Source organism: Oncorhynchus masou, chromosome 6 (genome assembly GCF_036934945.1).
Source record: "Oncorhynchus masou masou isolate Uvic2021 chromosome 6, UVic_Omas_1.1, whole genome shotgun sequence".
Classification (NCBI taxonomy): domain Eukaryota; kingdom Metazoa; phylum Chordata; class Actinopteri; order Salmoniformes; family Salmonidae; genus Oncorhynchus; species Oncorhynchus masou.
In genome coordinates, this window is record NC_088217.1 from 75,141,512 (window position 1) to 75,202,459 (window position 60,948).

The 60,948-nt window shown below is 43.0% G+C and overlaps 3 protein-coding genes, 1 long non-coding RNA gene and 1 pseudogene across 5 annotated transcripts; all 5 read left to right on the plus strand.

Moving 5' to 3' along the window:
• The first annotated feature begins 5,109 nt into the window (after positions 1-5,109).
• On the plus strand, positions 5,110-31,627 carry LOC135542616 (collagen alpha-1(XXVIII) chain-like). 2 transcript variants are annotated; one of them, XM_064969720.1, is made up of 36 exons: positions 5,110-5,425; positions 5,574-5,729; positions 6,702-7,276; positions 10,050-10,070; positions 10,201-10,260; positions 11,018-11,071; positions 11,160-11,204; positions 11,359-11,385; positions 11,476-11,520; positions 12,028-12,072; positions 12,276-12,329; positions 20,229-20,297; positions 20,401-20,469; positions 20,628-20,696; positions 22,838-22,906; positions 25,077-25,145; positions 25,254-25,322; positions 25,437-25,505; positions 25,617-25,688; positions 25,803-25,871; positions 26,005-26,076; positions 26,170-26,238; positions 26,350-26,418; positions 26,567-26,635; positions 26,720-26,788; positions 26,917-26,985; positions 27,745-27,813; positions 27,921-27,989; positions 28,078-28,158; positions 28,289-28,324; positions 28,416-28,452; positions 28,590-29,147; positions 29,706-29,953; positions 30,321-30,555; positions 30,853-31,044; positions 31,144-31,627. In XM_064969720.1, the coding sequence occupies exons 2-36, from the start codon at positions 5,588-5,590 to the stop codon at positions 31,146-31,148; spliced, it is 3,639 nt and encodes a 1,212-aa protein (XP_064825792.1). In that variant the 5' UTR covers positions 5,110-5,425; positions 5,574-5,587; the 3' UTR covers positions 31,149-31,627. The 2 variants fall into 2 exon arrangements, with proteins under 2 accessions (XP_064825792.1, XP_064825794.1); XM_064969722.1 differs by having other exon boundaries at positions 5,582-5,729.
• A 2,392-nt stretch (positions 31,628-34,019) lies between these two features.
• LOC135542617 (kelch-like protein 41b) lies at positions 34,020-38,139 on the plus strand. The gene is made up of 6 exons (XM_064969723.1): positions 34,020-35,313; positions 35,547-35,704; positions 35,831-35,938; positions 36,834-37,019; positions 37,202-37,348; positions 37,739-38,139. The coding sequence occupies exons 1-6, from the start codon at positions 34,204-34,206 to the stop codon at positions 37,848-37,850; spliced, it is 1,821 nt and encodes a 606-aa protein (XP_064825795.1). The 5' UTR covers positions 34,020-34,203; the 3' UTR covers positions 37,851-38,139.
• Positions 38,140-45,250: 7,111 nt separating this feature from the next.
• LOC135541687 (2-oxoglutarate receptor 1-like) lies at positions 45,251-49,359 on the plus strand (annotated as a pseudogene).
• Positions 49,360-49,861: 502 nt separating this feature from the next.
• LOC135542625 (uncharacterized) lies at positions 49,862-53,674 on the plus strand. Its single transcript, XR_010456114.1, has 4 exons — positions 49,862-50,090; positions 52,482-52,602; positions 52,785-52,896; positions 53,284-53,674. It is a non-coding gene; the product is annotated as an uncharacterized LOC135542625 (long non-coding RNA).
• A 2,061-nt stretch (positions 53,675-55,735) lies between these two features.
• On the plus strand, positions 55,736-59,326 carry LOC135542620 (2-oxoglutarate receptor 1-like). The gene is made up of 2 exons (XM_064969726.1): positions 55,736-55,801; positions 57,950-59,326. Exon 2 carries the CDS (start codon positions 57,977-57,979, stop codon positions 59,015-59,017), a length of 1,041 nt encoding a protein of 346 aa, XP_064825798.1. The 5' UTR covers positions 55,736-55,801; positions 57,950-57,976; the 3' UTR covers positions 59,018-59,326.
• Positions 59,327-60,948: the final 1,622 nt, after the last annotated feature.

The window sequence follows — 60,948 nt, forward strand, 5'->3', positions numbered from 1 at the left end:
AAGGTCTGGGGAGTTTCCTGGCCATGGACCCAAAATGTCGATGTTTTGTTCCCCGAGCAACTTAGTTATCACTTTTGCCTTATGGCAAGGAGCGCCATCATGCTGGAAAAGGCATTGTTCGTCACCAAACTGCTCCTGGATGGTTGGGAGAAGTTGCTCTCGGAGGATGTGTTGGTACCATTCTTTATTCATGGCTGTGTTCTTAGGCAAAATTGTGAGTGAGCCCACTCTCTTGGCTGAGAAGCAACCCCACACATGAATGGTCTCAGGATGCTTTACTGTTGGCATGACACAGGACTGATGGTAGCGCTCACCTTGTCTTCTCCAGACAAGCTTTTTTCGGATGCCTCAAACAATCGGAAAGGGGATTCGTCAGAGAAAATGACTTTACCCCAGTCCTCAGCAGTCCAGTCCCTGTACCTTTTGCAGAATATCAGTCTGTCCCTGATGTTTTTTCCTGGAGAGAAGTGGCTTCTTTGCTGCACTTCTTGACACCAGGCCATCCTCCAAAAGTCTTCGTTTCACTGTGCGTGCAGATGCACTCACACCTGCGTGCTGCCATTTCTGAGAAAGCTCTGTACTGGTGTTGCCCCGATCCCGCAGCCAAATCAACTTTAGGAGATTGTCCTGGTGCTTGCTGAACTTTCTTGGGCGCCCTGAAGCCTTCTTCACAACAACTGAACCACTCTCCTTGAAGTTCTTGATGATCTGCTAAATGGTTTATTTCAGTGCAATCTTTCTGGCAGCAATATCCTTGCCTGTGAAGCTCTTTTTGTGCAAAGCAATGATGACGCACTTAACCACGGGTGACAGAGGAAGAAAAATGATTCCAAGCACCAGCCACCTTTTGAAGCTTCCAGTCTGTTATTTGAACTCATTCAGCATGACCGAGTGATCTCCAGCCTTGTCCTCGTCAACACTCACACCTGTGTTAACGAAAGAATCACTGACATGATGTCAGCTGGTCCTATTGTGGCAGGGCTGAAATGCAGTGGAAATGTTTTTGGGGGGGATTCAGTTCATTTGCATGGCAAAGAGGGACTTTGCAATTAATTGCAATTCATCTGATCACTCTTCATAACATGCTGGAGTATATGCAAATTGCCATCATACAAACTGATGCAGCAGACTTTGTGAAAATTAATATTTGTGTCATTCTGAAAACGTTTGGCCACGACTGTACATGTCCAAATTATTATATTGTGTTACCTTTTATTATTTTTTATTTTAGTTTATTTGGTAAATATTTTCTTAGCTCTTTCTTGAACTGCACTGTTGGTTAAGGGCTTGTAAGTAAGCATTTCAAGGTAATACATGTTGTATTCGGGCGCATTTGACAAATAAAGTTTGATTTGAGTCTGCATAATGCAGCAAGTGAATATTCATTTTCCCAAAACACAGCAACACACACATACACAGCTCCACACCCCCGACTGTGTTTAGAACAGTATGTACACTGTGCACAAGCTCAATTTCAGCACGTACACTGTCTTTCCACTAGAGTGTGGGGCTGCACTAGAAATGTTGGTCCTTCCTCTCCATCCTCATCCTTGGCAGGTAGCCTAGTGGTTAGAGCTTTGGGCCAGTAACCGAAAGGTTGCTGGATTGAATCCCTGAGCTGACAAGGTAGGAATCTGTCGTTTTGCTCCTGAACAAGGTAATTAACCCACTGTTCTCCGGTAGGCCATCATTGTAAATAAGAATTTGTTCTTAGCTGACTTGCCTAGTTAAATTAAGGTGCTGACCTGTTGCACCCTCTACAACCACTGTGATTATTATTACTTTAGGCTATCTATGAACGTTTGAACATCTTGGCCATGTACTGTTATAATCGCCACCTGGTACAACCAGAAAAGTACTGGCCACCCCTCAGAGCCTGGTTCCTCTCTAGGTTTCTTCCTAGGTTCCTTCCATTCTAGGGAGTTTTTCCTAGCCACCGTGCTTCTACATTTGCATTGCTTGCTGTTTGAGGTTTTAGGCTGGGTTTCTGTATAGCACTTTGTGACATCGGCTGAGGTAAAAAGGGCTTTATAAATACATTTGATTGATTGAATGACATTTGAAAAATAATTTCAAATCCTCTCTTTATTGTTGCAACGTGGAATTAAGTGTGATCGTGAATGCTACCACTCAGTGTTAGAATTCCAGTATGGAATAGCTGGAAAATCCTCTGTTATGGAAAGTGAATAAGGCTACATGCCAAATGTGAAGGAGAGCCTTCACTATGGACTACAGTACTATTTTTTAATATATAGATTTAAATTGTTTATTGACATTTTTAAAATGTAATTTCTTGTGATGCAATGTTATTTATTTTCTGTATCGATTAATAGTTTATTTAATCCATAACCTGCACTTTCTATCATCTCCAAACATTTCCTGTTAAATTGCATTGCTCATTGTATTGCCTAAATTGTGGGAGTGGCTAATCGGCACAGGAGCCTACAATGTTTAATTGGGTCTGTTTTCTTGAAAAGGTGTTTCCTGACTGTGTGGAAGCGCCATTGGTTTTAGACACCAGCCATGTGCGTTTACTTTGTAAGTCTGCATTTTTAAAATTAGTACTTTTATTACAATTTATTTTTCAGTTCCTCTTTTAAGCCTTTTATATGACAAGGTTGTCACACCAACTTCCAAAATAAACATTCTTCTGTCTTTAAATACGAAAATGGATGAACGTTACTGAAGTACTGTAGTAATGATTTCTATGCCCCTGTCTCCTCAGGCTTTGTCTACACAGATGAGTCAGGGCTTTTCAACATTACATTTACATTACATTTAAGTCATTTAGCAGATGCTCTTATCCAGAGCGACTTACAAATTGGTGAATTCACCTTCTGACAACATTCTTAAGATGGTTTTGTCTGGTTAAGAAAGACATACACACTCTATATCTCAATTTGTCAGGGCATGGGGGACTCTACAAGAAGTCTAAAGTTTTCTTGATATAGACAGGAAACTGTTGAGCGTGAAAAACCCAGCAGAGTTGTAGTTCTTGACACAAACCTCTGCGCCTGTTACCTGCTACCATACCTCGTTCAAAGGCACTTCAATCTTTTGTCTTGCCCTTTCACCCTCTGAGTGGCATACATACACAATCCATGTCTCAACTATCACAAGGCTTAACTTGTACATCTACACGGATTGAAGTGGATTTAACAGGTGACATCAATAAGGGATCATAACTTTCATCTGGATTCACCAGTCTATGTCATTGAATGAGCAGGTGTTCATAATGTTTTGTACACTCAGTGTAAATGATTTTCAGTGGCCTTGTGTCTTTTCTATGGGTCTATCTATCTTGTATTTGGTATATCTGGTATCTATAAACTGATAATTAACCATTTGTAACCCTTTATAAATCAATTTCATTATACCTGAAAGTGTTACTGAAATAAACACCGACACTTAGTTTCATAAGTACATATAGGATCAGAAGACAGACATTGGACTAGATTGGATGCTACAACATTCAACCTTCCCTGTCAACTACAATTTATGCTTTCACATGTTGGCCACACCTCTCTGGAAATCCTTCACTGGCTGTTTCATGCTCTTCTTCACATCAATGTTCGTGGCGGTTTCAGCCGACACCTCGGCCATTCATCATAATGAAAGCAGCTTGTACTGCGATTCATGACAGTCCGTGACATGACCACTTTGATGGAAGACGGTCTACAAGAGACCTTTGACCTTTCACAGACACGTTCTGGATTGGTTAGTGCTATCCGGGATCCTTGGGACATCCCGACACTAAGTTCTAACCTGCTAGGAAATCAAAGAGAACGCCAACTCTGTACAGATTGCAAGCACATTGTGAATTGCATTAAGTGTGTGTTGAGAATGTACAAAGATGCTTCAGATTAACCACCTGGCTGCTCGACTTAATGTCAAAATCATGTCATCAGTTATCAGGAAAAGGTGAATTGATGTCCTTGCCAAACCCCTTTTCAATTTACTGTACAGGTGTACATGCACCACACAATATGTATATCCCACTGGGAAAAGACGTCAGATCACCACCTTGTCATCAAGCATGAATTCAACTTGAAATGAACCAAACCGTGAAACATTATAATTGCTTGATGGTTGAATTGAACTGAGCAGAGATCATTTTGGGCTGATCAGCACCATATAATAAGTGTCAGCGAGATCCTCACCATGTTTTATTTCTCTCACCATGAAAGGGGGAGGTATCTGAACCAGATTTGAGCAGGCCTATTTCTCACAATGGCATTTTTGAGTGACAGCTCACCTCTGATTGCTTTCTGCCTCCAGGTTTGGAATACTGTGGGCTATAAAAAAAACACGCTGTCACCATCAAGTGCACAGCTGGAGCAGAGCTGCATGATTCTCTTTCTGGCGGCCAGAAGTCTGGCGGACAGGGAAATGGGTTTGGATTTTCACTACCTTTGCATGAGCTCTATATTCCAGATTTGGTTTCACACAGTGGAGTGAATCAAAAGTAAAAAAATCTTCCTATTTAAAAATGCCAAACCATAATGACAAGGTGAACGGGGAATTGTGAACTGAAACTGATTGTTGGAGTGCTAAATTCTCTGGAGGAGAAGCTACAGCTATTCTTTTAAAAATGTTATAGTCTTGCCTCACCCCCTGCAGCTGCAGCCAAAGACTAGTGCCTTCACATTAATGTGAATCATGGAAAACTGTGCTAGCAAGGTGTGCTGCCTCGAGCCCTAGAAGTAAATCTATACCAGTCTCCTTCCAAAAAGCTCTGCTTTGTTGCTTTCCGGAAGCCATTATTCCCAGAATGAGACATCAGGTGAATATGGGTCAGAAACGGGAATTTACCCTGGTTTACCAGTGGATAATAGTAAAAGTTACAAGGCAACAAACAAGAATGGACAAAGGCCCATATTATATAAAAATATACATATGATTTTTGTTATTACAGCCCAGATGTGCCATCCCATCCCCTATTTATAAAAACGAAAACTATTATAAAAAATAACATTTCACCCCCACTCTCTCCCACAGCCTAGCCCTGCCCCTCGAGAGCTCCCTGCCCCACCCCTCTCCAAACATGGAGTGGTTGTGAGTGAAAAGGGGCTGGTTCTGCCTCTACTGTTATTCACTGTGTCTGTGTGAGGATGGCTGCAACTAAAGAGACCTCAGGGAACCCAGTGTGAGCCAGAGCGCAGCCCTCCACAGACCCTCCCCTCACTGCTGCCGTACTGCAGACATCCTACCTGGCCTGACCAGCTCCCATCCTGCAGACTGGACACCATCACCACCACAGGAGCAGAACAATATCCGGAGTCTAAGTGGAACTTAACCTGAACAACACCTGAAACAGTCTTCATTTTCCCCTATGATTCTCTCTTTCGCTCACGTTCACCTTACCCTGTCCTGAACACTGTACTGAGCTGAGTATATTGGAGACCTGAGCCTGCAGCACTGTATCGTGAGTATGTGCAGGATCAAGTTAAAATGATACAGGTTATGGGTTTCAGTCAATGGTGGACTTTTGCACCTCTGTGTTGGTGTGCAGATGTTCATGTGATTTTCTACCTTAACACAATATGAATCTCTCTCTCTCTCTCTCTCTGGAGGAGAACAGGTGGTGATGTCCCCCTCTCTGTACTGGTTTTTGCTGCTCTGTAGACTCCACAGTCTCTGGGCTCAGGATGACTATGATGAGAGAACTGTGGACAGGAGAGGCAAGAACAAACTACTGACAACCAACGTCATACCCAAGAATGGCCAATGTAAGGGTCAAAAAAATGTTTATTGTTTATTAGTTTGAAAGGAGAGACAAAGAAAAGCTTTTCTGAGACATATTGTTGGCTAGAAATGGTAGGATACCTTCACTTCAGAAAATACATAGGTTAAGCTTCCATCACTGAAAGAATGTGTGGCTACAAGAAAAACTTGCAATCATCTCATTTTAAAGAGTCTTTGGCAGAAGATGGGACCCACTTAAAAAATGATTATATCTCACAGCCAGTTTTAGAAACCCATTCATCTCAGTGGCAACTGTTCTGTTCCTTGAACAGAACAAGAGCTATGTATCCCCGGGCACATTCTCTCGGACATGTTTCTTTGAACATAAATGTGATTTATTCCCGGTTTATATTGGATCTGTGCCCTAGCTCCTTTAAAACTATTGTAGGTTAGGATGTCTCGTGTGAGTCGTGTCTCCTAGAGCCTTTTAGATATCAGACAGGAATCAGGGACATCAGTTCACAGTTCAAGTCATGGCGCCCCTCCAAGCTTCACTTCCACCTTGATCAATAAATCATATCAGACCTTTTCTGGGTTCAATCTTCTCTCTGTCATTAAGGTTCAGTATCTCAGAACTTAACCTTCTGACTTGTGATCAGTTGCTGGCCAATGTTGGTCTTGAGCTGGATGTGAGAAAGTACCTAGTTTGATCCAGGTCTGATCTCCTGCTTTGAAATGGTAGTGACCTCATATCTGTGAACCATGTAATGTAGCTAGCTAATGTTGTACCAGGTACGTACATGATGATTGAACGGATGAATGAACCTTCTTTGGTGTTAGCGGTTAACATAAGAAAGTACCCAGTTTTACCCATATCGGATCTCCTGCTTTGAAATGGGATTGACCCCAGCTCTGCCCTCTGCCAACCAAAGACTGACAAATTAGCAGTACCTCTTGTGTAATGTGCACGGTACATGATAAATTACAATTGGTTAATCCTTTTTTCATGTTCTCAGCACTTTTGAACGAGGGCTGTGCCCTGGAGCTGGGCTTCCTGGTGGACAGCTCGGAGAGCGCCAAGGACAACCACGCCCAGGAGAAGATGTTTGCCACAGATGTGGTTGAACGCCTGGAGGTGGTCAAGCTCCAGACGGGCCGGGCTCTCAGCTCGCGAGCCGCCCTCCTGCAGTTCAGCAGCCATGTGATCATTGAGCAGACCTTCAAGCAGTGGAGGGGGGTGGCTAACTTCAAGACTCGCATCGCGCCCATCAGATACATCGGCCACGGCACCTACACCACCTATGCCATCACCAACCTGACCAAGATCTACATGGAGGAGTCAGAGCCAGGGAGCATCAGGGTGGCCATACTGCTGACGGACGGCATCCCCCACCCCAGGAACCCAGACATCTTCTCCGCCGTGGCAGACGCCAAAAACCAGGGCGTGAAGTTCTTCATGGTGGGCATCACGCCCGCGGCCAATGACGCCTCCAACGTGGCACAGCTTCGCCAGCTGGCCAGCTCCCCAGCCAATCGCTACCTACATAACCTTCAGGACAGGGGCATCGTGGACAAGGTCATCAAAGAGATTGTAAGTGCAACGTCATCACGTTTCATCATCTGGTTCAGGTTGTGGTTTGTTGAGATGTAAATTCAGTCCACATTTTTAGGTGTTTAAAGAAGAAGTCTCTCTGTAGTTTGCTGCATGTGTCTCATGGCTGTATAACTGCTGAAGGTAGAGCATTTTAAATCTGTGTGGACTCCTCCCTCTTGGGAATTAGCATCCACCATCAGAAGGACAAATCAGGCTTTGTCAAAACCGGGCCATAGTTTGCTCATCGCTTTTTGGATATTACCATGTTTTCAACAAGCTGGGCCTTGGCAATGTGTTGAGAAGAAATGGATGCAAATATATTTGGATTACACAATATTATGTAGGCTTACTCATGTCAAGACTCGCATGCTTTTTCTTTGCCGGTTGGAAAGGACTCATGTATATTTAGTGTTTAAGCATTCAGTTTAGGAATGAGAATAATTTATATACTTTTTGGGGGCATCCTGTGTGGTTTCAACTCACTGCACCTGCTAAGTTGTTGTCATAGTACCTGGTGATTTGGCCCCCTCTGTCAACACAGACACAGTACCTTTATGATCATACTGTTATCACTCTAGCACGTTGTTTAGTCTAAACTTGACATGGGGAAATGCAGACGTCACTATTTTTGACTGTGGCCTCTGGCTGGTGTTCCTGAGGCATTTTGTTGGAAACTATTCTGGTGTTTCAAACTATTTTAACCACATTAACTTAAACCTCAGGTGTAAGTATTAAGGAAGTATTAAGGGAAATTAACCCATTGATGTCTCTCCAAGAAGACTAATTTGGGCATGAAACAGTACAGTGCGTCTAGAGACACAATGAGTTCAGGACCTGTTTAACTATAGAATCTGTTCTACGTTAAAACTCTTTGTGGAAAACTGCTGTGTGCAGTAGGAAGGAAGCTCAGCAAGATCATGCATGGCTAAGTAGCTCTATGAGTCTCACACACAACACTCGACTTCTAAACCAACTGTCGACACAGGCTTTAGACATAACATGATCAAGAAAATCTGGTCATCAAATCCACATTAACCAGCAGCACTTGCATTAGTTAAGCGCTCTACTGCTAGATCCTTATGGACTGGTTTGAGTTTCAGTTGGGTACCCAATAGCACCCAGTCCACACAGAGGCTTTCATCCTGTTTCAGGCAGCATCTGTATGTCATAAGACTGTCTGTCCCATTAGCTTGTCTTTTATCTCTTGTATGCTTCTGTCTCCGGCTGGTTCAGCTCCAACCCGCTCACAGTAAGAATAAGCAGACCTTCTGTGGTGGCTTCAGGTGCTTCTCTGCAAGCAGAAATATACTTTGGCTGCGCCGAGACGTTATATTGACCATTGCATGTGGTTTGTGTTTGTTTCTGTGGAATTTCAACCATTCTCCCACCATAAAGAATGTGGCTGGCTTTCATGTCCAGACAGAAAAGCAATAACAAGTTTTGGGCAACAGAAGAATTTTTGTACCAGTTTTTTTAGGATTAGGTCTCCAGCTGACAGGATCAGGGGCTGGAGGTTGTAGTAGATTTGTACGGTGAGATGGAGGCAGAGGTTGAGATGGACTAAGAACGAGTCACACAACTGAGTTTAGAGAACCCTGGGAAAACTTACCACTCCAGCCTAAACTTTCCTGAAATTAGCAACTGTAAACAGGTTACATGAACCAACCCCATATCACTTGGATAATCCAAAATGCACCTAAACAGGTATTTCAGCAATCAACGTTAAAATTACCAGTCTACACACAATCCACATCGGTGTAGCCTACACGTCGGTGATACAATGTAACTTTCAATTCTAATAAACATTGTTAAACGTTAAAGCTAGGCTACTTGTGTTTAATCTTCTGTATAACAATATAAGATGTCTAGCAGTAGGAATTTGATTGAAATCGCAAGCAACATGAATAAACATTAGCCAACATTAAGCAGTCTGTTTGTGGCCTAAACTAGGGAAAGGAACTACTGGGCAAAAACTGGTTGAATCAAATTTGTTTCCACATCATTTTAACAATACATTTCAACATGACATTGAATTAGCATGGAAAACTGATTGAATGTTTTTTTAAAGTCATGTATTTTTTTAATACCCAGTGACATTTCTTTGTTGGTTTAACATTGAGGTATGTTAAATGGGGACAAAGCCCAAAACAAACACGTATATAAAATACAGGGATGTAACCCAAACAGAAGAGTGAGGTTACACCATAGGATGAGACCGTAATAACAAGTGCACAATATACGCAGTCCGAAAGTAGTAGTAGTAGTAGCAGTAGCAGCAGCTTGCTTGCTTGCTTGCACTACTACTACTACTACTACTACTACTACTACTACTACTACTACTACTACTACTACTACTACTACTACTACTACTACTACTACTACTACTACTACTACTACTACTACTACTACTACTACTACTACTACTACTACTACTACTACTACTACTACTACTACTACTACTACTGTGAATAGAGGGCACATATATACAATTACTAATCAGGGGGGAATTGGAATCAGGTGTGCGTAATGAGACAGTTCAGTGACGCCTAGAGGCCGGTGACGTAGACCTGCACAGAATGAGCAGCAGTACCGGGGGAATCCTTGACAATCTCAACCAAACTTAAATCAAAACAAGACTTATGTCTGCGCCAAGTGGGGAGAGGAATGTCCTGACTTTGTTCAACAATCACTTTCTCGCCATGAGATATGTGTAGAATAAATATGAAGTGGACTACATTTTGACCAATTATTTGTTTTTCTCATTTCACAGACGGAGTTGGCTGATGAGGGGGTAAGTCCCAGTTATCTAGACCTACTAATCTTGATATACTGCATCCTTTTCACACATTAGTCAATGAACTCTCCTCTTTAGGAGTCTGAACTCCTGTCTGACCCCCTATGCTTTGTCCCTGTGGTTTAAGTGTCCTCTGGCCCTGAAGTGTGCGTGTGACAAGGGAGAGAGGGGACCCATTGGCCTACAGGTAAGTGTCTGAACATGACCAGCATCACCCTCAAGCTCCCCTCGACATCAATACATTGAGATCACAGACCCCTTTCGAATTGAACATCCTGTAGTGGACGATTACTTCCAATTTGATGGACCGTACAGTACCAACACACGAAGCCTGCCTTGATGCTTACACGTGAGATAATTGAGGGGCTTTGGAAGGATTTATTGATTTGCGTGGTTAGAGGAAATTCATGTCTGCTTCCCTGAAGCAGTGGTAGTGTAGCAAATGCTTAACATTCCTACTTCACTTTATGATCAGCAAACTGGTACAGATATTGGCTTGGGAAAATCTGCAGAATTCTGCTGTTGTAGGTTAAACAAAAATTTATGTTTCCAGGATATCTAATAAGGATGCATTCGTTTTTTTGAAGACAAAGGCAGTCACGATATCCTCACCAGTAAATAGGTCATTGTAGTCATTTTACCTGATAACTGATAATCACTACTGTAGACTGTTCCCTTGGTGACCAGACATTGTAGACCATCATAATCTAGAGGGTCAAAACTAGGAAGCCCCACTGGATGTACTTTGATGTACTTTAGTATTAGGGCCTGTACACAGTAATCACCGGCATTATCCTTCAACAGCCCAAAAGAGCAGTTTCCCAAACCAGAAGCAGCTGCCACACACTGATCAGATGCTGTTGAGGAGTACACACACACACACACACCACAAATGAGATGTTTCTCTCCATACCATGCTGATGTGATTTCCCTTCCCTCCACAGGGCAAGAAGGGGAATTCTGGGGATGATGGGAACCCAGGTGTTAAAGGATCGAAGGTACTGGTGATTTGCTTTGCCTGTGTGTGTCTTCTTCCAATTAGTCTGTCATTCTGTTTTCAAAACCTTAATTCTCTCTTTCTTACAGGGTGAGGGCGGGCACAGTGGACTTCCTGGTCGAGATGGGGAAGAGGTCAGTACAGAGGGCATAACCAAAACACCTGCTGTTATATTATTAGATGAATGTACACAGCTATTGACAGACTTCAACAACTCAGCATTGCTAACTATAAAGACAAGGATTCTGTTCTGAGGTCTCCTCGCTAATCAAGATTGTTTCTACTCAGGGCAAGCCGGGCTACAAAGGAGAGCAGGTAGAGTATGAATCTCCAGATCAATATCCCTCTGGGTGTCCCCGTATTTCGTAAATGTGACACAATGTACCTACCTCATTTTCCTTGTAGGGGGAGAGAGGAGAATGTGGCACGCCTGGAATCAAAGGAGACAGGGTACAGTGTCTTTTTCTTTTGTTTTTGTCATCAAATGTTTTTTTATTTAGTCAAATAAAGTTACAACTCCCCTGCCCCCGTCCCAATCGCATCCCTACCAAGGACCTAAGGCAGGGGTGTCAAACATATGGCATGCGGGCTGGATCCGGCCCGCGACGGGGTCCAATCCCGCCCTTGGGAGGTTTGAGTAATTAAAAAAACATATTTAAACAATGAACTAAATGAATTTTACACCCCTGACCTAAGGGACCATTGGGTCAAAGTGTCTTCTTTAGCTCCATGAATGCGAGCTGCAGTGCATTTTTGTTTAATGATATTTTATGTGTTTAGCTTTAGTGTCAGTACATACCAGTCTGTTTATACTTTAGCCAACCTTTTGTGTTGCTGGCTAGTTTTTGTTTGTCTGGGCTATGATGTAGCACTGATGAATGCAGACAGTGTGTTGACTGTGCCTCCTGTTTGTTTGTCATGTTTTGACATGAACTGACTGACCCCCTCCTTCTCCAGGGGCCTGAGGGGCCCGTTGGCACCAGGGGAAACAGAGGGCTGCAGGTAAGCCTCTGTTCTAGAATCCTTTGTATCGGCCATCTTTGTTAAGAATGTCACAAGCAAGGTAGTTTCAATGGTTAGTCACTGACAGACCCCAGTTTACTATCTAAGTAAAACATGTCCTTCAAGCTGTCCTCTAAGTTTAAAACTCAATTGTGTTTGTATACTTGTCCATTTGTAGACTACTTTATTCTGTCTTCTCATAGGGGTTACCTGGTCCAAATGGCGATGTCGGGCCTGAGGGTATCATGGGGAAGAAAGTGAGTTTTACTTAATTAAACCCAATACCTTTCATTAACAGTATCATTCACAGAAAGCCATTAGTTAGATGAACCACATCTGCCCATAGGATGGAAGAGAAAGCAACTACTTTGTGACTGACTGACTGACTGACTGAATGACTGGTCTGTCTTACGTGCCAGAATATCCCCCACTCCTTAGCTCACATTTGATCAATGGGTTGAAACTCTCTCAAATCCATACGAATAACTAATAAACTACATCATAGTTTATTGGCAGGACTACATCAGTTCTGTCTGGGTTTATGGAATCTGGTTTGGATCAGATCTGACACCAAGTCCAGACCGAGACCAGAAGATAGTCATTTTGTCAAATCACCACCATAATAAGAGTGTTTCTGTGTTCATATTTTAGAACAATATATGGATTCTTTAGACATTCAGAATAGTGGAAAAATGCATGCTGAGAGAAAATAGAGCCACTCTACAAATTATTACAGTTAGCTAACTAAGTCAGCCATTGGCTAGGCCATCAGAAGCGCGATAGAAGACATCTGCCATAAAACTGTATTTTTGCAACATTTTGGAATGACAGTGGAATCAACCAATCACATGTTTATTTGTGTGGGACCGTTTTTTACAAAAGCCTTCTCGAAGGCCAAGAGGTCACTGTTCAATAGCGAGCTGTAGTTTTCCCATGGCCTAGCTAGCTTTTGTTGTAGGCTAGTTTGCAGCAGCAGGTGTTATTGAAGAGGGTGTTGTTGCTAATTTGTTAGCTTCCCCCTTTTCAATAATAACTTCAACTAGAAGTTATGTTTCAAATAATCGTCATCTGGTGAGTGGAATAGTTTTTTTTATTGCAGCGCGCTTGCTGTTGTTAGCCATCTCTTTGAAAATAACTTGTGTATGAAACATTGTTGCATTTAAACTTTAGTTGACCAGTTACTTTGTGTGCTAAACTTAATGTTTTTGCAATGGGAAACAATTTTGATTGGGAAATGCTTAATGGTTGTGTTTTTGTATGGTTTTATGATTGGGACCCACTGGTTTATTATGTCTGAGTGAATGGACTACTTATCCTTTAACATCATGCTGTGTGTGACTGTCTTTCCATCGGCCCTATGTAGTGGTGACTGAAGAAGCAGGTATACTCTAATTTTGCCAAAATGTTCCCAAACAGTGGGAAGGTAAGGCGCCCTGTGCAAAAAAATCCTATTTTTTAATGAGGTTTACTATAGGTTTTTCAGATTTTCACTCAACATATTAAAAATATCAAAAATATTAAGAAAAATGTTATGTTCTAAGTCACAACAATGCTTAAACCAGATCATATCTGGGTGGGCCTGGCCAGTAGCGGTTGGTGGGAGAAAAAAAAAATCACTGAGCAAGCGAAGCCAGTAAAACAAGCCAAATTACAACCTGTTGTGATAATTGCATTGTTTGCTCTATAACCCATTAATTCATGCGCCACCAATACATACAGTAAGGTTGAGACCACAAAAAGACAAGTCACACAGTGGTGGCATAGATTCAGCTACACACATACGTTTGGCATACCCTTGGCAAACATGATTACACACAGCTTGGCCTGGCAGGTCCTGGCTCCCCAGCGTGTGGGACTATGTCCACCCATGCCTGCACCCCAGATGCAAACAGCACATGATGACAATTGCGCATTACAAATAGCCTACTAACCAACACTTCGGACCAAACTTGGTTTGCATACCCAACGTTGCCTTAGCATTTACTGGTAGATATCAGTTATATAGTTGAAACGTCTTTCCTACCCTCCTTGTTACTGAGAATGAAACTGAAGATCTCGTACAACTCTGTGTACTACTCCCCTCACAAAACAGCGCTAACTGGCTCAAACCAGAATAGAAAGAGGAGTGGGAGGCCCCTGTGCACAACTAAGCAAGAGGACATGTACATTAGTGTCTAGTTTGAGAAACAGACGCCTAACAAGTCCTCAACTGGCAGCTTCATTAAATATTACCCGCAAAACGCCAGTCTCAACGTCAACAGTGAAGAGGCGGCTCCAGACAGAGTTCCTTTGTCCAGTGTCTGTTCTTTTGCCCATCTTAATATTTTCTTTTTATTGGCCAGTCTGAGATATGGCCTTTTCTTTGCAACTCTGCATAGAAGGCCAGCATCCTGGAGTCACCTCTTCATTGTTGGAGTTGAGACTGGTGTTTTGAGGGAGCAGTACACAGCGTTGTACGCGATCTTCAGTTTCTTGGCAATTTCTTGTATGGAATAGCCTTCATTTCTCAGAACAAGAATAGACGGATGAGTTTCAGACGAAAGTTCTTTGTTTCTTGCCATTTTGAGCTTGTTATCAAACCCACATGCCGATGCTCCAGGTACTCAACTAGTCTAAAGAAGGCCAATTTTATTGCTTCTTTAATCAGGACAACAGTTTTCAGCTGTGCTAACATAATTGCATAAGGGTTTTCTAATCATCAATTAGCCTTTTACAATTATAAACTTGGATTGGCTAACACAACGTGCCACTGGAATACATGAGTGATAATGGGCCTTGCAGATATTCCATAAAACATCTGCCGTTTCCAGCTACAGTAGTCAGTTACAACATTAACAATGTCTACACTGTATTTCTGATCAATTTGATATTATTTTAATGGACAAAAAAAATGGGCTTTTCTTTCAAAAACAAGGACATTTCTAAGTGACCCCATACTGTTGAACGGTAATGTGTGTATGTTATACATACACACACACACACACACACACACACACACACACACACACACACACACACACACACACACACACACACACACACACACACACACAGTGGGGCAAAAAAAGTATTTAGTCAGCCACCAATTGTGCAAGTTCTCCCATTTAAAAAGATGAGAGGCCTGTAATTTTCATCATAGGTACACTTCAACTATGACAGACAAAATTAGGGGAAAAAATCCAGAAAATCACATTGTGGGATTTTTAATGAATTTATTTGCAAATTATGGTGGAAAATAAGTATTTGGGCAGCTACAAACAAGCAAGATTTCTGGCTCTCACAAACCTGTAACTTCTTCTTTAAGAGACTCCTCTGTCCTCCACTCATTACCTGTATTAATGGCAACTGTTTGAACTTGTCATCAGTATAAAAGACACTTGTCCACAACCTCAAACAGTCATACTCCAAACTCTACGATGGCCAAGACCCAAGCGCTGTCAAAGGACACCAGAAACAAAATTGTAGACCTGCACCAGGCTGGGAAGACTGAATCTGCAATAGGTAAGAAGCTTGGTTTGAAGAAATCAACTGTGGGAGCAATTATTAGGAAATGAAAGACATACAAGACCACTGATAATCTCCCTCAATCTGGGGCTCCACACAAGATCTCACCCCATGGGGTCAAAATGATCACAAGAACGGTGAGCAAAAATCCCAGGAACCACACGGGTGGACCTAGTGAATGACCTGCAGAGAGCTGGGACCGAAGTAACAAAGCCTACCATCAGTAACACACTACACTGCCAGGGACTCAAATCCTGCAGTGCCAGACGTGTCCCCCTGCTTAAGCCAGTACATGTCCAGGCCCATCTGAAGTTTGCTAGAGAGCATTTGGATGATCCAGAAGAAGATTGGGAGAATGTCATATGGTTAGATGAAACCAAAATAGAACTTTTTGGTAAACTCAATTCGTCATGTTTGGAGGACAAAGAATGCTGAGTTGCATCCAAAGAACACCATACCTACTGTGAAGCATGGGGGTGGAAACATCATGCTTTGGGGATGTTTTTCTGCAAAGGGACCAGGACGACTGATCCGTGTAAAGGAAAGAATGAATGGGGCCATGGATCGTGAGATTTTGAGTGAAAACCTCCTTCCATCAGCAAGGGCATTGAAGATGAAACGTGGCTGGGTCTTTCAGCATGACAATGATCCCAAACACACCGCCCGTGCAACGAAGGAGTGGCTTCGTAAGAAGCATTTCAAATTCCTGGAGTGGCCTAGCCAGTCTCCAGATCTCCACCCCATAGAAAATCTTTGGAGGGAGTTGAAAGTCTGTGTTGCCCAGCAACAGCCCCAAAACATCACTGCTCTAGAGGAGTTCTGATGGAGGAATGGGCTAAAATACCAGCAACAGTGTGAAAACCTTGTGAAGACTTACAGAAAACGTTTGACCTCCGTCATTGCCAACAAAGGGTATATAACAGTATTGAGATAAACTTTTGTTATTGACCAAATACTTATTTTCCACCATAATTTGCAAATAAATTCATTAAAAATCCTACAATGTGATTTTCTGGATTTTTTTTTCTCATTTATTCTGGCATAGTTGAAGTGTACCTATGACGAAAATTACAGCCCTCTCATCTTTTTAAGTGGGAGAACTTGCACAATTGGTGGCTGACTAAATACTTTTTTTGCCCCACTGTATATATAATATATTTTTTTAACTACACTACTTTGGTACGCTCAGTGGGGAGTGGGGACGCAATGCCCACTGAAAAAAAAGTGGGTATAAGGCTTATACAGTACCTGCATATACACTACACCACTGGCCCTTCGTGTTTTACAAAATATGCACTCTCCTACATGAGTGGGCTGGTATTGTGGTTGCTGTCCTTTCAGAATCACCAACCTGTCACACACTGGCCTGGGTCCAATAGGTTTGTGACTGTGTAAAAATGTCTATAAAAGATATATAAAGACTATTAAGATATGAATGTTTCAAGATAGGAATGTGTGTATCTGGCTGAATGAATGGAAGCTGATAATTCAATGTTTTTTTTTAACTCTGAGTCAAGACCGAGTTCACACGTATCCAGCACCCGACACAAGACCGAGATACTCAATATGTAGCCTCGAGTAGAGGTCGACCGATTAATCGGAATGGCCGATTAATTAGGGCTGATTTCAAGTTTTCAGAACAATTGGAAATCTGTATTTTTGGGTGAGGATTTGCCTTTTCTTTTTTTATATACCTTTATTTAACTAGGCAAGTCAGTTAAGGTCACATTCTTATTTTCAATGACTGCCTAGGGACGGTGGGTTAACTGCCTTGTTCAAGGGCAGAATGACAGATTTTCACCCTTGTCAGCTCAGGGGATTCAATCTTGCAATTTTACAGTTAACTAGTCCAACGCAATAATGACCTGCATCTCTCTCGTTGCACTCCACAAGAATACTGTCTGTTACCCGAATGCAGTAAGCCAAGGTAAATTTAATGCTAGCTAGCAATTTATAAAAAACAATCAATCATATTCACTAGTTAACTACACATGGTTGATGATATTACTAGATATTATCTAGCATGTCCTGCGTTGCATATAATCTGACTGAGCATACAAGTATCTGACTGAGTGGTGGTAGGCAGAAACAGGCGTGTAAACATTCATTCAAACAGCACTTTCGTGCGTTTTGACAGCAGCTCTTCGTTGTGCGTCAAGCATTGCGCTGTTTATGACTTCAAGCCTATCAACTCCGGAGATGAGGCTCGTGTAACCGAAGTGAAATGGCTGGCTAGTTAGCGCGTGCTAATTGTCATTGTGTTGATGGTTCGAACCCAGGGAGGAGCGAGGAGAGGGACGGAAGCTATACTGTTACACTGGCAATACTAAAGTGCCTATAAGAACATCCAATAGTCAAAGGTTAATGAAATACAAATGGTATAGAGGGAAATAGTCCTATAATTCCTATAATAACTACAACCTAAAATTTCTTACCTGGGATTATTGAAGACTCATGTTAAAAGGAACCACCAGTTTTCATATGTTCTCATGTTCTGAGCAAGGAACTGAAACGTTAGCTTTCTTACATAGCACATATTGCACTTTTATTTTCTTCTCCAACACTTTGTTTTTGCATTATTTAAACCAAATTGAACATGTTTCATTATTTACTTGAGGCTAAATTGATTTTATTGATGTATTATATTAAGTTAAAATAAGTGTTAATTCAGTATTGTTGTAATTGTCATTATTACAAATAAAAAAATAAAAAATCGTCCGTTTTTATTTTTATATATATTTTTTTTATCGGTATCGGCTTTTTTGGTCCTCCAATAATCGGTATTGAAAAGTCATAATCGGTCGACCTCTCGTCTCGAGACCTCTGTATTGAGTACTACGCTGGTATCAGTCCCACTGAGTAGACTGACTAGCTCTGGTCCAGGGTGTTCCGTGCGGGTTGCCGATGCTGAGCCTTCTGCAAGCCGCACGTCACTGCCTGGACCAGAGCTACAGAAAGACAGATTCAAGTGTGGCCCAAAAGCAGATGGCAGACGATTGACCAAGTATGTGTACATTAATGTTTTGAATGGATACATTACTTTCTAAGTATCATCAGTCATTGCACGAATGCCACAGACCCTTTGAGGGATTTGTAATCATGTTATTATCTTGTCAGTTTGTTTTTCAAACTTCTCTCAGCGACATTACTGCCAAGTCTGACATATGCCCACACTCAGTCAGGCAGTCAGAGGCTTAATTGTTTCGAAAGATTCTTCATGTTGCTTGTTTGACTGTCATCCAAGATCAAATGAATGGTAGACTAATGTCTGACATTTAGCTTCGCACGACATGTTGGAAATGGAACAGAAAAAAATGTGTGGTATGTAGACTATGTCTTCTCACACTGCTATTAGAATGCCATACATAATTATTGGAACAGTGAAGCATGTTTTCTTCTCTTGGCTCTATACTCCAAAAGTTTGGATTTGAAATCAAACAATGATTTTGAAGTGCAGACTGTCAGCTTTAAATTTAGGGTATTTTCACCCATATTGGGTGAACCGTTTTGAAATTACAGCACTTTGTACATAGTCCCCCCCCCCCATTTCACTTATGTGTATTAAGTAGTAAAATGTTAAGTATAGGGTCTCATATTCATAGCATACAATGACTATGTCAAGATTGTAACTCTACACATTTGTTGAATGCATTTGCTCTTTGTTTTGGTTCTGTTTCAGATTATTTTTTTGAGCCCCAAAAAAATGAATGCTAAGTAATGTATTGTGTAATTTTGGAGTCACTTTTATTGTAATTAAGAATAGAATATGTTTCTAAACACTTATACATTAATGCAGATGCTACCATGATTACGGATCATCCTGAGTGAATCATCAATAATAATGATGAGTGAGAAAGATGCACAAATATCATACCCCCAATACATGCTAACCTCTCATCATAACAGTAACAGGGAAGGTTAGCATTTTGGGGAGGTATGACATTTGTGTGTCTAACTTTCTCATGGGGGGGGGCACAAAAAGTACTGTAAATTCTAAACGATTCACCTGATATGGATGAAAATACCTTCAAATCAAAGCTGACAGTGAACTTTAACCTCAGTCATTGTTTGATTTCAAATCCAAACTTTTGGAGCATAGAGCCATAAGAGAAAAAAATGATTCACTGTCCCAATAATTACAGAGGGCACTGTGTTTTGAATAATGGCTTTTAACAATAGTGATGTGACTATGAGGGAATTCTCCAGGAGTTTCAGAACACCTAGTGCTAGCCTGAACCCCCAGTAGAATTTGATTGATGGAAGATGTGTGAGGGGAAAAAAGTTAAGGTTTGAGGTCAGTGTGTGTGATTTGTTTGGTGTATGTGTATTGGTTTATGTGGTGAGGTAATGGCTGGGTTAGTGATGGAGATGGTGTGAGGTTAGAGATGAGAGGAATTTAAAGGAAATGATGTCACCTCATTCGAAGAGTTCTGGTCTTGATGTTCCATAGTGGAGGAGGAGGGAGAGACACAGAGTTATGAATTGCTGTTGTGCCAAACACTTTTCGCTATGAATTTCCTGTATACTGAAGTGTGTGTTGTGTGTGTCTGTTCCTGCATGGTTACGTGTGTGTGTGTGTGTGTGTGTGTGTGTGTGTGTGTGTGTGTGTGTGTGTGTGTGTGTGTGTGTGTGTGTGTGTGTGTGTTTTGTAGGGGGAGCGGGGACTTTCTGGGCCACCTGGAATCCAAGGAGAGACTGGGATTGGGCTTCCTGGACCCAAGGTACCACTCATCCCATTGTTTTGAAAAATGAGGGAATTACATTTTCCCCCAACCACCTGTTGTATCTCACCTCGCGGGTGTTCCACACTCTCTCTCTCTGCAGGGTGATGTGGGGTTCCAGGGGCGACTGGGGCCTCCAGGGCCACCTGGCTTAGGGGAGCCTGGACTACCGGTGAGTTAGCACGACCACAATGTACGCATACTTGACCACAATGTACGATTGCATTTATGAATACTCTTAAATGACTCTGTGAAATGGGTGTTCATGTAGCTGTGTATGGAGTCTATGGTTATTCAAGTCTGTTCACCATTGGTTGATTTGTTTCACAGGGGCCTCAAGGGCCACAGGGCGTCCAAGGAGAGAAGGGTCCTATAGGAGAAGGCTTTGCCGGGCCAAAGGTATGACTGTGCGTCTGCAGAGATGTGTCCCGGTCTGGGCTCCAGATATGTGGCTGTAAAACCAACAACATCACATGGATGATGGTTATAGGAGAAGACGCAGCGCCATAAAAGTCCATCTGAATTACACCTCTATTTGGTATCACAGTGTCACATGCAATGGATCTATCGATCAGTGATTTCTTGTTCTACTACGGAGTAACTTCCAGCAGCATGCAGGTAAGCAGAGTTAAAAAGGACATCAGGTGAACCCATACAGGCCCTGGGCTGGGAAACACCCAGAAGCTATTCAGAATCCCTGTAGAACATGAAAGGAGTGAGTCATTCAACTGAGACCAGAAGGAAGAAATGAGTCCATCTGCTTTTCACTGGGTTGCTCAGGCACACATGGGCCACATCTGCCCAAACCAGACCTCTCTCTTTCTCCCTGCTCTAACATATCCTCTGAACTCAAGTGTTACCAGGATACGGCTATGCTATTTGCATTGCAGTGAGTGTCTTGCCTTCAAAATATATTATGTTATACTGTAGCTTACGCCCTTGTTGCGACTTGTAAGAGAATGGTTGTAAATGCAATGCAAACATGCCATTCCTTTAGAGACAGAGCTGTGTTATGGTAATGACAGTTTTATATAGATATATATTTCCTACTTCGTGACAAGGAAAACATTATGCTTCCAGTGGCAGGTGAGGTAACACAGATCAACAATTGTTTTGATCATTCCTGAATGGCCTGTGTAAACAACGCTTGATTACGTTTTGGGAACGCACTTGAGTAACATCATGCCAAATGTGCTCTCTGTTTGGCGAAGTTGCAACTTTGACTCATAATAGTCTAGTCAACTGACTGAGGAGATGCGTCCTTTTAATTGCATGTTTTTCATTGAAACCTCAGTCCACTCAGATCCTATCATTAGAGATATTTATCTGGCAGTTTACCCTGGAGAGAGTGACTGTGAGTTTCCACCAGTCATCTAGAAGCGTCTACCTTTAGAGATGGCCTCAAGGCTTTTACTTTCCTGCATTGAGGCTGACCCCAGACACACAGCTCTGGTTATGAGCAGCAGTGCTCTGTTGCTAGTCACAAGTTCTGACAAGTTCCAGATTCATGAGAGCTGAAAAGATTTTTCCTGCTACCCTTGTCATCAACACCTGCTGGGGTGAAGAAATGGGGGATTTATGAGTACATTATATCTAAGCTCCGTTGCAGGCATGTTGCTGGTTTGTCCTTAGGTATTGCTAATGCTGTAGCTGCAGACTGTATTCTCTTCAGACCTGAGGTAACCTCTGAGGTAATGGACATGTTTTACACACATCTCGCTCTGCTTCAAATTGGATTATTGTGTAAAGTCCTTCACCATGTTTATTTATTTTAGTCTTATATCATTTTCAAGTCGGAGCCTGACTCCTGCAGTAACTAAGTACAAAGAACACTTAGCGACATTCAGGTGGTCGCTGTGGTTTCCATCTCCCCAGTGCTGATCTACTCAGTGCCAAAGCCCTTTGCTGGAAAAATGAGAGTAACACTAAACATGTCCTCCAGCATCTCAACCTCTGTCAGAACCCGCCACGACCTGTGTGGTCTCCCTGGAACTTTCCTTGGAGGTCCAAAGTGGATGCATGCAAGGCTGGGAAGATATCTGAAGAAGTTTCCAGAACCCATTTCACGTTCCTGTTTAGACTTCCTGTCTCTCACACAGGAACAGACACAGTAAACGAACGTCCGTTGTCACCTTGCGAACCAGCCTCGGCGTGGCACATAGATAGATTTAAACACAAATTACAACGGAATGCTTGAACCTTTTGCCAAGACGTAAGGAAAAGCTCAGTTTAACATTTTCATAATGTTCCATTGTTCCCATCAGCCTTGTGGTTGTTGGTTAGCGGGATCATGGTTGTTTTCCCATCAATTAATAACTGTCTGTGTTGCTGTTATCTTTCTTAGAGCAGAATCCTAATCTGAAATCTATATCACTCATTGACATCAGTAGATGAAAGTCTGAGTTATGGGCACAGATCTCAAATTGGGATTCTGCCTACACTGTATGGCTTGTGTGAGTTTCTCTCTCGGGTGAGTGAGAGAGTGTGAGAGACTGCAGAGTTGAAAATAATTTTAAAGAGCTGTGTTTGTCCCTCTGCAGGGGGACCGGGGCCTGGAGGGGCCGAGGGGGCCCAGAGGACAGCCCGGCGCTGGAATCAAAGGAGACGAGGTACAGTATAGACTGTGAAACTACATCTGGGTGAATGGCCTTCACACAAACACGCAGTGTTCCCCAGGAAGAGCCTTGGGTAAGGAGTGGCCAGAAGCACTGGCGTCTGGGTCTCATTCAGACTGAGGTTATATATGAGGCCTCTATTGAATCTGTGTGGTGATGAATCACACAGGGGTCAAGGCCTGGACGCTGTGCTGTGAGAAAGTTTATGGGTGAAGTAAAGGCTGATGTAAAGGGTTCATGTCAATTGCCTAAAGTGGCCTCCTCTCCTCATCTCTTTTCCTTCATTGTTTTTTAAAGGTCTGGACAGGTGGATGGGAAGTCCTGGTTCAGAAGGGTTCCTGTCTTTTGCTTTCACCTAGTCTGTGTTTTCAGATAAAGGGGAGGAGACAAGGAGAGGAAGCTACTTTACACTATTGGGATGCATCCTCATTCTACCTGAACAACGTGTGTACTGTCAGAAATAGAATCACGGTCCCACACTGATTATGGGATAGAATTGATGACGTTTATAAACTGGGTGGTTCGAGCCCTCAATGCTGATTGACAGCCATTATATATCAGACCGTATAACAAAAGTTATTTTTGCTGTTCTAATTACGTTGGTAAACAGTTTATAATAGCAATAAGGCACCTCTGGGGTTTGTGATGTATGGCCAATATACCACAGCTAAGGGCTGTGTCCAGGCACTCTGCGTTGCGTCGTGCTTAAGAACAGCCCTTAGCCATGGTTTATTGGTCATATACAACACCCCCTTGGGCCTTATTGCTTAATTACACCATTATGAATGAAGCAAACAGCGATAGAATTCCGGTAGCTGATGATCATTCTCACAGATTTAAACATTAATTGACCTTAAAATGGTGTTTGTTCTTGGTCAGATTAGTCTCGGCAAGTTTAGCCTTGTGGTGAAATTCATCCTTGGGATATTGGCAGTGCTTTCATCATATAATGAGTGCAATCCTTCAGCAAGAATGCAGTTAGCTAACATTCTGTGTTTATACCATGTAACTTTATAACAGCTCCGTTGACACTATAAAGTGAGCCAAGCTGGCATTTTATAGATGAGGTATGCATGTACAGTGGGGCAAAAAAGTATTTAGTCAGCCACCAATTGTGCAAGTTCTCCCACTTAAAAAGATGAGAGAGGCCTGTAATTTTCATCATAGGTGCACTTCAACTATGACAGACAAAATGAGAAAAAAAATCCAGAAAATTACATTGTAGGATTTTTAATGAATTTATTAGCAAATTATGGTGGAAAGTAAGTATTTGGTCAATAACAAAAGTTTTCTCAATACTTTGTTATATACCCTTTGTTGGCAATGACAGGGGTCAAATGTTTTCTGTAAGTCTTCACAAGGTTTTCACACACTGTTGCTGGTATTTTGGCCCATTCCTCCATGCAGATCTCCTCTAGAGCAGTGATGTTTTTGGGCCGTTGCTGGGCAACACAGACTTTCAATTCCCTCCAAAGATTTTCCATGGGGTTGAGTTCTGGAGACTGGCTAGGCCACTCCAGGATCTTGAAATGCTTCTTACGAAGCCACTCCTTCATTGCCTGGGCAGTGTGTTTGGGATCATTGTCATGCTGAAAGACCCAGCCACGTTTCATCTTCAATGCCCTTGCTGATGGAAGGTTTTCACTCAAAATCTCACGATCCATGGCCCCATTCATTCTTTCCTTTACACGGATCAGTCGTCCTGGTCCCTTTGCAGAAAACAGCCCCAAAGCATGATGTTTCCATCCCCATGCTTCACAGTAGGTATGGTGTTCTTTGGATGCAACTCAGCATTCTTTGTCCTCCAAACACGACGAGTTCAGTTACCAAAAGTTCTAATTTGGTTTCATCTGACCACTGTATTACTGGGTCATTGGATCTGGAGTTGGTTTACTTTATTGCCTATCAAAATAGTAAATTGCATGAACATTCTCAATATTTAATAGCAAGGTGACTAGCAGGAGGATTTTTAGCACAGTATTTGTGTTATGTTGACTACTTTCCCTTCATTTAATAACAGTTAATGAAAGGGTGAATATCCAAACTAATGTATATGTACTTTTTGTATATTTATTTCATTCACTGTTCCTGTAACACATCCACAAGCTTGTGTTGGTGTAATTATAGCTATGATGCCAACAATGACTCTCTTTGTGACCCTCAGGGTGGCTTTGGCCCTCCAGGTTTTCCAGGGCCTCTCGGCCTGCCAGGCCTGGGCATTCAGGGGGAGAAGGTACGTAGGCCCACCTATTCATTATTACAGGTTTCACCAAGTATCACCCATATATAGTTTATGGATTACTTTCCTAATGTGCCTACTTTGTGCTTCCTGTCCTACCAGGGTATGGAGGGGCCTCGGGGGCCACCAGGGGGCAGGGGTCCACAAGGAGATGGATATCCAGGGCCCAAGGTCTGTGTTTGAATGCTTCTTCCATGACTTTACTTTTGGATCAATTGTGGTTATGGTATGTTTAGGCGATCGCTAATGCTAATGACTGTGTATGGGTGCTCCTCTCATCCACAGGGTGACCAGGGCTTACCAGGGGAGCTAGGTTCAACAGGAGAGCGAGGGGCTGGCGAACCTGGGGCTAAGGTGAGTCCTCCTCCAATGGAAACGCAATGTGTAGTTTGTCCTCGTTGTGGTGTCACATTTGGATATGTAGTCGATGCAATGTGAGACAGACAACCAACGATCTCTCTTCAGGGTGAGCCAGGAGCGTCAGGATTGGCTGGTTTTCCTGGCCTCCCAGGAGAGGATGGGGCCCCGGGACAGAAGGTATTTCCTCTTCTGCCATCTCTCCGTCACCGTAGGTTGATACTGTACCTCTTTGTATGTGACCATTGGATTCATATGCTTTGCTTGTGTGTCTGTCTGTGTTTGTCTATATAGGGTGAACCAGGTGTTGGTGGTCTGAGGGGACCAGAGGGAGCTGCGGGGATTGGCACCCAAGGTGAGAAGGTAAGAAGATTCCCAGGTTTTTCTCCTCACATCGCTGCTTCAAGATTTTAATCTTCATTAATCTGGACAGCTGTGGTATTCTGAGGTTGGTTTTCTGTGCTCTTTCTTTGACGAATGATGTCTCTCAACATAGGGAGACCAGGGCCAGAGGGGCATTCGGGGCTTGGGTGGGCCTCCTGGAATCGCCGGGCCCTCTGGAGCAAAGGTGAGGACAATGTCCTCAATTATCATCAGTCAACACTCTGTATTGTAGTGTAATGTGGTCACACTGCAACCTTTGACTTCTGACCTCTTCTAGGGGGAGCCTGGGACACCAGGTCGACTGGGTATGCCAGGACTCCCAGGGCGGGGCATAATAGGACCTAAGGTACCAGCCCTCTGTCCCAAAATGCCTACAATTCACCATGTAGATGAGGTTTATGCCATATCATAACCATGTTATAAGTGTCTCTTAACCATATTATAACTCTTGTCTCAGGGCGATCTTGGCCCACCTGGTCCATCTGGACCATTAGGGGAGACGGGCTACGGGCTGCCTGGTCCTAAGGTGAGACACACTATGCCACACTACTAGAATAATAGGGAATAATTCATAGGATTTACATATTTATCGGAATAATCAGCATATTTTATTGATGTACTGATATTTATTTACTTGAATCTTGATGTACTTTTATTTAATCACAAACCTTTAGGGTGATCGTGGAGGTCCCGGTCCGTCTGGTCCATTTGGGCCCAAAGGCGATGGTTATCCTGGCCCTACGGTGAGCAACACTGCTGCTTATTCATGTGTTGCTATTGCATGAGTTGTACCAGTGTTGATCCCAGTGTTTACCTGTGGTTTGTAGGGAACTCCTGGTCTCCCGGGGCTTCCTGGTGAACCAGGCCTAGAGGGGCTGGGCATCCCTGGACCGAAGGTAAAGATATGGTTCCGTGTGAGGGTGTTGGATCTGGATTATTTTGGATAGTGACAACAGCCCTGGGTGAACAGAAGACCTCAATTTGCAGAGGACATCATGATAGCCGTGTGTTTTCTCCCATTTAGGGCGATATTGGCTTCAGGGGCTTGCCAGGTTTAGCAGGCCCCCCCGGCGAGGGGCTACAAGGTCTACCGGTATGTATTGTAGTCTGACATGAAGAAGCTGACCTGCTAAACAGTTGGCAAAGAATCAACCCCAGCTCTGATGCGAAACCGAATTAGCCTTGTTCAGCGCCATCATAAACCCACTGAGTCATGGTGATCAATACTAGTATTACCTCATGCTGGCAGACTCCACATTTCAGATCCACCTTGTACGTGTGAACACATGTCCCCAGGGACCTTGTATTCAAAGGCTGCGATAATCAGCGTTTCATTCTTACAGGACATATATCATTTTCACCCACTTCCAAGAACATGTGAATATATCTCAACATAAGGGTCTAATGAGAACCATTGGGGCCAGGATGCCTATAACCAACACAATACCCAGAGCCGGCAGTCTAGCTTATAATATTACATCCAGGTTTCTCTCCAGGCTTTTCATCTCCTATAGCCCCAGAAGCCCTAGGGAGCGGGTAGCCCTGTACATCACATCAGTTGGTCTGGTCTCTTACAGTAAGCTTGCTAATGTGTGTCAGACTATGAACAGTAAAGCCAGAGATACTCAAGCTGTGAAATTGCCTGCTCGTGAAACGGCTGCCCTGTGAGATCAGGTCACTTTTTTAAAGTCTAGGTTTGTTAAGTGAAAAGTGAAGGATTTGTCCCTTGGCTTAGCTTATTTTGTGTGACTAGCTAGGTTTGACACAGGTAGTGCAGTGTGGTTGGGCTGTGTTGTGCTGACACTTTTTAATTGCTATTGTACATATGGTTATAACTTCTGCTCATTTCTAGGGTGGCATTGGACGACCGGGCCCACCAGGGCCAACGGGGCCCCCTGGGCAGGGTATTCAGGGCCCAAAGGTAGGTCTAGTAATTTGACCTAAGCAAGCAAATAAACATTTTCTTGTTTCTTTAAAATGTTGAGTTAAGCATGACAAATCTTCTCTGTATTTTGTGGACCCTTTCAGGGCGAGGCAGGGTCTCAGGGCGTGACGGGCCCTCGGGGGCCACCAGGGGAAGGATTCCCAGGGGCCAAGGTGACGACAGACACAGTGGTTTGAAACATATGGCAGTGTATTTGAACTTTTCTGACCTTTGACCTTGCGTTATCTGGCTCTATGACAGGGTGACCGCGGCTCTGGAGGGGAGAGGGGCCTGAAGGGGGTCAAAGGTGATTTGGGTGACCCTGGAGTTCCTGGCCAATCAGTGAGTCATGTCATGGGCCGCTTTTATAATCAGGGCTATTCATTTGATAACAGGGATACATACTGTAATAAACAATTAACTTAATCAGAGTAGAAACTGATCAGACCAATGTTTTACTGCTTCCTTTTAGGGCAGACCAGGATTCAAAGGCGACATGGGCCTCACAGTAAGTTCTCAGTCTTTAGCTGTCTTTTGAGTTCACATTAGTCTTTTTTATTCCATTTAGTCACCATGTCAATCTGGATTTTGACCCACAGAGAGAAGACATCATTAAAATGATCAAGGAGATTTGTGGTAAATGAAGCATTTATTTGTTGTGCTTGTGTAGTAATAATTTAACATTGATTGCAACATACAGTAGGCCTTTGTCAAGAGTGCATTGGAAAACATCCTTTCTACGTCCGAATCGTATATCTCTGCATTGTTTCCAGGTTGCGGAATCAAATGCAAGGAGCGGCCCATGGAGCTGGTGTTCGTCATTGACAGCTCGGAGAGCGTGGGGCCGGAGAACTTTGAGATCATCAAGGACTTTGTGGCGGCCCTGGTGGACCGCGTGACGGTGGGCCGCAACGCCACCCGCATCGGCCTGGTCCTCTACAGCCTGGAGGTCAAGCTAGAGTTCAACCTGGCGCGCCACATGACCAAGCAGGACGTCAAACAGGCCATACGAAATATCCCTTATATAGGTGAGGGCACCCACACAGGCACCGCCATCCGCAAGGCCACACAGGATGCCTTCTACAGCTCTCGCAAAGGGGTCAGTAAAGTGGCTATAGTTATTACGGACGGACAGACGGATAAGCGGGAGCCGGTGAAGCTGGATATTGCGGTGCGGGAGGCGCACGCAGCAAACATCGAGATGTACGCATTGGGGATCGTGAATACGTCGGACCCCACGCAGTCCGAGTTCCTGAGGGAGCTCAACCTGATTGCGTCAGACCCTGATAGTGAACACATGTACCTCATTGATGACTTCAACACGCTGCCAGGTAAGGCAAAATGCCAAGTTGGTGTTACATTCAGTTGGTTTTGGTTTATTGTGTTGGTGTAGTCATCAGTGATTCCTCACGAAACCCAAACAAAAAAGGCCATGATTTTTGTGATTATCACTCAATATAATCAGAATAGTCCTTTGCAGGAAGGATTGTTGACATATATTTGACATTTCTATCGGAAAGCAAAAATTAGAAATATTTATAAAATTTTTGCCTTACCCAGGCCTCCTTTAAGACACCATAGTGTTTTATCTGTAGGTGGAGTCATATGATGCTTTAGGTCACTACACTGTTAGCTGAATGTTGAATGGCCCTGGTATATTTGTCCTCTAGAGTTATTCCTGGTCAGCTGACATAGTGAAGAAAAACTCCTGCCCCTTCGTTAGCAGTAGGTCTACTGTTATTATACGGTGTGGTTCTGTAAATTGACCTAATGTACCAAGTTAACTGCATCAAGTTGCTGCAAAGTCTCCAAGCCTAATACCGGTACAATGTGATTCATCACCTGTTCCCAGTCATCACAACTCTTGTTACTCTGTCGCTCTCTCTCAGCTCTGGAGTCCAAGCTCGTCAGCAAGTTCTGTGAAGACGAGAACGGTGATCTGATATACAACCGTGTCACCAATGGATACAGGAACGGGAAGAATGGGAACTATGGCAACGGGAACAATGGCTATGGGACCACCAACCAGGAGGACTTCAACAACGGGAGGCGAACAGTCACCACTACCAGCACTCAAAGTCAGGGTGGCAGGGTAGACCTAACCCAGCCTATTGACCTTGGCACTGCCACAGTACAGGTCTTTACAGCACATTAACAGACATTTAGCAGAGGCACTGGCCAGAAAACAATCTACTGTCAATGTATAGTTGACCTGACTTGCATGCTCCATTGAACTAATGACAACACTGTCTCCTCCTAGTCTACTGTACGTTATCTCACTATAGTAACACTGTCTCCTCTCAGTCTACTGTACATTATCTCACTATAGTAACACAGTCTCCTCTGAGTCTACTGTACATTATCTCACTATAGTAACACTGGTCTCGTTACTCTGTTTCAGGCTTTAAAACAGTGTATTTCTGTTTTGTTACTAATTGACAATAGGGTAAGGACTTTGTTGGTCCTCATTCTTCCGTGTGTGTTTTCTATTCCTCCGGCTCCAGAAAGGGCAGCGTAAGGGAGGCCAGGATGGAGGTGTTTACACCTCAGATTGGGAGACTAGTCGCGGGGACGTTCCCACGTTGAACCGCAACACGTCCTCCTCCAGGGAATCCTCATCTTCAAATACAAGAGGGTCCTCTTCCTCATCAGGAACGTCATCAGGAACGTCATCTTCATCCTCTGGGTCCTCAGGCTCTGTCCAGTTAGTGCCTGCACCACGACCCAAACTTCCCAAAGGTATGTTGGACCCACTGCCAACAACAGCTGAGTGTTGTGCTATATCTATGTAGTCATGGCAGTCTACCCTGTGTCTGTTGATTCATATGAGCCGTTCAGATTACTACAAAGCCTGTCGAAATCAATTACAGAATGATTCCAACTGAAATTGACCCTAATTTTGTTGATGCTTTAGCTTTATCTGCCAATGAACAGAATCAGTATACTAGTGTGCCATGGCCCCTACATCCTGATATAACATCTATTTATTTAGTGGGCCTTCACTAACGGTCTTCTCTCTGTGTTCTGCCCGGTCAGAGTTTGTGCCTCTGGACCCTCGCTGTGCACTGGTCCTGGACCAGGGCCCATGTCGGGATTACAAAATGCGCTGGTACTACGACAAGCAGGCCAACGCATGTGCCCAGTTCTGGTACGGAGCCTGTGAGGGGAACCAGAACCGCTTCGACACAGAGGAGGAGTGCAAGAGGACATGTGTGCAAGAACGAGCCGGTATTGTATAGCTCATCTTTCAATGATCTTTGGTTTCGGTTGAATATTCATCAAGTATGGGTTTTCTGTGAATGCTGTCATGTGGTTTCTTCACAACAGGCTGAGAAGACATCTGTCGTTGTCTCGCTCAATTCAGTCTTTAAACTGATGTTCCATGGCACCGTGCACAATGGAAGGAGGTCAAGTCATGACACTATGACACAACTATTGAATAAATGCTCCTTTGACACTCCCTAGTTCCTCTCTCCTACCCTTGACCTAAAACTCTACGCACTTATTATAAATATTCCTAAACTAATTCCAGTGACTGATTTGAACTTTAATTTTACCGCTAATCTCTGTATAATGTTTCCTTAAAGGTCCAATGCAGCTGTTTTTATCTCAATATCAAATCATTTCTGGGTAACAATTAAGTACCTTACTGTGGTTTGGAACTCTCTTTTGTATTGGTCCATTAACTAATTTACCATCTGGTGATGTCACCATGGAAGGCCAAAACTCCAACCCACCAAAACAGGCTGAAATTTCAGTCATTTTTCAACCTTATAGCGTGGAAACATATATATATATATATATATATATATATATATATATATATATATATATATATATATATATATATATATATATATATATATATATATATATAACACGTTTTTGACTGCACTGGGCCTTTTAACTTAACATTACCATTTTCATTCAAAATGAATGGATAGCTCATCATATAACACCATTTTAACACACAATTCAGTCAATCTCACTCAGGAATGTAGTCAAGAAATAATAGAAAATACCACTTTCTGTATTAGACACGGATTCACAGATGAATTAATACATACATGGTTCCAGAGCCAAATCAGAATGGTGTATAGATTTGTTTCGATAGAATCCGTATGTATTGTATATATCTCATGTCATAACTATTTTATGCTGATCACTGATTTTATATTGCTAGCGTAATTGTAATATCTGCTTTGTTCAAATTGAGGAATAACAACATTGGTGCCACAACATGTTTCTGCAATAATGCTATTCATCTAGCTTGTGACCCAGTATTAACACGTTTACAGAAACTATGAGCAACTCATTTTATATCCAATAAGAACCAACCCTGTCTCAACTCACTGTGCTGTCAACAAACCATGCTAGGAAATGACAACGGTGCTCTACCATTCATGTCTAGGGATAGTTTTGTGCATTTGAATGTGTTTTTTTTACCAAGATTTTTATGAATAAAAATGTGATTTTGTTTGTCTGAATTTGCAATGTTTGTCATTCAAGTACATTACCGTACGGTTTTCTACATTACAATTGTTGCCATTTATTTCACACTGGTTCACATGGATTATCTTATAGTTGTATTGTGTCCTCTACTGGTGAAAAGTTGCCTTGCCTGATACACACCAGAAACGAGGGTTTGTCAAAAGTTCTTTGGGAAAGGTGATGGTTCTATGTGGAACCATAATGACTCAAAAAATCCTTTGAGCTCTTCAATGGTTCTTTACAGTTTACAAAAGGGTTCTTTTTAGTGATAATTAAAATGTAGGTGCGCCGGCTCATTAGAATATTTCGCGGCGCGGTTTGCTCACAGCTCTTTTTGAGTGTGTTATTCCAGTTGATGTAATCTGTGTTATGCTATTAAATATTGTATATGTCTATGGCCAGTGCAGTGTCTTGTGAAAGACTCACGAATGACCTTGTGTCCATTCAGAACGGTTGACTGAATCCGTTAGTGGTTCTCAATTCTCTAATCAGGGACCCCCAGCTGTTCCAGTGGTAGCTCACTTGATAACGCCTATAGAACTTTAACAATATAATATGTACACATATTGCAAATTCAATCAAGTTTGACAGATCACACTTACATGGTCAGAAGAAATGGTCATAGTTAAAACGACAATCTATTTGATTGAGAGCCTGTAATGAGATGTCAGCCATTTGTGGAACTTGTCCTAGTAATATGGATGGTGTCTGTCTACAAATGTATCATGCTCTGAGAAAATTACTTTTCATAGAGAGTAAATAAACATCTGTGAGTTCAACTAAACCACTTAATATTTTCATCAATACTAACAAGATGAATGTACTTTGAAAGTATTCTCTAAATACCACTTTCTATGGACTTAGGAACCTCTTCCTGTAGCCACAGCAATCCATAGTGATCCATTTCTAATATTGGCGAGGTGACACTAGTTTGTGCACTACACTATATTTATATTACGTGTGAGACACTCCACTCCTGTCCAAATGGTCTATATTTAGTCTCCACACTGCCACACAACTCCAAACACTTTGACTTATAATTAAGCTAAGTTTACCTGCTATATATTTTATCTGTAGTCACCTGAGTTTTACAGAGATTAAAGCCCACTCTGATAGTACAGTGTAATTCAGGACAAAGTGGCTATTTTCAGGGCTTGAAGTTGAAGGCCTCGCTCCCTGTCAGCAGTCCTATGACCCCCAGAACAATGAAGGGAAAATGAGGAGTGTTGATAGGTGGAGAGGCCAGCTGCTGCTGCTCGACCATCCTCAACTTTTCTCAACCTTCCTCAGTAGAATCCAAGCCTTGTCAGTCTTAGGGCTAAATTCAAGCAAAATGACAGTACATTGTATTTTGTACAGTAGCATAGGGACATATTATCCAAGAATCCACTTTAAAAAGTTTAATTGAGAGTCATTACCGTAGCTTGTATGGCTGTTTGGAAATGAATGAAGGAATGAAAGAACATGTAACATAATTTGAAATTATTTAAAGCTACTGAGATACAGGGTGGAGCCAGTGGTCAAAACAACCAATATTGGGTTATTAACCATTAGCATTGACAGCATTATCCCTCTTTAGCCATTACTAAACCAATGACAGTGTTGAGGCTGAATCATGGTAGTGGACTATAGCCCGGAACACCCCAGTTGCTTCTTTCAGTCTGTGACAGCTGTATGAGTCGGTCTCCGCATTCAGATTTGGCAGTGCTGAGATTCCTACCGACTGAGGCAGGCAGGCGGCTATATTTAGAGGGGATAGGATTAAATTGCAGTAGGCAGTGGGGATTCAGGCTGGGAACCTTTTCTATGCTCAGCCTTTTCTAGCCTGGACTGGGTGCCAAGAGGACCTGTGGCCACCATTTCTTCCCCTCTGCAAGCCACCGATTTCCCAACACCATGGACCCCAAAGCCATGAAGGAGGAGCTGCGCCTCTTCCAGAGCACCTTGCTCCAGGATGGCCTCAAGGAGCTGCTGAACGAAAACAAGTTTGTGGACTGCACTCTGAAAGTGGGCAATCGGAGCTTCCCCTGCCATAAACTCATAATGGCTGCCTGCAGCCCATACTTCAGAGAGATCTTCTTCTCCAAGGACAGCAAGGAGGTGGAGGCCAACAAGGAGGTGGTCCTGGACGATGTCAATCCCGCCATCTTGGACATGATCATCAGGTATCTGTACTCGGCCGAGATTGACCTCACCGACGAAAATGTGCAGGACATATTTGCCGTAGCCAATCGTTTCCAGATTCCTTCAGTCTTCACCGTGTGTGTTAACTATCTTCAGAAGAAGCTCTCCGTGACCAACTGTCTGGCAATCTTCAGGATGGGTCTGGTCCTCAACGTGCCCAGGTTGGCGGTGTCCGCCCGTGACTACATCGCAGACCGCTTCGATATCCTCTCTAAAGATGAGGAGTTCCTCCAGCTGGCCGCTCATGAACTGTTTGCTGTCATTGGTGGCGACTCGCTCAATGTGGAGAAGGAGGAGATGGTGTTCGAAGCCCTCATGAAATGGGTCCGCAACGACAAAGACAAACGTGTCCAGGTACTGGGTGATGCCTTTGAGTGCATCCGCTTCCGCCTCATGCCCGAGAAATACTTCCACGACAAAGTGGAGACAGACGAGATCATCAAGGCTGACCCGGAACTTCTGAAGAAGGTCCAGATTATCAAAGACGCATTCCAGGGGAAGCTCCCAGAGAAGAAGGACAAGGTAGCTGGGGATAAGGGGGCGGATGGCGAGGGTGGCGAGGCAGAGGACGTTTTCCCAGGTTTCCTGAACGATAACCGTCGCCACGGCATGTACGTCCGCGACCTGATCCTGATGATCAATGACACGGCAGCGGTGGCGTACGACGTCAACGAGAACGAGTGTTTCCTGGCGGCCATGTCGGAACAGATCCCCCGGAACCACGTCAGCCTGGCGTCACAGAAGAACCAGCTCTACCTCATCGGAGGACTGTTTGTGGACGAGGAGGACAAGGACGCTCCCCTACAGTGCTACTTCTATCAGGTAACCAATTATTGTTCATTTAGAGTTTGGGTTACTTCTTTTGATGGTTTCAAATCTTTTATTGGTAATATTTGCCTTTCAGAATCTACGTTAGCTCCCTAAGTTACATCGACAAAGTCTTTGTTTGATGTTAGAATAAACTGTTTTCATTCAGAACACTTATTTGTAATAGATGAGTGCAGTCATTCAATCAGTCATTCATTCATTCATTCATTCAACCCTGTGTATTTCAGTTGGACACTCTTGCAGCTGACTGGGTAGCTCTGCCCCCCATGCCTTCCCCTAGAGCCCTTTTCAACATGGGAGAGTGTGAGAACCTACTGTTCGCTATTGCTGGAAAAGACCTCCAAAGCAACGAGTGTTTGGACTCTGTGATGTGCTATGATGTCCAGTGAGTGGAATAGCATTCATATGACTCATTCACTCAGTACAGTAGAAAGATATAGGACTTCTCAGCGCTTCTCTCTACCATTTGAAGTGTTTTTTGACCTTCCTGTTTTGTAATGGCTTTCCCCAGGAAGATGAAGTGGAGTGAGACCAAAAAGCTTCCCCTGAAGATCCACGGCCATTCTGTGGTCTCCCATAAGGGCCTGGTGTACTGCATTGGAGGAAAGTCTGATGACAAGTATGTATGTGTGTGTGTGTGTGTGTGTGTGTGTGTGTGTGTGTGTGTGTGTGTGTGTGTGTGTGTGTGTGTGTGTGTGTGTGTGTGTGTGTGTGTGTGTGTGTGTGTGTGTGTGTGTGTGTGTGTGTGTGTGTGTGTGTGTGTGTGTGTGTGTGTGTGTGTGTGTGTGTGTGGTCTTGTTCTTCTATCCTTGTTGGGACCTGAATTCCACATGAGGATAGTAAAACAAGGAAAATTCATGGGAAAAGTCAAAGGCTATTTTAAGCTTAGAGGATATGTTTAGGGTTTGGGATACAATTAGGGTTAGGTTAGGGAAAATAGGATTTTGAATGAAAATCAATTTTAGGTCACCACGATGATAGAAAATCAAGTGTGTGTATGTGTGTGTGCTAAAGATATGGTGTGAGCTGCAGCTGTTTGTAGTCTATCATTCTAAGACCTGAGCATGTCAGACCATAGAGCTAGTGTAGTTATTTAAAGCTAGTGTAGAAGTCATTATTTTCATTATGGAACTACACATGGTTAAGTAAACAGTTATTCAAGCGTAACTGTAGTGAAAATAATGTTTTCTATGGGTTACATGTGAGCAGTGGAGGCTGCTGAGGGGAGGACGGCTCATAATGATGGCTGGAATGGAGTCAATGGAATGGTATCAAACACATGGAAAGCATGTCTTCGATGTGTTTGATACCATTCCATTGACTCCATTCCAGCCATTACTATGAGCCGTCCTCCCCTCAACAGCCTCCACTGCATGTGAGCCCGTATTGTAATACATGTTGTCTGATTTATTGAATCCAAACCGTAAATGCAAATCCATCACAGTCTTTCTATACTGTTGCCAGAAGGACATTTCCTGAGATCTGACAACCCTGTCTATCATTCTCCCGTGCAGCAAAGCCCTGAACAGGATGTTTGTATACAACCACAAGCAGTCAGAGTGGAGGGAGCTGGCTGCCATGAAGACAGCCAGAGCCATGTTCGGAGCCGTCGTTTACAACGGAAAGATTGTGGTGGCCGGTGGAGTCAACGAGGAAGGCCTCACTGCTGCATCTGAAGTCTACGACTTTGGAACAAACAAGTATGTAGCATTTTCTTTGGTGATGAATCAGTTTAAGAACTTGTTACACCTTTTAATATCATTCACCATAACAATACCATTTGCTGTTTCTGGATGGTAAACATTATTAGTCATCTTGAGTCAGGATGGCCTTAATTATATAGAGTCCCCCTGATGCTATCCCTAATGACCTTCTTTCGCAGATGGGAGACGTTCACAGACTTTCCGCAGGAGAGGAGCTCAGTGAACCTGCTGAGCAGTGAGGGGGCCCTGTATGCCGTGGGGGGCTTTACCATCATCCAGAATGACAACAAGGAGGTGGTCCCCGCAGAGGTCACAGATGTTTGGCAGTAAGTCCCCTCTTTTAACGTTATTGTGTCATCAACCAGGATATGAACCAAGGTCTTCTTCATAAATACAACAGGACTGTGTTAGCCCATTATGCTAAAGCCTAGGCAGTAACTCAGTGAGCTAACACAAGTTCACCTTTTTCAGCCCTGTTTGATGTGGGTTTGTTATTTTAGATGGCTTGCATTTCCATTCCTGTGGACAAAGAAGTAGAACATATTCATCTTAGTTCAATTATAATAATTTGTTATATAAATGTATGATAATAAATAAAAGTAAAGCTAAATGAAAAAATAAATGAGAGCGCCCTACTTGGTCAGTGGTACTGTACAAACAATCAACGACGTCTTGGTTTGTTCCTCATCACTGTATCTTCCTTTTCCCTGTGTTAGGTACGAGGAGGACAAGAAGGAATGGAGCGGGATGCTGAGGGAGATGCGTTACGCCGCTGGCTCCTCCTGCGTATCCATGCGCCTCAATGCTACCAAGATGCCCAAACTCTAGACCCTCGCTGCCCCATCATATTTCCCCATGATGCCCTCTGTCTGCCTGGATTACCATCATCTTCTCTGGGTTGTCTTTCCATTTCAGTAATAGAGGGGGTGGCACCGTCACATGACAACTCAAATGTGGACTCTTATTGGTTGATTGTGTCAATTTGTCTATTTATGATCTCTGGTGATTTTCTGTGTGTCAGTGAAGACCGCATCAGTATATTAGTTTCCCTCACTATAGAGTAACCCACAATGTGTATTTAGCTAGCTTTTTTGTAAAATAAACATTTGTTCAAAAACTACTGTTATGGTTGATTTGAATTTGGAGTAAGTTAAGTTTAGTTTAAACATCTGTCTGTCCATAGCACACATGTTTTACTAGAACTAGATTCAGGTCGAGATATGGTAAATAAGGAAATTAAATATAGGTGTGAGCTGTTTGGTATAGTAAAAACTAACAGGGTAAACACCAACTCATTGGCCAGTTTAAACAACTGTCCTGCATTATGCATACACAATGTACACCACAGTATGTGTCATACCAACACTGTAGATCCCAGTAGATTTCCACAGTAGATTTGACATACACTAGGTTAATCTCTGCAACCAAAAGTACCCTATTGTCTTAGCTTCATAGAAAATGTTGCAACTAAAAGTGAAAGTCACCCAGTAAAATACCCCTTGAGAAAAAGTTTTAAATATACTTCCATATTAAAAGTGTAAATCATTTCAAATTCCTTATATTATGCAAACCAGATGGTACAATCCTCTTTCTTTTTTATTTACAGATAGCCAGTGGCACTCCAAATAATTGACAAACAATGCATTTCTGTTTCGTGAGTCCGCCAGATCAGAGGCAGTAGGAATGACCAGGGATGTTCTCTTGATAAGTGTGTGAATTGGACCATTTTCCTGTCATGCTAAGCATTCAAAATGTAATGAGTAATTTGGGGTGTCAGGGAAAATGTATGCAGTAAAAAGTATATCATTTTCTTTAGGAATGCAGTGAAGTTAAAGTTGTCAACAATATAAAAAGTAAAGTACAGATACCCCCAAAAACGACTTAAGAAAAAATACTTTAAAGTACTACTCAAGTACTTTACACCCATGGTAACCGAGAACTGGAAATCCCTATGTAACGTAGTCTGTCCAAGGAGATTAAATGTAGGTGAACTTTACACCAAAACTCTCTAAACAAATTCCACATTCACCACAAAGAATTTTAGGAGCATATGTTGTACTATTGTAAATGTGGGCATTTTCACTAGATCGTAACTTCCTCTAGATACCCTTTACATTCACGAGTTGAACTTGCACTGTAACATTACTAAATACTTACAACCACCACAGCTTTTGACCGTTTTCACCGGCATCCATTTCTAGTTCACTAATGTCTGTCATCAACATGTATCAAGCAACATGTATCAAGCATATCAACCTGCAGGCTGCAGGCTGATGCCAAATGCAGGACATGTGACATCATAATGCAGTACAGTGACACTAAGCCACTAGCACTGAGGGGGAATAATGTCGCTCGATGTACTCCACGTTATTCCTCCCTTTATTTAACTGCTGCACAGGAATGATGTACTGTACCCATAGTGAAGAGGAAGTAGTACTGTACTTCCCGTATATTTTCAATAGTTTCATGTCAAATACAGCTGAAATGGGATGTGAATGATTTTTTCAGAAGGGTTCTATATAGAAGTCAATGAGGTAAGGCCCAACAAAGGCACAGTGCGTGACATGCTTGTGTTTTCCCTTAGTGGGGCCCAGACAGAGCTGTAGGAGGTTTAATGGAGCTGAAAGGAGGGACTAGAGGTGGCTGATGTATAAGAGAGAAGAGGAGGAGGAAAGTCTCAGACAGGATATCGATGACTGAGGGAACAGCACTGATTGACTGATTGTAACTTGCCATATCACTGTGTCTCTAGCCTTGTTTATACCTGGTGCTAACATGTGTCTTTTTTTCTGATCTTATCCATATTCTGAATGTGCCCACATTGTTAACATTGCATCTACACACGGTATGTGTCTCATATCCTTCCACTGTGTCTGCATTGTGACCAGATTCGATGGTGCCTCCCAGTATGCAGATTATTTGACACATTTTTTCAAAATAAGATGTATTTATTTATTTTAAGACATGGTGTTACCTGTCAATGATTTAAGAGACCGGTATAGTGATGATTTAAATTATTTGACCATCCAGATCAGTTTATACTCGAATGATAATATCCAAATACACTGGGTCCCTGACTACCTCCGGAGGTGGTCAGGAAGATCTGATCACAAAAAAAGTACCCTTTCACAATGCGTATTTCAATTGTCGACACCTGTCTAAAAATGTGGGCACAATCCAAATTTGGACAAGATCAGGACAAAGGACGCATGTTAGAACCAGGTATAAACGGGACTTATGACTCAATGTGTATAGTACAAAAAAATTCTAAGGACGACTTGTTTTATTCTAGTCTGGCGTTGATCATACTTACTAGGTGGCTGCACATGTTACATTATTTTCTGAAAGAAAGAATACATGAAGTGCTGAGTAAAAAAGTAAGATGAAGATGAAAAGGAATAATCAGACCTGAGGTGTAAACTTTGCACTGGCATGGTGTGGATTTTTTTGTTTGTGTAGGCTGCCAGACAAACCTGAGACTGTCTCACACCTTTTGTGATAATGGGAGCAGAGTGAACTAGAAAGGGTACTTTTTCATGAGTATTTTTATGTTAGTAGAATAATTTTTGAATTTGAAATTATTAGAGGCTAGTGTTGAAAAATTGAGGGTAAGTGACTGTATTAGAAATAGTAGTAGTAGTAGTAGTATCAGTAGCAGTAGCAGTAGCAGTAGTAATAGCAGTAGTAGAGGCAGCAGTAGTATCAGTAGCAGTAGTAATAGTAGTAGTAGCAGTAGCATTAGTAGTAGTAACAGTATCAGCAGCAGCAGTAGCAGCAGCAGCAGTAGCAGCAACAGCAGTAGTAGTAGTAGTAGCAGCAGCAGCAGCAGCAGCAGCAGTAGTAGCGGTAGCAGTATAATTAGTAGCAGTAGTAGCGGTAGCAGCAGTAGTACTAGTAGTAGCAGTAGAATCAGTAGCAGTAGCAGTAGTATCAATATAATTAGTAGCAGTATAATTAGTAGCAGTAGCAGTAGTAGCAGTAGAATTAGTAGCAGTAGCAGTAGAATTAGTAGCAGTAGTAGTAGCAGTAGAATTAGTAGCTGCAGCAGTAGTAGCAGCAGTAGTAGTAGCAACAGCAGTAGTAGCATTAGCAATAGCAGTAGTAGTAGCAGTAGCAGCAGCAGTAGCATAAGTAGTAATAGTAGTTGTAGCATTAGTAGTAGCAGTAGCAGCATTAGTAGTAGTAGCAGTAGCAGGAGTAGTAGCAGTAGTAGTAGTAGCAGTAGTATTAGCAGTAGCAGCAGTAGCATCAGCAGCAGCAGTAGTAGTAGTAGCAGTAACATTAGTAGTAGTAGCAGTAGCAGTAGCAGCAGCAGGAATAGTAATAGTAATAGCAGTAGCAGGAATAGTAATAGTAATAGCAGTAGCAGCAGCAGGAATAGTAATAGTAGTAGCAGTAGCAGTAGCAGGAATAGTAATAGCAGCAGCAGGAATAGGAATAGTAGTAGCAATAGCAATAGCAGTAGCAGTAGTTGCAGGAATAGTAATAGTAACAGCAGGAGCATTAGCAGCAGGAATAGTAATAGCAGTAGCAGTAGCAGCAGTACCAGTAGTAGCAGGAATAGTAATAGTAATAGCAGTAGCAGCAGCAGCAGGAATAGTAATAGTAGTAGAATAATAATAATAATTCAAGGAATATTACTCAGAAATGTGAGGACTACGGATCGTATCCATTTAATAGTAATGTCATGTCTTGTTATGTCTGTTCCTGTCCTTTCTCTTCACTCTGTCTCTCTCTGCTGGTCTTTTTAGGTTACCTTCTCTGTCTCTCATTCCTCAGCTGTTCTACATCTCCCCTAACTAGCTCATTCTCTCCTTCCCACCTGTTCTCTCTTCCCCCTCTGATTAGGTCTCTATTTCTCTCTCTGTTCCTGCTACTTTCAGTGTCTGATTCTTGTTTGTGTTTTTGATGCCAGAAGCAAGCTGTCGTCCCGTTTGCTTCCACCTTGTCCTATCCTGTCGGAGTCCGCCTGGCAGGTGCATCCTGCATTATACTAACGTTCTTTTTGTTCCATTGACTACGTTGGAAGAGGATTTATGCCATTCCTGTTTTTCATTAAAGAACTCTGTTTTCTGTTAAAACCGCTTTTGGGTCTTCACTCAAGTACATAACAAGTAATCAGATGTATTACAGTTACACAATAGGAGTTTAATTAGAAAATGGTACATACCAGAAATCTTCACGATAAAAATAATACAAAATAAGTCTTAACGGTATAGAAAATTCACTAATATGATACAAACGTACATCAGGAGATCGGTTTACAAATTACTCCATGATCAACGTGGGTTTTACTCTCCCAAGAGTGGCAAATACCAGTATCTCCCATCATCTAATTACCGTCACTTTGCATTGCCCAAAACAATAACAACAAAAGGTATGAAACTCAACACCCATTCTCTAATCACCACAGCTCAACACTGTATGATAAGAGCACACCCCTGTCACTCCTTTTTTAACTATCTGCCGTCCGACCAACAGAGTAACACAGTGTCTCTGTAACAATAAATCCATAGCACTTACAATACAATAACATATATCATAATTCATAGCTCTTTGTGAACTCTTGAAACAATGCAAACATGATCATTTAATTCACACAGTAACATTAATTTCATAGATTCAAGTTTAATTAGTCTTCACCTCTCCTGGCTTCAGTGACCCTAGGACTTCTGTGGGAATGTCTCTTCGTTGAGATTGCCACAGATAAGGTGTGTTTGACCCTTGTGGTAGTCCACAGATGGTCTGTCATTCAAACAATGCCATAAATCGTGATTGAGTCATCACATTGGGCTCCGGGCCAGCAAGTCGCTAGACGCTTCATCACTGGCCTTCATCATCGTTCACATTAGTTTACTCTCTCTATTTTCGACTACAATAATCCCCTGTTTGACACCTCTGGGTTGGGAAAGAACCAGAGGTGCCATAGTGAAAGAAGTTGAAGTGGTATTTCGAAGAGAGGTGAGCCAATGTCTGCAATAGCAACACTGTACTAAAGTTATAGTTACCACAAGCTAGCTTGCAAAGACGCACGGGCGGTACACCCAGTTCCACCACGTGTACGCGTATATGGCTGAGGCAAGGGAGGCACTGGTCAGGATAATTGCGGTCTTCTTGGCCAGGTTGACTATGACCTGGGAGTGTGCAAGATGGTAGCTGGAATCCTGCAGAAGCTCCTGAACCATGGCCATAGACTCCATCAGAGACCTGGTGCTCATCTCATAGGTATCCTCCCACCAGGGTGCAATATCAGTATTCATGGGTACCCTGCCTAGAATATTCAGCTCTCCTATTGTGAAATCTTCAGTCACTTCCAAGCAGAAAGTGTGGTTAGCTGGACAGGTCAAGAAATAATTACAGTAATCTCGCTTATCACCCACCACTGGGTATGAGACACTACGATAGCATCAGAATAGCATGTAATGATCATACGCTCATCAGTACAGCATCGTTAAAAGTTATAGATTGCAATGTATGTCAGAAGGTGAGTGTAGCTGGTGCATGAAGTCAGGCGCAGGAGAGCAAAATGAGTGAGCAACGTACTTTACTCAAAAAATAAAGGCACAAGGTAAAACAAATACACTTGACCAATAACCAACGGTAAATATTACGCACGGGTGAACACAGCACCCGTCGAAAAACCAGCCATCATGAACTGAACATAGAAATAATCATGCACGACAAACATGGGGGAAACAGAGGGTTAAATACATGAACATGTAATTGGATAATGCAAACCAGGTGTAGAAAATAGAGACATAACCAATGGGAAATGAAAGATGATCAGCAATGGCTCGAAGACCGGTGACGTCTACCGCCGAATGCCGCCCGAACAAAGAGAGGGCCCAAACTCGGCAGAAGTCGTGACAATGTATTACACCTCGGCGGAAGTCGTGACAATGTATTACACCTCGGCGGAAGTCGTGACAATGTATTACACCTCGGCGTAAGTCGTGACAATGTATTACACCTCGGCGTAAGTCGTGACAATGTATTACACCTCGGCGGAAGTCGTGAAAATGTATTAACTTGAAGTCTCAGGACAACAAGACCAAGTTGTTACCAACGTATTGGTACCATTCACAAAGTGATCACATTTTATGATTTGGTCTTTAATGACCACCCACAAAGGGTGGAGCTCGAGTTGGAAATGTTTGGTCCGGAAAAATAAAAGGGAAAGTTAAATAAAAACAAATACAACCAAAATATCCTCTAGAATTGTACATCACAGCAGCTAGCAGTTCTGCATATAGAATATTCTGAGTATTGTCTGACTTGAACCATTTCTCTAGTTCAAGTGAAACAATAAGGTTATTCAGCGCATGGCGTGGTGCCTTACCCAGGCAGAGATCCAATATCTCCTGCCGTGAAGCTGTGAACAAGTCCTGTTTGTAAGTTCTATAAGTTATGTGTTCCACAGTGTGGGTTTAGACAAAAACCATGCGACTAAGCGTCAATAATGTCTCAGCTTCTGACTTGATGATACTATCAACACCAAGCGTCAGGTGCTGATAACCAGTAACTACTTGATTTCAAATCCATGCAGTATATTGCCATTGTTTAGCCAGCTGATATGTCTTAGACATGGAGATTCCAGCCCAAAGAGGCCAGTCAAAGCTGTGATTAAGTCTACCCTTGTAACCTGAAATCAAATCCTCAATACTGTCTTCAACCATGTGTGTTCTACCATTACTGCTACAATGTACCTGGAATGCTGCCAGAATATTAGATATGTTGTAGAACACACGAACCGTAACTAGACTAGTATCATGCAAGAAGGTTGTGTTAATGTTTCTTTTAACAGGACCAACTTTAGGGACTGGATATGGTTATGGACACTGTGTTGGATTGTGGTAACCGCATGTAGCACTGGAGGTTGGTGGCACCTTAATTGGGGAGGATGGGCACTTGGTAATGGCTGGAGCGGAATGAGTGGAAAGGTCTTTCCATGTGTTTTGTGCCATTCCATTAGCTCCGTTCCAGACATTATTATGAGTCGTCTCCCCCTCAGCAGCCTCCACTGACATGTAGTAAAGTTAAAACACTACTTTGTTGACCATGAACAACTCTTTACATTTGTCCAGGCTGTGAAATTAGCAGCACACGAACCAACACAGTATATACCCTCCCTGCAGTTTTGTCCAGACGAATGGTCTGGGTCTGCAGAGGTCACCTATAGGAAAAGACTGATTATACAATGCAATAACAGTGTGCTGATGTGTCCTGTTATGACGTGCATCATGCCTGCGCCTATATGTGACAGGAAGCAGATTCGTCATGTGGTAACACTTCTTGGGATTCATTGTTATAAACAGAATAAAGTGTGTTCAGTATGCCTATGGGTGAATTTGGTTTATTCAATAACTGGAAACAGATTGTTATTTTGTGTTGGAAACAAATGCCAAGATTAAACTTGATATCTATTTGAATGAACAGAAAGTCATTGTCTATGCAGGCGGGAAGATGGCTGGATCCTATGTTACAGCAGATCTGTGTGGCACAATTTGGTCCTGAGATAACCACAGAGGGCCATGTATCTATCTGTTCCTGTTACTCCTATGAATAAAGTGGAATCTGGTTGTTTGTGTATGGCCCACTATGCTTCCATACCAGAGCATGGTTAAGCTCTACTCACTGTCCGAACTAAATGTATGTTGGTCCCATCACTCTCCTGGCCTCTGTGGTTCAGGGGACAACTACCACCAGCCTGTTCAGACAGAAATAGAAAGAAAACAGATTTGAAGCAGTTTGGAACCCCGCAGAGAAGATTGATCTGGTTAGCCAACACACGTGCTGTCGTGTGCACAGATGTGTTCCTTGTGGGGATGCAACCTTGCAGGTTGAAGGGGGACGATATAGTCGATCTGCAAAGACTCCCAGGTACCCCTCGGGGGGTCTGACCTGGCGAGCCTTGTATGACCAGGCCACCCTGGTTAACAGAAGCACACACCAAGCTTACACCAGTGGTTCACATTAGCAACCAAACCCGGCCACCAATAGAACTGCTTCACGAGTTGAGCTGTTTTATCAGAGGAAACAGGAGAATGCAGGATCGGACCAAGATGCAGCGTGGTAAGTGCTCATGGCGATTTATTAAAAACGACCTTAACACTGAAATACAAAACAATAAACGATGTGATGAAAACGAAAACCGAAACAGTACCGTGTGGCGACAAACACTCACACGGAAACAAACACCCACAAACCAACAGTGAAACCCAGGCTACCCAAGTATGATTCTCAATCAGAGACAACTAATGACACATGCCTCTGATTGAGAACCACACTAGGCTGAACACAAAAACATAGAAAAACATACATAGACTGCCCACCCCAACTCACGCACTGACCACACCAAATAAAGACAAAAGGAAATAAAGTTCAGAACGTGACAGTACACCCCCCTAAAGGTGCGGACTCCGGCCGCAAAACCTGAACCTATAGGGGAGGGCCTGGGTGGGCGTCTGTCCGCGATGGCGGCTCTGGCGTGGGACGTGGACTCCACCATAGTTTTAGTGCGCCTCTTAGCCCGCCTCTGTGGCCTCTTTAGAGCAGCGACCCTCGCCGCCGACCTTGGACTGGGGACCCACGCCACGGGTCCCGAATGGACGAGAGACTCCGTCACTGCCGGACAGACGAGAGACTCTAGCAGCTCAGGACAGAAGGGAGACTCTAGCAGCTCAGGACAGGAGGTAGGCTCTGGCAGCGCTGGACAGGCAGGAGCAGAAGACGGAGAGACAGCCTGGTGCGGGGGGCTGCCACCGAAGGGCTGGTGCGTGGAGGTGGCACTGGATAGACCGTACCGTGCAGGCGCACTGGAGCTCTTGAGCACTGAGCCTGCCCAACCTTACCTGGTTGAATGCTCCCAGTAGCCAGGCCAGTGCGGCGAGGTGGAATAGCCCGCACTGGGCTTTGCTGGTGAACCGGGGACACCATGCGTAAGGCTGGTGCCATGTACACCGGCCCGAGGAGATGCACTGGAGACCAGATGCATAAAGCCGGCTTCATGGCACCTGGCTCAATTCCCGCTCTAGCCCGGCCGATAAGAGGAGCTGGAATGTACCGCACCGGGTTATGCACACGCACTGGGGAGACTGAGCTCCACCGCATAACACAGTGCCTGCCCGGTCCCTCTCTCCCCGACAAGCACGGGAAGTTGGCGCAGGTCTCCTACCTGGCTTCACCACACTCCCCGTGTGCCTTTTTTGGGGGCTGCCTCTCGGGCTTCCAGCCGCGCTGCCGTGCTGCCTCCTCATACCAGCGCCTCTCTGCCTTTGCTGCCTCCAGCTCTGCCTTGGGACGCCGATATTCCCCTGGCTGTGCCCAGGGTGCTTTACTGTCCATAATCTCCTCCCAAGTCAAGGAGTCTTGTGTTCGCTGCTGCTACCCGTTACCACGCCGCTTGGTCCTTTTGTGGTGGGTGTTTCTGTAACGGCAGATTTCCTCTTCGTCTGAAGAGCAGGAAGGATCGGACCAAGATGCAGTGTGGTAAGTGTTCATGACGATTTAATAAAAACGAACTGAACACTGAAATACAAAACAATAAACGATGTGACGAAAACCCAAACAATAATGTGTGGCGAAAAAACACTCACACGAAAAAAAACACCCACAAACCAACAGTGAAACCCAGGCTACCTAAGTATGATTCTCAATCAGAGACAACTAACGACACCTGCCTCTGATTGAGAACCATACTAGGCTGAACACAAAAACCAACATAGAAAAACAAACATAGACTGCCCACCCCAACTCACACCCTGACCATACTAAATAAAGACAAAACAAAGGAAATAAAGGTCAGAACGTGACAGTCAGCAGTGAATCCCACTTCAAGCTCGCCTCTAATTTCCCATCAGAGACCACAACTATTTCTGATACTCCTTAAGATCCATATCAGTAACACGAACTGCACTGACAGGTGTCGCATCTGTCAGAGTGATATCCCAAGTATCACCCTGCTTAGCAAGTTTGTCATCAACGCTGTTGTGTTCCTCATGCAATGAAGGGTCTTCAGTGATGTGTGCGCGCACCTTCACGGCAACGTGGTTATGGACAATTCTGAATTAATCATAAATAACGAAGAGTGAGAAAATTACAGACGTACAAATATCATACCCCCAAGACATGCTAACCTCTCACCATTACAATAACAGGGGAGGTTACATTTCAAATCCAAAGCGCTGGAGTACAGAGCAAAACAACGACAAATGTGTCACTGTCCCAATATAGTTATATAACTGTCTGTCTCTACTTGGGTTCCTCTTCTAGGCCTTTAACAACACTCACAGCACCGTCATGTCTAGTGCAATCTACAGCGGGAACAAATCCGACGATAACTGCATCAACGTGGACAGCCTGATGAAACGCTACTACCTGCCCGTCATGTACAGTGTCATTTCCACTGTGAGGCTGCTGGGTAATGTCACCTCCATCGCCATCTACCTGATCAAGCTACGACCCTGGAAGTCCAGCAGTATCATCATGTTCAACCTGGCAACCTGATCTTCTGTATGTTCTGAGTCTGCCTTTCATGGTCTACTACTACACCAACGGTGAATCCTGGACCCTGGGCGACTTCATGTGTCGCTTTGTGCGTTTCGGGTTCCACTTTAACCTATATGGTAGTATACTGTTTCTCACCTGTTTGGCTGTGTTTCGATATGTCGTGGCGGCGCATCCTCTGAGGGCGGCGCAGGTGCAGCAGAAGAGGTGGGGTAGCTTGGCGTGTGCTGTGGTCTGGGCAATAGCCGTGGCAGAGATCGTTCCCATGCTCACCATGATCACCATGGAGACTAAAAACAACAAGACCCAGTGTTTGGACTTTGCTAGCGGCGACCCGGCTGTCCTGTGGTGGTACAGCTGGCTGCTGACCGTGCTGGGCTACCTGCTGCCCCTGGTGGTGGTGGTGGTGTGTTACGCCGGTGTGGTCCGTGAACTAGCCAAGGGGCCCCACACCCACAACCCTTGCCGGGTACGGGCACGCCGCCTCACAGTACTGATCCTGGTGGTGTTCGTGGTATGCTTCCGGCCATACAACGTCTTGAGGATCCTAAGATTAGACACCAGGATGAAGCCTGAGTCATCATGTATGCTGGTGCACTGGGTCCACACCGCTTATATCCTGTCCAGGCCCGTAGCGGGGCTCAACACCTTCTTTAACCTGGCTCTGTACACCTTGGCTGGGGACAAGTTCCAGCAGGCCTTCCTCAGTGTGTTCCCCTGGGGCCCCTGGTGGACCAAGTTCAGGACTCACCTCAAACTCAGCCTAGCTGTCGTCAGTAAGCCCAGTAACACAGCTTCAGCCGAAAGGCCATCAGCCACAGATATGGCATAAAATAAGGACATGAAATACAGTGGTGGGCCGTCAGGGCCAGCAAGGCCTTCTCTGCTGGCCTAAACATCATCAGAATATAATTTTTTTTAAATATATTTTCCCACAAATATGTATTAAATGATTCCCCAGAGTAAGCGTTACGCTCTTCATTTCATAGCGTTCCTCTTGGTTGCACTGCTTCCAGCCCCAGTTTGAGATTTGGAGGGCTGGTCTTTATGTTAGATATTTTATCCAATCATATTCAGCCATCATGTGTTGCCAGGGGTCTAAAATCTGCCCTCAGGCCTTCAGAATCAACAGTGCGGGCGCTTGTAGCTGTGAAGTGAATGGAAATTAAAGTTTAGTGTCAACCAATCAGCTTTAGAGTTGGCTATTGTACCCCTGCTTGCTGGCTCCAGTGTTACACAGGAGCCAGCTAGCAGGCATAGTGCCTGCACGTCTTTTGATTGGATTACCAATATTGCTACAAAGCCGACACTACAAAGACAGGCTCCGAGAAGCACTGCAAACTGTACTGCTGGGAATGCCTATTATTTGCAAGTGATCGATTTGGTGTTTGGAGCCACACTGGCTTTGCAAACCTGAGTTGTCTAACCAAGGTAGCAACGAGACACCAAAGTACGGCTGGGCACTTACAAACAATGGTGCTTTTGAAAACTTTTGGGGACACCCGAGTGGATCTACAGCTCAACGAACAAGCGCGCAGGGCAACGAAGCTGCACAATGAAAAGGTATTGCACTCTTCCCCTGCAATTCTCTGAATAAAAATGTCAATTTCAAGGTGACGCAACGCCTGGTTATACTGCGTTTCTGTCTAAATGTATAGTGTCTAGAGCCATGGCATCATAATGATGGTAATAAGAGGTGGATTAATTCAGGTGGGACTGTGTAGGACTTCACTGAAGGCCCAGGCCCAGGCCCCAGAACCACGGCACGCTACTGATGAAATATAATACAGTGTTCTGTTTCATTCTGTGTGGACATTACTATCATGGCAATATATTGTCCTTCAATATTGTATATACTGCACTGTGATCCTGTAAATTGAAAACCTTTTATCAGATTTTATTATGCCAATATAAGGTTTACCACATTGATGGGGTATCTATAAATATATTAGATACTTGTAAAGAGTGACTTTATATGTACTGTATAGTCTAATTGATATTGCCATATCACTTTATTATAAATACATGTTTAACAATCCAATATCCATCTCAGAGCTCAGTGGGTATTTAATGCATTGTTCAGGCATGACTTGAGAGAAACAAGAACATGATACTTGGCCCAGGACCAGAAACATGGGAATATGATTCAGACACCAAATGTTTTCACTTCTATACCCAGTGTTGGCACTCTTTCAGGTATGTATTTCTCAGGTACTTAACGCAAGCAACAATGAAATTAGAGTCTAGAAACAAGGAACAGGTTGGCTAGGGAAGAAAATGAGTGGCTGGGCAGAAAGATTTCCTGCTGTGAAGTGACGTCTGTTTTACATCTTACATTATGGAGAATCACAGAACCACTTCCTAATAAGGTCACTGATTTTATTTATTAGTTATTTTACCAGGTAAGTTGACTGAGAACACATTCTCATTTGACCTGGGGAATGGTTACAGGAGAGAGGATGGGTAAGAATGAGCCAATTGTAAACTGGGGATTATTAGGTGACCGTGATGGTTTGAGGGCCAGATAGGGAATTTAGCCAGGACACCGGGGTTAACACCTCTACTTTTACAACAAGTGCCATGGTATCTTTAATGACCTCATAGAGTCAGGACACCCGTTTAACATCCCATCCGAAAGACGGCACCCTACACAGGGCAGTGTCCCCAATCACTGCCCTGGGGCATTGGGATAATTTTTTAGACCAGAGGAAAGAGTGCCTCCTACTGGCCCTCCAGCAGCATCTGGTTTCCCATCCAGGAACTGACCAGGACCAACCCTGCTTCACTTCAGAAGCAAGCCAGCAGTGGTATGCAGGGTGGTATGCTGATAATCAACTTTATGATCCTGTTTTTCCTCTGAAGGCTATATACTACAGTATAATACATTATTAATGCAATTTGATTTCAACTAATTTCAACATTTGATAGTTTTAAATAGCTAACAAACTAGTGTCAGATTAGTGGTGCTTAAATGTTAATTTGAGGCTGTACTATTTGAGTCCCACATCAAAGGGGGGTAATGTCCACTGTCCACCCTACCTCGTGGGAGCCCAGACCTCACTTCAGATTCAAAGCTGAAAGCAAGTATCGAACGCAAAGAAACACTTGAGTGAACTCTCTGACAGTAAAAAAAGACCTCTGTATAGTATCTTGCTACCATAACACAATGAGAACAATATAGAGGAGTGATAGGCTAGGATAGAAACTTGAATATGAATATAAATGAGTAGGCCTTTGCTTGGAACAAGTTCCTCCTGTCTCTAGCTGCAATTGATTGTTGGCTTTTGTTTCTTGTCAAACTTTCAATCTCTTCCTCTACCGTTCCAGTAAACATTGTTGAGAAGCTCCTTATTTAGGGAAGATAAGATTTTGAATGGAAATACATTTTAGGTCCCATCGACAATAGAAAATAATGTGTGTGTGTGTGTGCGTGCGTGCGTGCGTCGTGCTAAAGATATGGTGTGAGCTGCAGCTGTTTCTAGTCTATCATTCTAAGACCTGAGCATGTCAGACCATAGAGCTAGTGTAGTTATTTAGAGCTACTGTAGAAGTCATTATTTTCATTATGGAACTACACATGGTTAAGTAAACAGTTATTCAAGCGTGACTGTAGTGAAAATAATGTTTTCTATGGGTTACATGTGAGCAGTGGAGGCTGCTGAGGGGAGGACGGCTCATAATGATGGCTGGAATGGAGTCAATGGAATGGTATCAAACACATGGAAAGCATGTCTTCGATGTGTTTGATACCATTCCATTGACTCCATTCCAGCCATTACTATGAGCCGTCCTCCCCTCAACAGCCTCCACTGCATGTGAGCCCGTATTATAATACATGTTGTCTGATTTATTGAATCCAAACCGTAAATGCAAATCCATCACAGTCTTTCTATACTGTTGCCAGAAGGACATTTCCTGAGATCTGACAACCCTGTCTATCATTCTCCCGTGCAGCAAAGCCCTGAACAGGATGTTTGTATACAACCACAAGCAGTCAGAGTGGAGGGAGCTGGCTGCCATGAAGACTGCTGCACCTCACTGCTGCATCTGAAGTCTACGACTTTGGAACAAACAAGTATGTAGCATTTTCTTTGGTGATAAATCAGTTTAAGAACTTGTTACACCTTTTAATATCATTCACCATAACAATACCATTTGCTGTTTCTGGATGGTAAACATTATTAGTCATCTTGAGTCAGGTTGGCCTTAATCATATAGAGTCCCCCTGATGCTATCCCTAATGACCTTCTTTCACAGATGGGAAACCTTCAGTCTTTCCCCAGGAGAGGAGCTCAGTGAACCTGCTGAGCAGTGAGGGGCTTCACCATCATCCAGAATGACAACAATGAGGTGATCCCCAATGTTGGCAGTAAGTCCCCACTTCTCATGTTATTATGTTATCAGCTGGGATTCAAAACCGGGTCTTCATGCATGTGAAAGGACTGTGTTAGCTCATCGTGCTAAAGCCTAGGCAGTAACTCTGTGAGCTAACACAAGTTCACCTTTTTCAGCCCTGTTTGATGTGGGTTTGTTATTTTAGATGGCTTGCATTTCCATTCATGTGGACAAAGAAGTAGAACATATTCATCTTAGTTCAATTATAATAATTTGTTATATAAATGTATGATAATAAATAAAAGTAAAGCTAAATGAAAAAATAAATGAGAGCGCCCTACTTGGTCAGTGGTACTGTACAAACAATCAACGACGTCTTGGTTTGTTCCTCATCACTGTATCTTCCTTTTCCCTGTGTTAGGTACGAGGAGGACAAGAAGGAATGGAGCGGGATGCTGAGGGAGATGCGTTACGCCGTTGGCTCCTCCTGCGTATCCATGCGCCTCAATGCTACCAAGATGCCCAAACTCTAGACCCTCGCTGCCCCATCATATTTCCCCATGATGCACTCTGTCTGCCTGGATTACCACCATCTTCTCTGGGTTGTCTTTCCATTTCAGTAATAGAGGTGGTGGCACCGTCACATGACAACTCAAATGTGGACTCTTATTGGTTGATTGTGTTGAGTTTCAAATAGTCAATTTATGATCTCAGGTGATTTTCGGTACAATAAAAACAACATCTACTTTGCGTCAGTGAAGACCGCATCAGTATATTAGTTTCCCTCACTATAGAGTAACCCACAATGTGTATTTAGCTAGCTTTTTTGTAAAATAAACATTTGTTAAAATACTCCTGTTATGGTTGATTTGAATTTGGAGTAACAGTAGTTGTCATTTTTCATGGCTAGTTTAGTTTAAGGATTAACCTTTTTTTTCCCATTTTCATCTAAAATGACTTAGCTCAGGCCCTGAAGCAAGGATTTGCATATTCTTGGTACCATTTGAAAGGAAACACTTTGCAGTTTATGGAAATGTGAAAGGAATGTAGTAGAATATAACACAATAGTTCTGGTAAAAGATAATTTTTTTGTACCATCTTTTTTGAAATGCAAGAGAAAGGCCATAATGTATTATTCCAGCCCAGGTGCAATTTAGATTTTGGCCACTAGATGACAGCAGTGTATGTTCAAAGTTTTAGACTGATCCAAAGAACCATTGCATTTCTGGTCAAAATGTTGTATCAAGACTGCCCAAATCTGCCTAATTTGATTATTAATAACTTTTCATGTTCAAAATTGTGCGCTCTCCTCAAACAATAGCATGGTATTCTTTCACTGTAATAGCTACTGTAAATTGGACAGTGCAGTTAGATTAACAAGAATTTAAGCTTTCTGCCAATATCAGATATGTCTATGTCCCGGGAAATGTTCTTGTTACTTACAACCTCATGCTAATCACATTAGCCTATGTTAGCTCATCCATCCCGTGGAAGGGACACCGATCCCGATTAAATATTTGTCTGCGAATAGCACGCATGTTATACTAGATTCAAGTCTAAGATATGGTAAATAAGGAAAATAAATATAGGTGTGAGTCGATTCATAGAGTAAAAACAAACAGGTTAAACATCAACTCATTGGCAGGTTTAAACAACTGCCCCTAAAGATTTCCACAGTAGGTTTGACGTACAGGAGGTTGATCTCCGTTACCCACAGTGGTGGAAAAAGTACCCTATTGTCATACCTTAGTAAAAGTATAAATCACTTCAAATTCCTTATATTAGGCAAACCAGATGGTACAATCCTATTTCTTTACAGATAGCCAGTGGCACTCTCCAAAACGCAGAAATAATTGACAAACAATGCATTTCTGTTTCGTGATTCCGCCAGATCAGAGGCAGTAGGGATGACCAGGGATGTTCTGGTGATAAGTGCGTGAATTCAACCATTTTCCTGTCCTGCTAAGCATTCAAAATGTAATGAGTCATTTTGGGTGTGTAAAAAGTGTATTATTTTCTTTAGGAATGCAGTGAAGTAAAAGTTATCAAAAATATAAATAGTAAAGTACAGATACCCCCAAAAACTACTTAAGTAGTACTTTAAAGTATTTTTACTTAAGTACTTTACACCCCTGGTGACCCCGAACTAGAAATCTCTATGTTACCTAGTCTGTCCTAGAGATAAAACAAAGGTGAATATTACACCAAAACTCTCGAAACAAATTCCACATTCACCACAAAGAATATTAGGAGCATATGTTGTACTATTGTAAATGTGGGCATTTTCACTAGATCGTAACTTCCTCTAGATACCCTTTACATTCACGAGTTGAACTTGCACTGTAACATTACTAAATACTTACAACCACCACAGCTTTTGACCGTTTTCACCGGCATCCATTTCTAGTTCACTAATGTCTGTCATCAACATGTATCAAGTAACATGTATCAAGCATATCAATCTGCAGGCTGCAGGCTGATGCCAAATGCAGGACATGTGACATCATAATGTAGTACAGTGACGCTAAGCCACTAGCACTGAGGGGGAATAATGTCGCTCGATGTACTCCACGTTATTCCTCCCTTTATATAACCGCATGTATAGGAATGATTTACTGTACCCATAGTGAAGAGGAAGTAGTATTGTCCTTCTCGTTTATTTTCAATAGTTTCATGTCAAATACAGCTGAAATAGGATCTGAATTCTTTGTGAATAAGGGTTCTATGCAGAAGCCAATGAGGTAAGGCCCAACAAAGGCACAGTGCGTGACATGCTTGTGTTTTCCCGTAGTGGGGCCCAGACAGAGCTGTAGGAAGTTTAATGGAGCTGAAAGGAGGGACTAGAGGTGGCTGATGTATAAGAGAGAGGAGGAGGAAGAAAGTCTCAGACAGGATATCGATGACTGAGGGAACAGCACTGACTGACTGACTGACTGACAGTAAGTTGCCATATTACTAACTGTGTCTCTAGCCTTGTTAATACCTGGTGCTAACATGTGTCTTTTTTTCTGATCTTTTCCATATTCTGAATGTGCCCACATTGTTAACGTTGCATCTACACACGGTATTAAAATGTGTCTCCTATCCTTCCACTGTCTGCATTGTGACCAGATTCGATGGTGCCTCCCAGTATGCAGATTATTTGACACATTTAAAAATATATATATATTTATTTATTTTAAGACATGGTGTTACCTGTCAATGATTTTAGAGACCGGTATAGTGATGATTTAAATGATTTGACCATCCAGGTTGGTTTGTACTTGATTGATAATATCCAAATACTATGGGTCCCTGACTACCTCTGGAGGTGGTCAGGAAGATCTGATCATGATCAGACCACAATGCGTCTTTTAATCGTCTACACCAGTCTAAAAATGTGGGCACAATCAGAATATGGACAAGACCAGGACAAAGGACGCATGTTAGAACCAGGTATAAACGGGGCTTCTGACTCAATGTGTACAGTACAAAGAAACTCTAAGGATGATTTTTTAGATTCTAGTCTAGCGTTGATCATACTTACTAGGTGGCTGCACATGTTACAGTATTTTCTGAAAGGAAGAATACATGAAGTGCTGAGTAAAAATGTAAGTAACAAGATGAGAAAGAATAATCAGACCTGAGATGTAAACTTTGCACTGGCATGGTGTGGATTTTTTTGTTTGTGTAGGCTGCCAGACAAACCTGAGACTGTCTCACACCTTTTGTGATAATGAGACCAGAGGGAACTAGAAATAATCATTTTGAATTAGTATTAGTAGAATAAGTTTTAAAGTTGAAATTGTTAGATGCTAGTGTTGAAAAGGTGAGGGTAAGTGACTGTTTTAGAAATAGTAGTAGTAGTAGTAGCAGTAGTAGAGGCAGAAGTAGTAGGAGCAGAAGTAGTAGTAGTAGTAGTAGCAGCAGTAGCATTACTAGTAGTAGTAACAGTAGTAGTAGAAGAAGCAGTATCAGTAGTAGTAATAGTAGTAGTAATAGTGTTGACTGTGGTAGAAGTAGGCCTAAAAGCAGTGAAAGTTACTGTTGGTGGGTTCTACAGTCCTGGATAGTTTCATCAAAATTGTAAGTGTGCCAAGAATTCTAAATAAATCACAGACAGTGTCACCAGCAAAGCACCCCCACACCATCACACCTCCTCCTCCATGCTTCACGGCGGGAACAATATATGCAGAGATCATCCATTCACCTATTCTGCATCTCACAAAGACACAGGGTTGGAAAAATACATCTCAAATTTGGACTCATCAGACCAAAGGACAGATTTCCACCGGTCTAATGTCCATTGCTCGTGTTTCTTTGCCCAAGCAAATTCTTCTTCTTATTGGTGTCCTTTTTGTTGTGGTCTCTTTGCAGATATTTGATAATGAAATCCTGATTCACCTCTGAACAGTTGATGTTGAGATGTGTCTGTTACTTGAACTCTTTGAAGTATTTATTTGGGCTGCAATTGCTGAGGCTGGTAACTAATGAAGTTATCCTCTGCAGCAGAGGGAACTCTGGGTCTTCCTTTCCTGCGGAGGTCCTCATGAGAGCCAGTTTCATCATAGTGCTTGATGGTTTTTGCGACTGCACTTGAAGAAAATTTTCAGATTGAATGACCTTCATTTCTTAAAGTAATGATGGACTGTCATTTCTCTTTTCCTTTTTGAGGTGTTCTTGACATTAACTTGTACTCAGTCTTTTGCCAAATAGGGCTATCTTCTGTTAACCACCTCTACCTTGTCACACACAACTGTTTGGCTCAAACGCATTAAGAAGGAAAGAAATACCACAAATTAACTTTTAATACTACCTCATGAAGCTAGTTGAGAGATTGCCAAGAGTGTGCAAAGCTGTCATCATGGCAAAGTGTGGCTAATTTGAAGAATCTGAAATATACACTTTACTTTGATTTGTTTAACACTTTTTGGTTACTACATCATTCAGTGTGTTTTTTAATAGTTTTGATGTCTTCACTATTATTCTACAATGTAGAAAATAGTAACATAAAGAAAAACCCTTGAATGAGTAGGTGTGTCCAAACTTTTGACTGGTACTGTATATAATTATATAACTGTTTGTCTCTTCTTGGGTTCCTCTTCTAGGCCTATAACAACACTCACAGCACGGTCATGTCTAGCGCCATCTATGGCGGGAACAAATCCGATGATAACTGCACCAATGTGGACAGCCTGATGAAACGCTACTACCTGCCCGTCATGTACAGCGTCATTTTCGTTGTGGGGCTGCTGGGTAACGTCACCTCCATCGCCATCTACCTGATCAAGCTACGACCCTGGAAGTCCAGCAGTATCATCATGTTCAACCTGGCGTTGACGGATCTTCTGTATGTTCTGAGTCTGCCTTTCATGGTCTACTACTACACCAATGGTGAATCCTGGACCCTGGGCGACTTCATGTGTCGCTTTCTGCGTTTCGGGTTCCACTTTAACCTATATGGTAGTATACTGTTTCTCACCTGTTTGGCTGTGTTTCGATATGTCGTGGCGGCGCATCCTCTGAGGGCGGCGCAGGTGCAGCAGAAGAGGTGGGGTAGCTTGGCGTGCGCTGTGGTCTGGGCCATAGCCGTGGCAGAGATCGTTCCCATGCTCACCATGATCACCATGGAGACTAAAAACAACAAGACCCAGTGTTTGGACTTTGCTAGCGGCGACCCGGCTGTCCTGTGGTGGTACGGCTGGCTGCTGACCGTGCTGGGCTACCTGCTCCCCCTGGTGGTGGTGGTGGTGTGTTACGCCGGTGTGGTCCGTGAACTAGCCAAGGGGCCCCACACCCACAACCCTTACCGAGTACGGGCACGCCGCCTCAACGTACTGATCCTGGTGGTGTTTGTGGTATGCTTCCTGCCATACCACATCCTGAGGATCCTTAGAGTAGACACCAGGATGAAGCCTGAGTCGTCATGTATGCTGGTGCACTGGGTCCACACCGCTTATATCGTGTCCAGGCCCGTAGCGGGGCTCAACACCTTCTTCAACCTGGCTCTGTACACCTTGGCCGGGGACAAGTTCCAGCAGGCCTTCCTCAGTGTGTTCCCCTGGGGTTCCTGGTGGACCAAGTTCAGGACTCACCTCAAACTCAGCCTGGCTGTCGTCAGTAAGCCCAGTAACACAGCTTCATCCAAAAGGCCAGCAGCCATGGATATGGCATGAAATATAGTACAGTGTTCTGTTTAATTGTGTGGACATTACTATCATGGCAATATATTTTCCTTCAATATTGTATATACTGTACTGTGATCCTGTAAATAGAAAACCTTTTATCATATTTTATTATATGCCAATATGAGGTTTACAACATTGATGTGGTTTCTATAAAAATATTAGATACGTGTAAAGAGTGACTTTATATGTACTGTATAGTCTAATTGATATTACCATATCACTTCATTATAAATAAACGTTCAACATATTTGATGCATGACTTGAGAGAAACAAGAACATGATACACTTGACCCAGGACCAGAAACATGTCAATATGATTCAGACACCAAATATTTTCACTTCTATACCCAGTGTTGGCACTCTTTCAGGTATGTATTTCTCACGTACTTAACACAAGCAACAATGAAATTAGAGTCTAGGAACAAGGAACAGGTTGGCTAGGGAAGAAAATGAGTGGCTGGGCAGAAAGATTTCCTGCTGTGAAGTGACGTCTGTTTTACATCTTACATTATGGAGAATCACAGAACCACTTCCTAATAAGGACACTGATAATCCACTCTATGATCCTGCTTTTCCTCTGAAGGCTATTTACTATAATATATTATTCATCCAATTTGATTTCAACTAATTTCATCATTTGATAGTATCAAATAGCTAACAAACTAGTGTCAGATTAGTGGTGCTTAAATGTTAATTTGAGGCTGTACTATTTGAATCCCACATCAAAGGGGGGTAATATCCACTGTCCACCCTACCTTGTGGGAGCCCAGACCTCACTTCAGATTCAAAGCTGAAAGCAAGTATCTAACGCAAAGAAACACTTGAGTGAACTCTCTGACAGTAAAAAAAGACCTCTGTATAGTATCTTGCTACCATAACACAATGAGAACAATATAGAGGAGTGATAGGCTAGGATGTAAACTTGAATATGAATATAAATGAGTAGGCCTTTGTGTGTAACAAGTTCCTCCTGTCTCTAGCTGCAATTGATTGTCGGCTGTTGTTTCTTGTCAACTTTTCAATTTCTTCCTCTACCGTTCCGGTAAACATTGTTGAGAAGTTCCTCTGATGAATACCCCATGTCATTAGAAGCAGTGTTTAATGCATTTGAACCTTTCGAGAATGTACAGGCATATTCCAACAGGAGCATGTGGTCTCCTATCATAGTATCTACTGTCATTCAGAGGTGTTCAGATGTACAGATTAGTGCTGTGTTGCACACTGACTGGGAACCAGGAAGTAACTGTCTCTGTCTGGTAAAGCCTCTCCTGTCTGGTAAACCTGTCTCTTCCTTCCTCCACACCTCCCTGTCTAATTTTATGTTTCTTGATTAACCACTTGTCTTTCTATTAGCACACACCCTTCCCATCTAAGTCAACTGGAATGTAAGTTGACAAAGCCACTGTTTTAGAGGTGTCTCTACAGGCCACAGCTACTTTTCTAGGGCTGTCTTCATTTCAATGTATATTTAAGGTAAATTAGTCAACCCGAACAACCGGAATGGCCCATTTCTATCAACAGTGAGAGATCTTCTTCAGAAATGAGGAGTGATTGGATTGTTTGTTCTTTAGAAATGATGTCACCAAACGATTCTACTGAGTGCCAAATGTCATATCCCTTTATGCGTCACTGTAACGAGTGCGCTGAGAGTCGGGAAGCAAGTACAGGGAGTGAGTGAGTGTTGTAATACATAAACAAACCACAAACAATGCACTGACACGAAACAGAGTCAATAACACCCGAGGAAAGAACCAAGGGGAGTGACAGATATAGCGAAGATAATCAAGGAGGTGATGGAGTCCAGGTGAGTGTCATGAGGCCCTTGTGTGCTTGACGATGGTGACAGTTGTGCGGGATAATCAGCAGCCTGATGACCTAGAGGCCAGAGAGGGAGTATACGTGACAGTCACTAACCATTT

Excerpts from the sequence above, each read along its gene's own strand:
- LOC135542616 (XM_064969720.1), top strand. The coding sequence starts at position 5,588 with ATGTCCCCCTCTCTGTACTGGTTTTTGCTGCTCTGTAGACTCCACAGT. Across the intron at positions 29,148-29,705 it reads TGACTTCAACACGCTGCCAG|CTCTGGAGTCCAAGCTCGTC; the intron begins GTAAGGCAAAAT and ends GCTCTCTCTCAG. Across the intron at positions 30,556-30,852 it reads ACGACCCAAACTTCCCAAAG|AGTTTGTGCCTCTGGACCCT; the intron begins GTATGTTGGACC and ends CTGCCCGGTCAG.
- LOC135542617 (XM_064969723.1), top strand. The coding sequence starts at position 34,204 with ATGGACCCCAAAGCCATGAAGGAGGAGCTGCGCCTCTTCCAGAGCACC. Across the intron at positions 35,705-35,830 it reads GTGATGTGCTATGATGTCCA|GAAGATGAAGTGGAGTGAGA; the intron begins GTGAGTGGAATA and ends GGCTTTCCCCAG. Across the intron at positions 35,939-36,833 it reads GGAGGAAAGTCTGATGACAA|CAAAGCCCTGAACAGGATGT; the intron begins GTATGTATGTGT and ends TCTCCCGTGCAG.
- LOC135542620 (XM_064969726.1), top strand. The coding sequence starts at position 57,977 with ATGTCTAGCGCCATCTATGGCGGGAACAAATCCGATGATAACTGCACC.